General features: G+C 44.6%; 1 pseudogene; it reads right to left on the reverse strand.

The window, feature by feature from the left end:
• Positions 1 to 24,180: 24,180 nt before the first annotated feature.
• LOC134398498 (polypeptide N-acetylgalactosaminyltransferase 6-like) lies at positions 24,181 to 25,692 on the reverse strand (annotated as a pseudogene).
• Positions 25,693 to 72,089: the final 46,397 nt, after the last annotated feature.

The following is a 72,089-nucleotide window of genomic DNA, read 5'->3' on the forward strand; positions in this document are numbered from 1 at the left end:
AGACAGTGCAACCCCATCCAGAACAGGCAATGAGCCTGTCTCCTGGACTCGGGAACCACTCACCCACAGGGCTTCCATCTTGCCAGGATTCAGTCTCAGTTTATTGGCCCTCATCCAGCCCATTACTGAGTCTAGGCACTGGTCCAGGACCTGCACAGCCTCACCTGATTCAGTTGTCACAGGGAGATAGAGCTGCGTGTCATCAGCGTATTGATGGCATTTAGGTCAAAATCCCCTAATGACTGCTCCCAACGGCTTCATATAGATGTTAAATAACATTGGGGACAAGATGGTGCCCTGCGGCACTCCATTGCTCAATTGCCAAGGGGCCGAAGACTGATCACCCAATGCTACTCTCTGAAAATGACCCCGTAGGTAGGACCGGAACCACTGTAACACAGTGCCTCCAATGCCCATCCCACGGAGTCGATCCAGGAGGATACCATGGTCGATGGTATCAAAAGTCGATGAGAGATCGAGCAGGATTAACATGGTTGCATTCCCCCTGTCCCTCTCTCGATAAAGGTCATCCATCAGAGTGAACAAGGCTGATTCAGTTCCATAACCAGATTGGAACCCAGACTGGAATGGGTGTAGATAATCAGTATCCTCCAAGAGTGCCTGCAGTTGCTCCGCCACAACCCTCTCAAGTACCTTCCCTAAAAAAGGGGTGTTTGTGACTGGGCGGTAGTTGTCTAATACCATCGGGTCCAGGGTGGGCTTCTTCAGGAGTGGTCGCACTACTGCCTCCTTAAGGACAGCAGGGATCACCCCTTCCCAGTGGGAAGCATTTATCATCCCCTGGACCCACCCAGTCAAACCCCCTCGGCTTGCTTTTATAAGCCAGGATGGAAAGGGATCAAGAGGGCAAGTGGTTGGTCGCATTGCTGCAAGCTCCTAGTCCACATCATCAGGCTGCAATAACTGGAACTGATCCCACAAAATCGGGCAGATGGTAGCATCGGACACCTCAACTGGAGCTGCACTAACAACAATGTCAAGCTCACTGCGGAGAGAAGCGATCTTGTCCTCAAAGTGTGATGCAAAAAGGTTACAGCAGGTCCTCGACGGTGCCAGGGTCCCATTTGCTAGGAAGGATGTTAGCAGCCCCCGGACCACCCGGAAGAGCTCTGCTGGACAGCTATCCGAGGATACAATGGAGGCAGCAAAATAAGCCTTCTTTGCTACCCGTACTGCCATGCAATAGGCACGATTATGCGCTCAGTCATCTTCACTTCGAGTCTTGCACCATTTGTGCTCTAGCTGACATCCAGCCGGTTTCATTGACCGCAACACCTTAGTATACCAAGGAGCAGAGTGGGCTCTACAGGACTGGAGAGGGCACTCAGGTGTATATGTAGTAATATAGTATGCAAGGCCCCAAAGCTGAATAGAAAACCTTTTATATACTGCTCACTGGAGGAGAAATTGACAGAGTGTCAGAAGTGGTAAAACCTTCCCCAGAAGTAAACAGAAGTAAGGCCTCAGAAGTAAGCATAGGGTTACAGAGCACTTCTTTCCAGTTTGCTGTTTTAGACCTTTTTTAAAAAAAGCTTCTGAGTGACCACACCATTAAAAGTCAGTTCTATATGTGTTTACTCAGAAGGAAGTCTCTCTCTGTTCAATGGGGTTTACTCAAAGGAAAGCATGCATCTGATTTTAGTATGACTTGGATGTAAATGAATTTCAAATCAATGGGATTTACTCTTGAGTAAGGGAACCAGCAGATCTGTAGTTTATGAACTTGGAGATGCACAGCTTTACATGATCAAAGGAAAGGAAAAGTTATCCTTCGTAGTGGTGGACTAAGAGGAGAAAATTTAAAAAATCAAGGGGATGAACCAATCTAATTCAAACTTGGCATGCTGAAAGCCCTCCTTAAGATCTATCACTTTGCCAATTTTGATCTCTTTATCTTTAAAACTTTCACAAATATAAGCATTTTGGCTACCTTGGAGCAAAGGAGGGGACCTGAACACATTTACAAAAGAAATTAGTTAAAATTATTATTCATCTGTTCCACCCTTTGAAATGACCAAAACAAACCTTTGCTCCTTTTCCCAAGGGAAAAGATTGAGATTTCACTGGCATAGTAGCACTCCAGGTGAAAAGATACATGAGCTGAAAGAGCGCAACAATGCACAGACATGGAAGTGCCCCAGCACTCCATTCACTACGGAAACGGAGGGGGAAACTGTGGATGAAAACTGGATAAAGAAAGTAGGTGTGATGGAGCTCATAATCTCTGTGTGGGAAAATAAAGGCGTACCTACTCCTTTGGTGCAAGTAACTAATGCAACCAACTGAAGCGCAGTGAGTTGATAAAATTTGGGAGACTCTGGCCTTAGCTAGACCTACCTTATCATCTAGGATGGAGGAGGGAAGATCTCATGTTGTGTGTAATGTGAGATCCCTCCTCCGTTTACACATGAGGCACGACGACCTCAGGACGAGAGGCATCGCGCCCACCATTTTTTATTTTTTAAAGGAGAAGCAGCGCACGAACGTTTGTGCACTGAAGGTAAGTGGTTTTTTAAAATTTAATTTAGTTTCCCCGCTCCCCCCACTCTAACCCAGATGGGCTCAGCTTCTGGCTCCGTGGCAACGGGCCCGAAGGGGAGGGCTCTATCCCGGTGCAAGGGAGGGATCATCCCTCCCTGATGCTGGGATCCCCTGTGCGTCATGTAGATGCACAGGGACGATCCCCAGGATATAGCTCCAGTATAAAGCCCGGTCTAGCAAAGGCCTCTGATTACGTATAAACTTGCTCAGCAATTGCAGCAAGCAAGGAATCCTAACTTTAAGAAAGTTATTGCGGCTCTATAGATTCCATTTATCTCCTTTGTTGAAGCCCTTCAAACTTTTGGTCAAATTCCAACCAAGTACAGTTGCCTATATTTTATCTGATGGATACACACACCACACACACAGAGAGATTAACACAAACTCGCATACAGTCCATTTTTATGCTGTCTAAATTGTATTTGTATTCTTTCGTTAGATATTGAGTTCCTAGTTAGGCCATTTTACTATAGATGTTCCATAAGCGTATTAGTTATTGATTAAGAATTATAATTAGTGAATTCATTTGTTTCTTTAGTAATCTTGATTTATTATTATGTATGCTCTTCTTTTTGTTAAGTTTATTTCAAATTAAAATAAAATTTCTTGTTAAGAAAAGCCCCACAAGTGTTTATTTTGCTTCAAGTGCCCGGGTTAGAAAGCTCAGGGCCTTGGGAAACCAGCTGTCCTGGGAGCCTCCTAGCAGAGGCTGACTATACCAGAATACTTTGCACATTTCTTAGGGGCGTTGCTAATGTGGTATGTTTAGAGAGTTAAATATAAGAAGAGGAATATTTGTCTAAATTTAAATTTAAGAGGGGGAAATTCCAGCAGGTTTTCCAGCCAGTTTTAATTTATGCAGCACAAGGCTTCTTAATATACCCACACATTGCTCCTCTTCCATTAATTAAACCAGCTTGCAATGTACCTGGAAGAAGAAAGTATTTGTATCAATATGTACTTATTCTTTTTAATGCAAACTCTTTCGAATGATGGCTAGCACAGCTCTTGATTACTGACTGGCTTTGACATTCTAGATCAAAATCTGATACTACTTCCCATGTAGAATAACACTTTACTTCTGGGTAGCTCCACTGGAAAATAAGTGTACCACTTCTACATGAATGCATTATTTAATTGGAGTATGCGAACTCAGCTGTTGGCCCACACATGCGAATTAATAGATCTCAGGAAGTAGATCTGAAAGTCAACAGAATTTCTCTTCTGTTGGGACAGCTCATTTTTCATATAAAACATTTGTTTTGGCAGGAAATATTTCTTTCCAGTCCCTTCAAAATGTTAACACCCAAAAAGAAATTAAATTTGAGACCTTATAGATGAATAAATAAGATCTATATTCCATTATGCTCTGGCCCAGACTTCCCCCAACCTGGTGCCTGTGGCGTTACCCTACAATTGTATATGTCTAGATTAGTATGTCTAGTAAGTATGGAATGTTAGAACTGAGTGGGTGTGGTTTATGATGTAATAGGTGGGGGAACGAGTATATAAGGAGAGTGTTGGGAGTTTGTGAGTTTGAGTGTGAGTGAGGAGAGTAAGAAGAGTTTGGATTCTAGGGATTTAGGATTGGTGTGAAGAGAGTTAGGTAGTTGGTGTGTGGCAAGTTTAGATCAGGCAGGATTGAAAGAATTACATTTTGCTTTAAAGTTTTTAAACAACAATAAACTTATTTTTATTTTGTTAGCTACCAAATACCACATGTCAGCTTGGCATTATTTACCTGCCTTACAGTTATTAAACACCCACACCAGAGTATTCCCACAGTATATTGAGAACAGATCCTATATTAAACCTGTTTCCCTCATAGCTAGGGGAAAGGTTTTATTTAACCCTCCCTCAGGTTTTCAGGTGGTGGTGCTTGGCCTGATGCGGCGGGCCTAGTGTAAAGGTCAGTGATGTCGCAGTGCCCTTCAGAAGTATTGGGCTACAATTCCCAGCATCCCCATGCAACATAGTTGGGGTTTATGGCAATTATAGTCCAACAAATCAGCAGTTCACCAGGTTTAGGAAAGCTGTTCTTCTAGTATTACATTCTAGCATGAATAGGAAACAGAACAAAGGAACTGAGTATGCTGATAGAATAGGAGTTGATTTTCAGTGGCTGTATTACACTCTGTGGGACAAAGTATTGATTTATTATTTATTAACATTTATATATCACCTAATCTGCTAAAACGCTATCAGGACAGTGTACAACAATTTCAAACAAAATCCTGCAACAATAATAAAGAAAAACATTTAAAACAGTAAAAACACTAGACCGCCTCTTTAAAAAAGTTAAATTGAAAAGATGGGGCTTCACACCCTTTCTAAAGTCCAAGGGCTTCTCAAAATGAGCTATGTATAGCATGCTCATGACTGGCCACTCACAAACATTTCTGGGTTGATTACATGATGCTATAATCATCCAGTGCCTCTCCCGTTCTTTAGAAGAATTTCCTTACCTTAAATTGAAACGGGGTTTAAAAACTAGTAACAAAAAGATTCTCTTTCCATTTCAGCATGTAAAGAGGAAATCATGCTATAAGTAGAGGCAGTGGCTGTATAAATGAAACCTATAGGGTTAAAGGGGAAAAGGGGAGAGGGGAGGGAAATGTGTGTAAACACAACACCTGGTGATTGTGGGACAAAAACAGAAGCAGAAAGCTGCAGTAGATCGTGGGATTTTCTCTGGTGTAGAGTTGCTCCAAAAAAGTGGGGGCCAATTGTAGTTCTTGACAGGGCACAATCCCAAAGTTTGGGGGCAACACAAGAGAAAGCCCTTTCACAATCTCTGTGGGTAAGGGTGAATGGACTGCATTAGCAAGACTGTGTAACCTGTTGCCCCAGGAAAACTGGAGTTTGTAATAATATTAGCAGATCTGGTCACAACACCAAAGTAAGTATATCATTCTACTTTCTCCCTTTTGAAGATAATCACTGGCTCAATTCGGACAACACAATAACCACAGGTGGTTTTAGTAGTCAACTGTCAGTTGAATGGTAATTGTGTTGTCTGTTGGGCAAAAACCACCCCGCAGTTGACTTTTTCCTCAGCCCCCTGCACCTGGAGAAACACAAACAGCTGCAGAGTTGACTAGTCACACAACAGGTGGTTAGCGTGTTGTCTGTTGGGCTCAGTGGAGTTTTTCGACCTGTTGTAGTCAGCTGGCTACAGAGTTCCCTGGCAAGAGCGTCTGAAGCGGCAACTGCCAGTCCAATCCAGCCTGCAGAACTTGCAAAGGCTGATGGGATACCAGCAAGACGACTAAGGGAGGAAGGAGGGGGTGGGCGCTGTGTCAGTCAAATGTCAGGTTGACTATTGATCCACTCAACGTGAGCCTCAACTCCTCCATGGGGGCGTGGCACCATGTCGCGTGGAGAGTACCTGCAAAAACAACAACTGTGAGTTGATTACTCCCTCCGCCATTGACTAAAGTGTTGCCCAAATGCAGCCATTGTCATTCATTCATTGTTACTGGGTGGGTCACTCATTAACTTGAACATTTTAAGCAAATGTTATTTTTATAAGAATTAAAAACAACAACAATATTGGCTACTGAAAATTCCAGACCCACAATGCAGTCAAATATCCATAACACTGCCCTCTTTGGATGGTTACAGAAGTATGATTAATTACTGGTTAGAAAAAAAATAGAGTTATTCCCTGATTAAATCATTTGACATTTTCTCATTCCCCCCTTTTTAAAATGCAGATTTCTGAATGATTAATAAACACTGAATCAAGTCATTGAATGTTTTACCATTCACAAAGCATTTGAAGCAGGTGCAAAGCAATTAACAAATGCTGTTTTACTAGCTAGGGTTTTCAAGGGCAAACCCAGAGCCACTGCTCAGCAAAAATGGCAGTGAGAGGCAATGCAGTCATCGAAGTCCGTGCATGCCCTCCTTGCCATAATATCGAAGAAAGAAGGGCAGGTGAAGGCTCATAGGAGAAGTGGGCAGACTCACTCTTGCTGCAACATGTGTTCTCATGACGTCGGGCTCTTGAAGTGACAGGCAGTGACTAAGCTCACATGTCATGGTAAATCGCAGTGAGTTGTGAGCCCTCTTAGTGTTAGCGTCTTATACGCCGGAAAATACGGTACATGTTTCATGGACCACACCCACTAAAGCTTATGCGATAATATACATGTTGGCCTTTAAGGTGTCACAAGACTCTCCGTTACAAATGGTGGTTCTTTTTATAACTAGAAGTAACAGGGACCTCCAAATTCTTAGAACTGGTAGTGATGGCTAGTTTGGTGTGGGTTCAAAAACCGATGCCAGAGGTAGTCATATTTTCCAGCAATCTGGGTTGCAGGTACTCTATCAATGCCACAGTTGATCCAAATTCATTCCCCTCCCCTTTTAAACTATGTGTCTAAACTCTCATAGAATTTTTTTAAAAACGCATAAGATGTGTTCAGAATGCTGGTTTATTGCATTGCTTTGATCATCTGCAAACTATGGAATTTAACACTTAACACATTGAAAAGAATCATGGAAATTCCAGCTGTAACATAAATAAGTAATTTTAGGGTGACCATATTTTGGAAACCAAAAAGGAGGACAACACGGCTGCCCTCTGAGGGGGTGCCCACCAACATGTCCAGCCCCCAAGGGGGCGTGCTCACCAACATGTCCAGCCCCCAAGGGGGCGTGCTCACCAACATGTCCAGCCCCCAAAGGTATAGCTTGATATAGCTCGTCATTAGCCACAATATTTTTTTTAAAAAAAAATGGGATAAAGGTCAGAAAACATGGGAGAGGCCCTGGAGCTTGATGACATGGGTAACCAACTGGATATTATGTAATAAAGAATTCATATCTATTGAGGTTGGTCAAGGGAGAGCTAAAGAAAATCAGCTTGAACAAGAGTTGGAATTGTTCAGAACATTTAGGAAAGTTAAACAGACTGTTACTAAGTGTAAAGCTTCCTCCTTTGTTCTGAGGGACGTATCATGGAATTTGATAATTTGTGACATGTTACTTCTGTTGCTTTTCAATTACAACTTTGAATGTTTTTAATAAACTTGAAGGATCTTTTGGGCTCCTTCACATGAAGCTTATGCAATGCAGTCAAGACTGGATATTCACGGATGTTTCTGAGTTCTTTTCATGGCATTGTCATCCTCCAGTGGCCTCTTCCCCTGATACTGAGGTTTATTCCACTGAGATTTAACTCACATTCTCCGCTATCAAAGAGCTGGTGTATTTCCTAGATAGTGGGATAGTCCTGTAATGTTGCAGCGCCATCTGCTGGCTGTTCAAATGGAATCTATGGGACTTCCCCACCATGGGAACTGTCAAAAAAAATTGGGGGGAGGAAAGTAGGAGGCATGTTTATTATGTCCATTGTATTCCCAGAATGGCTCTGCAAGAAGAAAGCCCAGCAAGGGAGCGGGTTTTATCACTGATTTAGAGAAGCTCTACAAACATAAAAAAATACGTATGCAGGGCCAGCCCTCCTATTAGGCAGACTGAAATAACGTGCTCAGGCAGCTGGCTGGGAGGGGCAGCAGATTGTGGATATCAGCCCCCACCCACCAACTCACCAGCAGCAGCTTTAATCCAGAACCGTTGTTTGGCTGCCATTCCATGGCCCACATTCCCGGCTAGAGCAGGAGTGAGCTTCTCCCCTCTTGCAACTGAAGTGCAGCAGCTGCCGTGTCACCCACCCAGGAAGAGGGTCAGCTGCTGCCCTGTCCCCCATCCAGCACAGTAGCTCTGTCTTCAGGAGAGGGAAGGAGAGGAGGGGGTGGTGGTGGTGGAACAGGCAGCAACTGATAGTGCCTTTTCTTGGTGTTCAGTTTGTATATTTCTCAGGGGTGTTGGGTTCACTGCTCAAAAGGTTGCCTGTCTGTGGTGCAGTATCCCCTCCCTAGCTCTCTCTCTCTCTCTACACACACACAAAGCTGGTTCACACACCAGGGCAGATTAAGACATGGTTAGGCCTCATCTAGAGTATTGCGTCCAGTTCTGGGCTCCACAATTCAAGAAGGACGCAGACAAGCTGGAGCGTGTTCAGAGGAGGGCAACCAGGATGATCAGGGGTCTGGAAACAAAGCCCTATGAAGAGAGACTGAAAGAACTGGGCATGTTTAGCCTGGAGAAGAGAAGATTGAGGGGAGACATGATAGCACTCTTCAAATACTTAAAAGGTTGTCACACAGAGGAGGGCCAGGATCTCTTCTCAATCCTCCCAGAGTGCAGGACACGGAATAACGGGCTCAAGTTAAAGGAAGCCAGATTCCAGCTGGACATCAGGAAAAACTTCCTGGCTGTTAGAGCAGCACGACAATGGAATCAGTTACCTAGGGAGGTTGTGGGCTCTCCCACACTAGAGGCCTTCAAGAGGCAGCTGGACAACCATCTGTCGGGGATGCTTTAGGGTGGATTCCTGCATTGAGCAGGGGGTTGGACTCGATGGCCTTGTAGGCCCCTTCCAACTTTGCCATTCTATGATTCTATGATTCTATGTTGAGGCCCTAGATCAGGATTCAGAGGGCTTTTTTCATGCCATAAAAAATGGAGGGAAAAGAAGTGTCTTACATTATAATAGAAAGGAGTTGGGGTAATCCTATATGTGTTTACATGAAAATGCCTCATGATTTCTTACTTAGCATATATGAAATTGAAGACTTTTAATGTAAAGGACCACAAAAACATCACACTGATTAGAACATGGACCCAAAATGTTTTGGACCTGTGGGCACATTTGGGAATGTGAGAAACTGCTCTGGGCGCCACCACAAAACTAGATGTGGCTAGTCACAAAATGGCTGCCATGGAGGCCTAGCTAGTCAAAAGAGAGCTAAAGAGGGAGGCGGAAGAGCAAGGCTAGAGGCCAGATAGGCAGATAAAGAAGACGGTCCTAACATTTTTCAAGATTTTCCTTAAAAATAATAGTTTTGAAGGGGGCTGGGAGGGCACAGCTTCACATAAAATTATTCAAATGTCTTTTATCAAAAAGTTTACACCTTCACCTTCACACAACCGTTCTTTTCTGAGGCGTCTAAAACAACCAAAAACAACTCTTTTTTCTTTTGACCAGTAAAAACCAGCATGCCTTGGGTTGCACTGCAGTTCCACTGTCAAAACAACTCTGCCTGGCCTGCGCCCCATAGGTCCAAAAGTACACTTTCCAATTCTATATCACAAAACACACACAGCTGTAGCCCTTGTGTTGGCCTTAAGAAAAATTCCAACACCCATATTCATGTTATACTTTTATTAGCGTTATGAAAATTTAATTTGGGTTAAATAAGAATGTTGATTTCTGAAGTAGACTATTCCAAGGAAGCACATGTGCAAATCTAGCTTGAATGAGAAGCAAACACATGTGTAAGCGTTAAAGGCTCAACATGGATGAAAGGCCAAGCCAAGACTAGTGCCACTGAACAGCAATAATGCCCATGGTTACGACGTTGCTAAGGTAATTGTGACATGTCCTCCACTTCTTCATGAGCCAGGAGGGCAGAGTTGCTCAGTGTGGGAAGAGGCTGAATGCTTTCAGACCACAGTTGGTTAGATCATCGGTTTTCGATATCTTAACAGAGAGAGAGAGAGTGTGAGACATGTAAGTGGAATTTCTTAGCAGCTTCTGCATTCTTGACTGATCATTGTTCACCATGCTCCCTAGTTGGCTTCTTCTTCTGGTGGGGTTTTCTATAAAAGATCCAGATATTCAGAGAAAAACTCACATACCTCCCCCCTACCCCGCCCATATCATTGAGAAGGGATGGGGAAGATCAGCAATTTATTCTTTGAATATTTCTGACCACCCTCCTCCCTATGTAAAACATCTCAGGGTAGGGTACAAGTCAATCAAAATAATTTGACATCAAGTCACTGGGCTCCTGTATTTGAGTGATTTATAGCACCCTCATGACTGGCTGCTCACGGATGTTCGTGGCTCATGTTGACGCTGCCATGAGCCACCTGTAAGTCTCCTTTTCCCAGTCTTAACATTAAAAAATAAGCCTCAAATAACCCGACTCTTCTAAAATATGTTGGGATTTGTCAGCATTTCCTGCCATGTGCAGGTGAAGCTGCGCTACAAAAGAACCACTAGAGGGTGCTGTCCCATTCTAGGGTGACCATATGACAGGAAAAACCCAGATTTGTTAGGATTTTTGGTAACAATTCTGGGAAGTAGGGGTGTGTGTGTGTTATGAAATCTAAAGAAAAATCTGTATTTTTCCCATCCTCCCAACCCAAAGGGCAGCTCTGCTTTAATGAGAATTAAGCCACAGCAAAATCCCACAACCCAATATAGCATCAGCCACAGTAAGCCCCAAACTCAGTTTAGTCCTGCAGATCAGGAGGCCTCTGCAAGCCCCGTTCCTCATGTTCTCCTCACTCTCTTCCAGGCTGTCCAAGCTGCAGCGCTTATTTCACTCCCACCAATCTAAGGTGGACCCAAAAAAAGGAAGCGGCAAAGAACCGGGAGCCGCTGCAGCCACATCCTGTGGAAATCGCAGGGGCTGGCAGTTCACCTCTTTCCTGAGGAAGAACAAGATCAGGCCCCTGCTGAAGGATGGTGGGCTGAGCCCAAAGGCCAGATGGTTCCCCATTTGTCCGTGGAAAAAATCCATCTTGGTGGGCAATGGGGGACAATGCCCTGGAGCCCCCAACATCGTGGCCCAGGGAGATGCATCTGCACAAGACAAAGGCCACAACTCACAGAGATGCCTGAGTGCAGGTGAGGAGAAGCCCGGGACTTGGGAGGGGAGGGGGAAGCTCATCAGGAAAGTGCAGCACCGCTGTGTATCCAGCCAAGATAGTCAACTTCAGCTATTCAGCGGAATAAAAATGCAATAAATAATAAGTAAAATGACATTACATGGGCTTGGGGGAAATTGCAAGGGTTGAAGAAGTAAAAAGTATTGACGGAAAACCTGAAAAGTGGGAGGGGACACACACACACACATAACTGTTGGGTTTAAATGGAAAACCGGGGGAGCTGGAAGGGAATAGATAGGCTGCCATCATGAAACGGAAGCACTCTACATCCTGGGAAAGTGTGTGTCAAAAGCCTATGAGCTTAAAGAATGCTGATGGCAGTGGGGCTGGAAGAGAGGGGTGGGAGATCATGTCTGAAGCAGTGGAGGGGTGCAGGATCGGTCCTGGTGATCAGCTTGTCCACCAGTGTCAATCTAGACAGCTGGATGATATCGGGGTGGAACAGCTGAAGCCCCACCCCACCCCACCCTTAAGCCCCACCCCTGGCATCATCTGGACCATTTTGCTTCTCTCCATGCAGAGAGAACTCTGTGCCCACCAACCTAGCAGATTCATATGGGAGGAGGTGGTCCTTCAGCTATCCCAATCCCACGCCATTTAGTACATTACAGTTAGCACCAGCGCCTTCAGTTGTGCCTGGAAACAGATGGGCAACCACTGCAGCTGATACAGGACTAGTGTAATATGGTCGACAAAGGACTTACCAGAAAGCAATCATATAGTGATCTCTAGTATAGCTAGAGTGACCAGATACAGAAGAGGGCAGGGCTCCTGCAGCTTTAACTGTAGTGATGAAGAGGGAATTTCACCAGGTGCTGCATACATACAAAGGACACCTGATGAAATGCCCTTTTCTATACAATTGTTAAAGATACAGGAGCCCTGTCCTCCTTTCCATATGGTCACCCTAATTCCACGCTAGTTGCAGTTTCTGAATAGTCTTTGATCCATTGCACCTATAACTGAGAAAGGTTGGGGCATGGGAAGTTTGGGTAACATGGGATTTTGGAGAGACAGGTTGGGCGGAGGGAAACGGAGAGGATTCCTCCAGGGAGCTTTGAGTAAGAGAGGAAAGGAAATAGAACTGCTCCCCCCCCCCAACTCCACTAGAGATAAAAAGAATAGGAAGGGCAAGCCAGGGAGGGCAGGAATGAAGGTGTCCACTCATATCGCTGCCCACTCCTGAAACAACCCCCCAAGGGCCTCAAACAAAGGCACTATAGGTTAGTAAGGTAAGGTGGGCTTCCTTGAGAAGGATCTGGCTCTGCCTTTGGTGAAGGAAGGGGATATGACTATGAGCTCCATCCGACAAGCTCATTACTGGGCACTCATGGAGTTTGCTCAGGTCCCTCACATGATGTCGTCTGCCCCTTCTGGCCTTCCTTGCGTGACAAAAAAAACCCTCACTTACTCTGATGTTTTTTAAAACTCGGAATTGCTGCTGTCTTTCCTGCTGCGTGCAGGAGAAGCAGCGCCATTAGAGCAGCAGACTCAATGGGCCTCGTGCTCGTTCTGTACTTCCTCTTTTGAAAAGAGGAAGTAACTGAGGAACAAAAACACGGGCGGAGAAGTGACGGTAGGGAGAGTGTTAACCCCCGGTGTAATGGAGCTTTATGTCTACATGATCTGTGTGTTCCCTCTCCCCCCCACCCAAGAATCCGCATCACAGACAAAAAGTGACATCTCCTCTTCATGCAAAGCTGAGGATCTGTGCATCATCATCCTGGAGCGTATGCACGATGGAGAGGAGGTAAAAACAAAAACAAGCAAGCAAACACTTCCGCAGAGATATTCCCCTCACATGTAAGAGACCTTTAGGGCTGCCAGGCATTGCCTTTCAGCAGTCAGGAGGAAGCTGCATTAAAACTGTGCAATTCAGCCAGTGGTACTAAATCCACCGCTATGTTCCCCATAAAAATCCCCATGGACAAGAGCCTACACTACTGTACGCTTGCTCAGAAGTAACGCCCATTCAGCAGCTGTGTCTTTATTTAGTCTTTTCCTCCTCCTTTCTTTTAAAGTAGCTTCCGCTTCCTGGCTTCTGCCCCTTTAGTTGGTTGCTTCTTATTCACTCGTGCGACCATGAATCAGCCCAGAATGACTCAGGTCCTGTTCCCTGCAGAAAAGCGGGCTTTAATTAATAGTTTTTTATGTGCAGCCCGAAGAATTCCTCTTTAAATTAAAATCTTGAATAATCACAATTGAGCAATTATGATGAGAAGGAAAGAATATTAATGAACCACGCCCCTGATTAACAGCCTGACTCTCTTCCTACCTCCAGATCAATCGGGATGACAAAGAGGACATCCGCTTCCTCGACAGTATCTCAGCTTTATGTACGGCTATTAATGAGAACCGTCAGGAGCAACTGGAGCTTCCATGCTCCAAGGAGGAATTGGCATGGGCCATAGTGGTGAGTGAGAGGCAGCACCAGAAATCTAGTGGGGAAGTGTCAGCGAGGCGGTGGGTGGAGAGCCCAGGGTTCGAATTTGGGGGAGGTTTTGGGGAGGTCATAGAAAGAAAGACTATGCAACCATTTAGAACAGGACCACTAATTCTACCCGTGATAGTATAGAATTGTAACTCCTGTTCTGGGGGTTATGCGGAGGGCTCCAAGGTGCCCGAGGGCTCAGACAAAACCAGTCGGAGGGTGAGGTTGGGATGGAAGTGTAGGACTGGGGCTGGAGCAGCCCTCCTGGAGTCCATATGGGGAACTGGCCCTCACTTGCTCTGTTCTGCCCACTTGGTTTCTCCTAGGTGGTTATGGAAAAGCTCCCGATGCCTTCTGCACTGTCGCCAGTGCTCCCTAGTGCCATGGCCGCAATCCATCACTTGAGGTATGTCTTTTGGGGGGAGAAGGGTCAGGGAGGGGGAGATCTATAAGGGACAGATAAAGGCAGGGAACAGAACATTTTCAGAAAAACAAACAAAATAGTAGAGGCACAAGAGGAAGCCAGAAAGCAACCAACCCATTAAAAAACCACAGTCTGTCTCAGCAGCCCTCAATGCTATCAAAACACCAGAGAGCCCTCTGAGCTCCACAGTGCAGAAAAGGGCACTCAGGAGCGATTGTATCAGTGGCCTGTAGCACTTCCCCATTCCACAGCGCGACAAGGGACTCAACAGAATTGCCAGCTCTAGTTACTGAAAAATGCCCCAATGCATTCAGGAATTGCTCAGATTTCATAAGTCTTCACTGGTGGACCATTTTAATAGGTCCCCCAGTCCTGTGTTGGGCCAGTGACAACCTGGGACAGCTTGATGGTTGTCATGAAAGACATGATGTCCCAATTTGGTCCTATTAAGGCATAGATGTTGAAATCTCCAGGAAGCAGAATCCTAAAGATTTCCAACATCACATCTTAGACCACCTCAGCCAGGGAATCCACTGGGCAGCAGGGTGGGCAGTACACTCACGGTATGCCCAAGTATAGGTGTTTGCCTCGTGTTACCTTGGGGGACCTGACCTCAGTGCCCAAGGATCTAGTCCTCCTTCCCCTTCCACCCCTGGTGGGGATTCCCTCGGTCCTCGTCTCTGCACCTCTTGGTGTTCAGAGTCTGAAGGTCTGTGCTTCTCCAGGCCCAAGTGGAGCCTCCATGTAGGAGATTTGCAAAGGGAAGTTTAGAGCTGGTAGCCAATCATCCTGAGAGGGATAAAATCAAATATCAGCTCTCTAGCACAGCTAAGCCTATTATGTTTAACACAGGCAAATTTGCCAGGGAAACTTCCCAACTTAGGCAAGCCTATAAGGCTAATGCTTTTGTCGAAGGACTTCACCTCTTGTGTATGATCTAGGTATTGTATATGTTTGATTTGTTTGGTGGTAAATTTCCTTATTGATCACAATTTGTAATTGGCATAAGAAACATGATTTGGAATGGGCAAGTGCCAGGCAAGCTATCGGTTCGGGCATCAGTTACTTTCTGATGGAGTCAATCTGGATGGCCGCCCCTCCCTCTAATACTTTCCCCTCCGCCCTGCCAGCAAATTCAGGCCTCCCCTTGAGCCGGAGCTGGAGTCGAGCCTCCTTCGCTTGGCTCTGCAAGCTATCATTAACATGGATGTGGACAGCAGTGATGCCAGCGACCAGGTAAGTTCATGTTGAGCTCATCAGCACTGTGGCAAATGCTCCTACTTCAGAGCCTGTGGTACTTGATTCCTTACCTGAATCTCTGAGTCAGTTTCTGCATCTGGGGCGCAGTGGGCAAAACTCTGTGCCCAGAAAAGGCAGGAAGGGGCGGGGGGGGGGAGTTATTGTTCATAAGCTCCATCTTATAGTCCAGAATCCACAGGACCACTTCTAGTACAAAAGTCTCTGTTCGACAGACAGAACGACACAGCTTTGTGTCGCCTGCATGCAGGAAGGCCTTGTTAAGGAGAGACTCCAGCAAGCACAGTGTGGCTTTCTCTTTACTTTCAGGCAGCATACAGGAGATCTTTTGCAGCCCTGGAAGCAATGCTGGAGTCCTTACTAGAGGAGGACCCAACGACAGCACACCTCCTCCGAATCTTAGATGTAAGTACATTGAAGCAAGGTTGGAAAAGACATTTTTATGTGCTGGATAGGGTGACTCTATGAAAAGGAGGACAGGGCTCTTGTATCTTTAACAGTTGCATAGAAAAGGGAATTTCAGCAGGTGTCATTTGTATATATGGAGAACACAACAGTTAAAGGTGCAGGAGCTATACTAGAGTGACCAGATTTAAAAGAGGGCAGGGCACCTGCAGCTTTAACGGTTGTGACAAAGAGGAAATTTCACCAGGTTCTCCATATATACAAATGACACCTGCTGAAATTCCCTTTTCAATACAACTGTTAAAGATACAGGAGCCCTGTCCTCCTTTTCATATGGTCACCCTAGCGCTGGAGGTGAAGGACAAGATGGATTAATAACATGAATATCACTGAGGAGCGAATTATTTGGGGGTGCACAACTGCCAGTAGCATGTCATCAAGACTGTGGAAGATGTTCGCCCAGCACAACGTTTCTGAGGTGTTGCTTCCCCTTACAGCACATCCACTTCTGGTTCGAGTCGAAGGATGTGAAGGAGAGAGCCAGGGCCATCAGGAACAGCACCTCCATCCTTCGCTTTGCTACTATGATGGCGGACTTTGACGTAAGTAGCCCACAGGTGCGGACGACCTGCTTTGGCTCAAAAGAGCTGCAGAGTTCTGGGCTGGAAAGCACGAAACCTAGAGAAGTGGGCCAAAATTCCCATTGCTCTTTCCCTTTGCTGTGCGGAGCGCATTGGGGTTCCTTATAGCAAAGTGCCATCATTCTGAGCTTCCTCGTTCAGCTTGCTTTTTGAGGGAGTTGCTCTTCTGGAAGTATACAGACCGATGGAGATTAAAATCCCACTTTCTCTCCTTCCCCCTAGAACACCTGTGAGCTCCCACAGCTGGGCCGCTACATTGCAGAGCTCTCGCTTTGCATCAATGATGCCAAAAATGACATCAGTTGCCAGGCCAGGGAGGGTGTGTTCCACCTATATGATCTACTGGTCCACCAGAAAGGTAAGTTAGCAACAGCAACTACTTGCTGGAACATAATGTGCTCTACCAAATGCCTTGGTTTCACATACCAAGAGAGACTGAAGACAAACTTTTTGTCTCAGTTCTTCACACAAGAGACTACCACCTCATTTGGTTGTAATTTCCTGATACCCTTCTCCCTTCCTGAGGGCCGGACCAAGACATTTGGCTGTCTGAGGCACAACCAGGAGTGCCCTCCCCTCCCCTCCCCATCCCACCACACCCCACTCCACCATCCAAAGCCACAACCCAAACCCAGCCAATTTATTTAGGCAGTTGAGGCAGAAAACGTTACACCCCCCCCACCTGCCCCCAGTAGAAAAAAGACAATGATAACAAACTGCATAACTAATAATTTGCTGCCCTCAAAGTCTTCTGCCTGAGGAAGCCACCTTTACTCTGCTTGATGGGAAGGCCCACACTACCTTCGGCCCCCGCCTTGTGAACTGTCCCCCTATAAATATATATCAGCTGTATTTATAGCTGATATCCTAGAATCTCATAAGTTTACTTCAGCTGTAGAAACAATCTGTTATTTGCTGTCATACCTGAACAAGGCAGCTACCTATAGATAGAGTACCAATGTTTACACCATCAGGAAAGAAAACCAGAGCAAACATTATTGGTATGTTGGAGGATCCTGAGGCCTAGGGTCCACACTGAGTACTTCATGTATGTTTCTCTTCTTTATTTTGTTTATTTTCTAGTTTTTTGTTTATTTTCTAATGTTTTGTTTCTTTGGTGTGGTATTCCCTTTGCCCAGGCCTTTGAAACGTACAATACGTATCTGATTAATAGGCCCCACCCCAGAAGTAAGTCCAGTGGTGGGAAATAGGCATGCAAGAGCATGTGAGTGAGATTCCCTCTTGTGAGGCAGACTTGAACCTTCTTTACTGCAGTCTTGCCTCAGACCACTGCGACAATTAGTCAGGAGAAGTGTCAGAGAAATCCCCTTAGAGGTAAGTCTGGAGGCAGCCCTCACAAACCCAAGAGCCTCTATTTGAGAAAGATCCAGAATCATCATGAGTGGGCAACCTCGGGGCCTCCAGAGGATGCTGGATTTCAACTCCCATCATCCCTCACCATTGGCTAGGCTAGCTGGGGATGATGGATTTGCAGTCCCCAAACATCTGGAGGGCCACACGTTCTCCTCCCCTGCCATAGATCATAATGTTCAGAGCAATAAAGCTTTATCTCTCAGTGTCTCTGTCAGGGATGAGCATGGACAATGCAGAGGAGCTCTGGAGTAGAGAAAACCAGAATGAACCGAAGCTGCTCTCTTACATAAACATTGCGAGAGTTGGAGAGGTAAGAATGTCCCTCTGAGAAGGCTCCCCCACCCCCGTGATGAGGATATTACTTGTTATTTTTTTACCTCGTACAACCAAAGTACACGGCCCTTTACAGAGTAACATGAGCAGAAGAGACAGGTTGGGACGTACAATTTAAATTGTGAATGTGCAAGAAATTATTGAAAGAGAGGAAGAAAGGTGACTATATATGCAAGTCCAATTAGACAACTTTTGACTTCGTTTTGGTGGGAGAAGAAGACTGTGGCCCTGTTCAGAAGACATCTTAAATCATGGCTTTAGCCATGACGAATAAGGCAAAAAGCCTTATTAACCATGGTTAAAGCTGTGGTTTAAGGTGCCTTCTGAACAGGGCCAAAGAGATGTTCATTGTCTATTTTTAGGTGTTTGGAAAGATCTTTACAGAAGAGCAACGAAGATCTTTTCTAAATGCAGCTTTGCTTGCGATGTACCATCCCCTGCTAAGAGTGTGTGAAGCTGGACTCCTCCTTGTCTACGCCCTTCTAGGCAGTGGAGAACAGCTGCTGGGGAACGAGGTGAGCTGCAGGGGTTGGCTTGCTTGGGCAGGGAGGGGGCAGGCCTCAACGCAGGGCTCCGCAACCCCTTTGGGTCACAGCTGGGAGTTTGAAAGTGTTGTGGGTGCTCTCACAACATGGCCACCCTGGTGTTGTTTACTGATCATCAAATGGCTAAAATGGTGGGCGGGGATGGTTACGTAATACTCATTTCCCAGAAGTCAAAGTGGTGAGAATTACAGAAAAGTGCCCAAGAACCTAAGTACAGGTCAGAGGTGGGGTCTGAGGTTTAAAACACCAAAACACTTTGAAATCAAATAAAGGAGGTGCTGGAGGGAAGCACCTGGCTTTGCAGTTGCCAGCGTCCTACTTGGGGAAAAAAAATAAAGATCTTAAGAAATAAAACAAAAATCAGGAGGGATCCTGGAGGGCCCAAAGAGAGACAGGTGTCCGTGAACAAATCAGAGCCCATGGGCTCCATGTTGAAGGATTAAATTTTAATTTCTGGGATTAAAAATGGTTTCTGACATTGGGGGATTTCCCCCCCACCTCTCCAGGCATGGGAAGTGAAGGATAAGATCAAACACCAGCTCCTGAAAATCCGGTTCCATAAAGAGTTGCCCATAGCCATCCAGAGCCTCTCTGCGTGCAAAGGTATCTACTTTTTAAAAAACTATTAACCTTGAAATCTACCAATTACACACAGGTACAGAAGACACATCCTTAGAATTAAAGCAATCTGAGGCCAAGAATCAACTGAACAGAGCTCACAGTCTTGTCCAGATTAACCAAACCCTTCTTCATTTCAGAAGGATGAATTTAGGGTCAAGGGGAGATATTTTGCTGTTGCGAGATGTCATTGCCAGTCTACCTTGCAGATTGCCCAGAGATCTAATAATAGATACAAACCTACCTTCTGCCCATCCCTGTTGTAGTGTGTGTGCACCCTAATATCCTAGTGGTCATGTCTAGATTGGTCAGAAGCATGTTTGTGCCTTTCTTGATCCCATGCACATCAAGAACATGGGGAACCACGGCAGATCAGCTCCCATGGTTCCGAGCCATTGCAGGTGTGCCATGGACATGTGCCAGAATCCAGGGGCCTCGGACCCTGCTGTATCCATCCCAGCCCTCTCCTCTTCCTCTTCCTCTTCCTCCTCCTCTTCCTTTAAGGGCCTAGACATCCAAGCTGGACAATCCAGTTTGAATGAACTTTCTGGGTGTCTATCTGGAAAATGCATCCAGAAGAGTTTGGGCAGATACCCATCCCTGATGAGCTTCTGGCCCAGGTACTCTCCTCTAGCTGCAGTTTTTGTATTCTGTAGCTCATTACTCTCCCAAGGCTACACTAGATGAACCACTGGCCATGCCAGCTGGCAAACACCATTCTTGCTGAGAAAGTCCCGACATCCAAACCCCAGGTTTGGAAGCAGTAGTTCCCACCTACTTTGGGAGCTTAAATGCTAGCACCAAGCCATAAACCATGTTGCCACTTTTTAATACATCCTATCTAGTGTACTGGTCAGAGTGGTGGACTGTGAAGTGGTTCAACTCCCAAAGGCCCAGGTTCAAATTCCCACTCAGTCACAAAGCTCACTAGTTAGCCTTAAACCAGTTACTATTTCTCAGCCTAACCTAACAGGGTTGTTGGGAAGATAAAATGGGTGTGGACAGAACTAGGGGTGTGATCCGCTCCGATTAGGAGCGTAGAAGCAGTAGCGGATTGGCCTGCTCCGCCTTACCCAGAGGCGGAGTAGGAGCGGACCGCGGACCCCCTAGAAGCAAGGCGAAGAGAAGCGGCCATTTTTCGGAGCTCCTAGTTCAGGCAGAGCGCTCCGGTCGCCATCTTGAAAACATTTCACCATAGGATTGCATTGCGGCAAATAATCGCGCATAACTACGTTCTTTTTGAAGCTATCGTTCTAGAAATTCTTGTGCTCAGAGAGTCGTGGATGGGGGTCATTTTGAGACCACTCTCACCTCTCTGCGTTGTCTGGGTCGCGTGCTATATTTTTGTGAAAATCGGGTCAACCGCGCGGCTCAAACGGCGTTTTCGGCTTTTCGCCCATAGGATTGCATTGAGGGAAAGACTCGGGCATAACTGGGTTGGTTTTTAAGCTATCGTTCTGAAAATTCTTGTGCACAGAGAGTCGTGGATGGGGGTCATTTTGAGACTACTCTCAACTTTCTGCGTTGTCCGGGTCGCGCGCTAGAAGTTTTTTAAAAATCGGCGGGAAAAATACCTTTTTCAAAGGGCTGAGGGGCAGAGTCAGCTCCCGGTCATGATCACATGATCCCAAAGTTAGAGGAGGGGATAGGCAAAACGGGTAACTTGGGATTCTGGGAAACTTCTCTTTCTTCATCTGAACGGGCTTTTCCCAGTGTTTTTTAAAACAGTAGCCCTACCAAATGCACAAACACAACCTGAAATCATATACTAAGCCAAGAATAAGAGATAGAAACACAGCACTGCTCCCCACCCTAACCTTGGTGAACAACTGAATCGATGTGGTGCAAGGGGATGAGCTCCCCTAGGGCATCTCATTGTGGACGTGCCCCCACTCTCTCCTGCACTGGAAGGCCATTAGAGCCTTCCAAAGAGAGTAAAACGGTGGAGCAATGCCTATCATGAGTCGAAGTGAGCGTTTACTTCTCAGTGGTGGAGCGATGCCTATTATGAGTTGAAGTGAGCGTTTACTTCTCAGTGGTGGAGCAATGCCTGTTATGAGTTGAAGTGAGCGTTTTACTTCTTCTCAGAGCTGTTGGTGGCTGTCTTGAACTGGCAGCTACTTCCCCCTCCCCCGGGCACGTCCCCCTATTGCTAGTAAAAGACAGATATAGCCTTTTTTTAAAAATTCTTCTTGCTGTTTATTGAGCAACACTGCTGCTTTTAATTCCACCCCTCCTTTGTTTATTTATTGATTTATTCCATTTTATATGCATTACTGGCTTATCCTTGGCTCACTTCCTTATGCCCCCAGAAATGCCAGCTGCATGCCTGCCTGCCTTCCCTCCCTCCTCCCCTGCCCACCTCGCAGGGATGTTGTGTGTGGGGTGTCCGATTTTCAAAAATTCGCCAAAAATCAGGGGATGATGGGATTGCTTTGAAACTTGGCGTGCGTGTGTATATCCCCATGAGGTGTCATGGTGCCAAACATGAGGTTTCTAACTTGAACAGAAAAAAAGTTGTATAATTTTTTAGCTTTCAATGCAAGCCTATGGGGGGGGGGGAAACGGAGCTCCGGATCCGGATCCGGAGCTCCGGGCGGAGCGGAGCGGAAGTGGGCGGGGCGGGGCGGAGCGGCCCAATCCGGAAAATGGCGGATCTGCAAGTGAAGCGGAGCGGGGGGTCCGTGCACACCCCTAGACAGAACCATGTACACCGCTCTGAGCTTCTTGGAGGAAGAGAGGGATAAAAAGGATATCATCTGCTACTGCTTTTACTATTGCTCTGCTGACTTTTCCTTCCTTACCATGTCCTGAATCTCATAGAATTATATCCCCTTTCTCTTCTTTCCCACCCAGGTGATGTGCTGGTGGAGGATCTTGACATTACAGAGCTCTAAATCACCTGTTGCCATGCCCTCACTAGAGGAATCCTCCTCAGAGGATGAAGTAGAGCCTCCAGAAACCAGGGGGACACCACCACATTCCCTGGCACCAGACCAGGAGGACCCTGGACCATCAGAGGAGACAGCTCCAGTCCTTCCCTGTCAGGAACATCGGCTTGGTTGATGCTTGGCCTTGTGGTCAGCCCTACATCTAAGACTGCTACAGCTAACGCAGGATAGTTTGAATCGAGCCTTTGTGGAGATGGAGGCTTTAGCACAAAAAACCATCCTGTTAGAGAAGCAGATGGCCCAGCTGACAGCTGATATCAGTAGGCTCCAGGCTCAGATGCCTGTGCAACTGCCTGTAGCTGCACCTCCCAGGCGGAAGTGCCCTGTAGCAGTTCCTGGAAAACTTGATGACTCACCTGAGCATTTCCCAGCTTTCCTGGCACAGTGTGTGCTGTATATGGAATTGCGCCCTGAGGACTTCTGAAAGGACAAGACCAGGGTTGCGTTCCTTATCAGTCTGCTGATAGGGTCTGCTGCCAAATGGGCAACCCCGTACCTGCTACAGGCCAGTCCGCTCCTCTGATTTCAAAGGCTTTCTAACTGAGATGTGCCAGGTCTACGAGGACCAACAGGAAGTCAAAACCACTTAGTATAACATCAGGTGACTTCAAGGAAGGGAACACACTGAACATACAAATGATTTCCATCTGTTGTCCCGAGACTTGGAGAAGAATGAAGCAGACTTAACAAACCAATTTCAGGAAGGCCTATCTGATGACATCCGTGATGAACTGGCACGAGTAGGAAGACCATCAGCCCTCCAGGCCTTGATTCACTTATGCCAAAGAGTAGATGGATGGCTAGAAAGCCGGCAGCTTGTGCATCATTAGACCCACACCTGGGAATCCAGGCCTTCAGGAGAAACCCGGCTGAAATTGACTCATGAGGAGAAGGACCGTCAGAGACAAGATGGTCTCTGCTTTTGCTGTGGGACCATGGGGCACCTTGCAGTCACCTGCCCTGCCAAACCTCCATGGCCTGCAGTTCTGAGAGACGCTGCAAAAACTCGAAAAGTGGATATGGCTCCAGAGCCTTGTCCCTCTGTACAGTTTCGCAAAAACACTTCCTCGTACAAGTGACTCTTCAGTGCCCAGGGCACGCCCTGATGCATAGCATTGCTGTGATGGATTTGGGAGCCTTAAGCAATTTTATGGACATTGCCTTTGCTGCTGCTCACCAGATCCTAACTCCGCCCACAAGCCACCCAGTGGTGGTAGAGACAATTGATGGCAGGCCTGTGACTTCAGGACCTGTCATTGATAGCATCAAAATGTGTCCCTCACCCTGGAGATCCAGGGACATAAATAGGAACTTCAGTTCTATCTGGTAGCGACACCACACTTTCCCCTGGTATTGGGAATGACTTGGCTGGCCCTCCATGACCCGCAGATATCCTGGTCCCAGAATGACCTAACTTTTTCCTCCCTATATTGTCAGGAGCACTGCTTACCTGAAAGAGGGAGCTCCACATTGGAGGAGATGCCACTGCCTGACCTCAAGAATCTTCCTGCTAAATACAGTGCTCCATCGGCTCCATGAACACCGTTTAGATGCCCAGACAATTTTGTAGCCACCCAGATCCTGCTATCTATGGCAGAGCGGGTCTGTGTTCAGCAGCAGCAAGTCAAATATGCACAGGCCCACTCCGTGAATGTCAAGATCCAGGTACCCCAGAAAATTCCTTTTTTTCAGTCCAAAACAGACTCTTCTACAACCGGGAACATCTTTATACCCCATCAGGGTGCCTGCAGGCAGAAGTATATCAGCTTTGCCAATGCAGCTGACCAGCAAGACATTCTGGCCTTTTCAAGACCCTCCACTTAGTTACTAGGGTCTTTTGGTGGCCTAAAATACAGGAAGAGAAACTGCTCAGCAAGAGAAACTGCTTAGTTCATTTAGAACCTTCATTTCTAATAGCTCCAAAGAAAGCTGGCGTAAGGTCTGGGATGAAGATCTCCGGATAAACACTTTGTACATACCAGGTGAAGTTTTTGCAATGTAACCGCTCTTTCAGCTCAAGACGCTCAGTAAGGTCTCTGTGTGTTTTCTCTCTAGCCATCTGCGAGGCCTGCTGGTTCCTCCTGTAGAAGATTTCCTTGTAGTCGTCCATCCAGACTTCTGCAAAGTACACCTGGTTCCTGGAGATCACTTGAGTCCCTTTCAGGAAGGTGTGGAGGCTTTTGGAACAGAACACGTGGCCAACGACTGAGCAAGGAATGATCTCCAGCTGACCTCCACTGCCAAACCTAAAAGGACATCTCCACATTTTCCCCTTTCCAGATCTCCATCTGGTTGTTGTATGAGCCGATGTGTTCAAAATAGGACATGGAGATGGCAAAGAGGCCACCAGCAAATGTGGGGGTCTTGATAGGATAAGTCTCATCTTTCCTCCTCTGCTCTCATGTTGAGGGATGGACTCCCATCCAAAAGTCAGACTCCAGTCAAAGTCCCCTCGACTGTGCACCTTCCCATATTGAGTTGTCTTGGAGAACTCAAAGGTGTTCAGTTGTGAAGATATCTGGACTGACCACAGCTGTGGGCTCTTCAGTAATTCGCGATAAGAGAGGCTCTAACCACCCATGGAAACATTCACAGTGAGCATCCAGGAATGTGAGTACATCTCCTGTAGCAACGCTGGCACCGAGCAATCGGGCTGTTATTAAACCCTTCCTTTCCAGCTGCCGGACGACCTTCACTATCTGCAATTGCTTCACATAGTTGTCTAACTCGTCTTTCAAGTAATCATCTGTACTGGCATCGTCCACAAGAATGATTTCTTTTAGCAATATAGCTGGGGAGGCATACAGAACACTGCACACAGTGCGAAGCAAAGTTGACCAGGCCTCGTTATGGAAAACGATGACGACGTTGGTGGTCGGGAGGGGAGGGCATCGTTTGAATTTTTGGTCGATACACTCTGGAGGACGGCTGTCTGGTCCTAAGGTTTTTGGAGAGAGATCCAGTCAGTGGCATAGACATTGAAACAGTGCTTGTTGTAGCCACGTTCTTTCGCTTTCGTCTCCTCTGGTGTCCACTGGTCCTTCTTGAAAGGTTTGCCATCAGCTCCTGGGCTATTGGGGTCTTGAGGTAGACGTTCCATGAAGGGCTTCAGTTCTGCTGGTGTGTAATATCCCGGCAGGCAGGACTTGCTGTCCCGGACAGGCACCTCTTGCTGAACCGGAGCCCCAATCTGCAGCTTTGGCATGGAGTCCTGGATGTTGTTGACGGCTCCCATGATTATGTCAATCATTTGGTCTTTCCTGACCACAGTGTTCTTTAGCCAAGGCTCCTCCCTTTGGTCCCCATTGCTCACATCCCTTTGCATGATGAAGTGGAAGACCACAAAGGCAATGCCCACCAAAGCCAGCTTCAGTGGGCCATAATGTCTTCGGAGCAGCCTCATCGTGAGCGTGGCTTCGGCGACTACTCCTACATCAAAGACGCAGCCTCTTCAAACCTCTGCTTATTCTGTGGAATCTCACCATCTTTCTCCAAACTGAAAAAGGGCATCTGGAAAAGTTTGGGTTGAAAGGAGCCCATTTAGAACCTTTTCTGCCTACATGGTTTACCAGAATCCATAGTCTCAGACCACAGCACCCAGCTTCTGGCTCATTTCTGGCAAACCCTGTTATAATCATTGGACGTACAACTCCACCTCTCTTTGGCCCATCATCTCCAAACAGATGAGCAAACGGAGAGTACCAACACTACCCTTGAACAGTACCTCCGGTGCTATGTCAACTTTCACAGGACAATGGGGCAGAATTGCTGCCCTTAGCGGAGTTTGCATACAAGTCCCAGCATTCCTCTACCCACCAAACACCATTTTTGTACATTATGGGTACCACCCATGATACTTCCCTTCGGTCTCTCCACCATCGTTAGTCCTTAACACAGATCAAGTAATTCAGAAACTCTACATCAGGTCTTATGGGAGCGACTGGATTGGGCCAAAGAAGCATATAAACACTTCGCAGTTAAACAATGTCAACCTGACCCAACATTGGCGGTGGGAGATCAGGTATGGCTATCATCCCGGCATCTCCCCGCACACCAACCCATCCGCTGCATACTGGACTGCCTGCCTGTGCTAGGACCCTTTGCCTGTTTGACTGGTCCTGCTTTGCTTGAACTCCCTCAAACAGAAGCCTGTCTGTTGGAACATTTGCCTTCGTTATTACTGAGCCTTGTGGTCAGCCCTATAACTAAGACTGTGACAGCCAACAGAAGACCCCTGTCATCACTTTCTTTCTCTTTTCTTTCCTTCCCTTTCCATGTTTCTCTTCTGTCTTTTTCCCTCCTTCTTTTCCCCCCTTCCTGCCTTTTTTTCCTTTCTCCTCTGCTGGGCACAGCTGGAGAAAATGGGACACAGTCATTTCCCCCTCCAGCTGTGGATGCGCTAGTCTATCTCTATCCGACAAGGTTTTTTAGAAACTCCATAACTCCCAGATCTTTTTCAAACAAGATGTAAATAAACCATAGGAGCACTTCTTTATTCTTCTCCGTTTGAGTGTGTATATATAGTTTTCTCCTTATTAGTAGAGCAGCTTAGCATTAAAACCATGCACACTGTGATACAAGTGTGAAATTTGGTATGGTGGTATTTATAACCATGTAGTTTAAAATTAGATATGGGGCAGCTCAGGAAAAAATCGTAACAGCCGTCATCTTGGAAAATGGTGCCCAAAATTCAGTTTTTTCACAATAGTGCTGTTATTTTTTATCTCACAGAAAAGATTTCTCATTACAAATTTAAAAAGCATGAAATTTGCTACCAAAAAGAAAAGCTCCTTATTAATCTTTTCTAGGAGCAACCCTTGTTGAGATAGTAAGGTTTTATTCCTACCCATTTGTCTGAGAAGTCAACAACAGGGCCGGCGCTGCCACCAGGTGAACTAGGCATCCGCTTAGGGCGCAAACCTCAGAGGGGCACAGCAGTACTGCCCAAGCACCACTCGATAGGGGCTGACGGTGCGGATCATCACTGGGCTCCATCGCCCCAAAGCAGGGAAAAGCCCTACCGGGAGAGAAACAAAAGGTAGTTGTTGACGTGGGCATTGGAGAGAGAGACACCTGAGGGCTGGGGTCACAAAGGGGCAACACACCGAGCACAGCAGGAGCCAGGCATGCATGTCGTGCTCTGCCTGGCTGCACCCAACAGACCCGCACGGCCCGCCCCTCTGCGCAACCCTGGGAGCCCCAGCAGGGGACCCACCGAATGCCCTCAGACCTCTTCTGCCTGCCCTCTGCCTGGCTGCGAGGCACTCCCGGGTGTTGGGAGTTGGTCCTCCTCAACGCCCTCTCCAAATGCAGGGAGGATGCCAATTCTTTTACTTTCTGGAGCGGGTGCTTCCTTTGGCCCCTCGCTGCCTCCCTGCATGGCGCTCGCCTCACCCCACCGACTCTGTTCAGCACAAAGGGTTAATGGTTCCCTCTCAGCCCCCCCCCTCTCGTTTTGCTACACCCAGCAGCCTTGCCTGGACCCTGCCTGCCTTCCTACATAGCTGAACATGAGGATTTGTTTCAAGAACGGGCATAGCTGCAGCGGGCGCTAAGAATGCTCAATTGGGTCTTAGCAAGAGCAAGGGACACGCTTTTTTCCTAAGGAAGCCAATGCAGAAATGGGCCAGAGCTGGGGGTGCCTCTGCCTAGGGCGCAAAATAGTCTGGCACCGGCCCTGGTCAACAAGATGCACGATCTCACCCTCATTTCACTCTTGCATTTTGTGTTGCAAGCCTGAAACTTCCAGAGAACATTTTACACCTTTTTGAACACACACATGTATTGTGGCATCAATTGGGGTGGGGTGGGGTGAGTGAAAATAATATGAAATTTCTGTAAGAGGCTGCTTTTTTACTTGAGATTGATCTCAAGTATGATATCGTTTAGTCCTCCTAATTTAAACTTTTCTTTCTTTTTTGTTTCAGTTTAGATCACAACGAAGAAGTTTACAATGGAAAAAAGTGCCAACAGGCTACTTTCCTGCTAATTCCAAAAGAAAAGATAAAGGTGCTGGTTATAAAACAGTTGCTGAAAAGCTAGTTTCATTTTATAAACTAGAAGCTTTACCATGTAATATTACACTCACAAGATTGATTGATTGATTTTATTATGATCGTAGCCCAGTCAAACAGTCAGCACAAAAGCAGTAAAACAGGTCAATAAAATATAGAAAACATAAAAACATACTAAAATCCAATGAATAAAATACTTACAATACATAGAAGTTGTGACTCATTCAGAGGAGTCTAGAGCTAAAATTAAATGATTGTGATTCTGTAATACCAAATAGTCTCAGTTTCCATTGATTAATTGCAGATGCACAAAAACCTGCCACTTTTGAAGTGATCTTGTGCTCATTATCTGAAAGTACTGTAGAGGTGTTAGATGTTGTTTCTCCATTCTCCCCAAGAACCGTTGTAAAATAGGAGTTATAACTATGTGGTGCAAATCCTGAGAGAAAATTATTATTATTTTTATTTTTATTATTATTTATTTATATAGCACCATCAATGTACATGGTGCTGTACCCTGCCGCATAGGCTTACAATCTAATAAAATCATAGTAAAACAATAAGGAGGGGAAGAGAATGCAAACAGGTACAGGGTAGGGTAAGCAGGCACAGGGTAGGGTAAAACTAACAGTAGAAAGTAACAGTAGAAGTCTGCACAACATCAAGTTTTAAAAGCTTTAGGAATACTATGTAGCATAAAGTGCCCTACTGTTTCTACTTCTCCCGACCCACAGGGGCATAGCCGTTCCTGATATGGTTTCCTTCTAAACGTTCCATCCAATAAGGCAGAAGATAATACATTGTACCTTGCCAGAGTAAAAGCTTTCCTGAATTTGGGCATGTGCCGCTCAGGCAGATAATTTGCAGGCAAAGATGCCCTTCCATTGTCTGTAATCAGAGTGGATAGAGACACTACTTAAATGAGTTTGGAGCTTCACATCCCAGATATGTTGTTGAATTAGCATTTTGACTTTTGTGTAACCCAAAGCTATTAGGTTACTGGTTGTGAAACCCAAATTTTGGAATTTCTCATAAAGCATGGATTTCCAATTTGTCTGGCATGCATCCATTAATGTCATAGGAGCCAAGCCCACTGGAATGAAAATCACCTTTAGCCAATCGTGGGTCTTAAGAATCCATGTGTGGGCCTCCAGGGAGATTTGCCCCATCTCTAAGCGCACACATGCATGAGGGATAGAGCATGGGACTCCCAGCACTTTGCGGAGGAACTTAGCATGATTTCAAATTGGGCAAAGCTTTTATGTACCCAGAGTTGGGATCCATCTTAGGGCTATACTCCGCCTCAGAATGAGGCCCCGAATCTAAGCTGAGGCAGTTCTGGAGAAGCTCAAGGTGGCCCGAAGCCAATTGGCTCTGAAGCTTCGGTCTGCCTCAGTGCTTCAGAGATGGCCCTCTGTGGGTCCCTTACCTGCTGCCTCTGCCTCCGCCATGGTGGAGGTAGAGGCAGCAGGTAAGTGGGGAAGGGGAGGGGAGGCTTACCTGCCGCTGCCATTCACTGCCAGATGCAAGGTCGGCAGCGGCAGCGGCAGGTGAAGGAGGCACCAGGTAAGTGGGGAAGGGTGCGGGGGCTTACCTGCCTCCACCATCCACCTGCACAGCTGGCACCCAGAAAAGTCAGAGTCGCCTCGGAGGGCCCAAATTTTGCCTCGGCTTCAGTGCCGAGGTGGGTCAGGCCACCCCCGAAGCATCCCCGAACCGAACCAGGGCTGCTTCGGGGGCTTCAAACCAGCCTCCGAGGCGGATAGGAAAGTGGGTGCACAGCCCTAACCCCTATAGCACTTGAGAGGTAAATGTAGCCTGGAATACTTGAATACGTAAGGTAAGATAATGTCCTCATTTTGTATAGAAGAAATGCAGGAGGACCTTAATACCATGAGCTTGAACAGTGAAATACAATACCCAAATATCAGAAAAATGTGGCCTCTTCAATAGGGAGGTTGTTGATCTTTTACTTATGCTTTATTCTCCTTCTTGAGAAGACCATCACCTTGGATTTTGCATAGTTGATCGTCAATAGTTCATTCTTACAATAACAGTCCAAAACTCTACATAGATGTCTTTTAAGACATCTTAGACCTATACTTGTCCACGATAATAGAACTGCATCATCTATGTAGAGGAGTATAGACAGAGGTTTATTTGCTAATTTCAGGGGTGGGTGGGACCATCCCTTCGCCAAATCATTCATTAGTTACTTAATATAAAAGTTTAATAATGTGGGCACCAGTAGGCAGCCTTGTTTTACTCCATTGAAGATTGACATTCACCCTGTTAGTGTCCCATCCTGTTATAACTAACCCATAAGCCAGTATTAATCACTGCTTTATGGCCCATTTTAGTTCTGTCTCATTATATTTTAGTTGCCAGTTTTTGTGCCACTTGATAGAGTGTTTTCTTAGTGTGGCCACGGCTAGACCTAAGGTTTATCCTGGGATCATCCAGGGTTCACCCCTGCCTGAGCACTGGATCCCCTGTGTGTCACCTAGATGAACAGGTTTGACCCCTGGATGATCCAGGGATAAACCTTAGGTCTAGCTATGGCTTGTAATTTCTATTCCTGCTCCAGAGTTTAATCTTGTGAACGTAATATTACGTGGTCAAGTTCCTAGTTCATTGGATGAAATTAGCCTTTCAGCAACTGTTTTGACACCAGCACCTTTTTCTTTTGGAAGTAGCAGGACACTGAAGATCATCAGAACGATCTTCTTGGGAAAATGTGCATTTTGTCCAATCCATTTCACTTCAGTCAGGTTGTGGGCCTGATGTGGAAGTACCTTGTGAAAATAACCTGTTGGCATTTTTTTCCATTGTAAACTTCTTCGTTGTGATCTAACCTGAAACAAAGAAAGAAAGAAAGGTTAAAAATACGAAGACTAAATCATATTATACTTGAGATCAATCTCAAGTAAAAAAGCAGCCTCTTATGGAATTTTCTCATTTTCACTAACTCCCCCCCCCCAATTGATGCCTCAGAACATATTCTTGTTCAAAAAGGTGTAAAATATGACCTCTGAAAGTTTCAGGCTTGCAACACAAAGGGCAGGATTGAAATGAGGGTGAGATCGTGCGAATTGTTGACTTCTCAGACAAATGGCTAGGAATAAAACCTTACTATCTCGACAAGGGTTGCTCCTAGAAAAGATTAATAAGGAGCTTTTCTTTTTGGTAGCAAATTTTATGCTTTTTAATTTTGTACTGCGAAATCTTTTGCAGAATGGAGAGCAAGAAATAACGAGACGAGACATAAAGCTGGGTTTAAACAAGGGCCACATTTATTGAAAGATCTGCAAAAGAGGGTGAAGGTCAAAGCAGGAATCCTTGTTTGGACTATCCACAGGCCATTCCTGGTTCGGGCGAACCATGCACAGTCAGAGAAGTGGCGCCTAGTGCTTCGCCACCCCACTGACTCGCCCCTCATGGAGTAGGGAGGCCTTTCGGTGTCACAGCAGCCCTGCCGCAGGGCTCTTGAGTGTTTGAGGAGGGTTGGCTTCAAAGCAGGGTGACCATATTTGGGAAACCAAAAAAGAGGACACCTAGTGTGTGTGTGTGGAAGCAGCTTTCTGAGTCCTGCAGAAAGTACGTTATTCCCCCGCCACCTTAAAGAACCCGATTGGAGTGGAGAAGGGGAAAGGATTTCATTCTGCACCACCACCATCCACTCCAATTGGGGCCTTTTCTATAATGTCCACGAATGACCCACTTTCCCTTTAAGACCTCAATTGGAGCTCGGGGTGGGGGAATGATGTGCCTCAAGAAAGCATGTCATTCCCTCCTGCCATGCTAATGGCAGCCTTAAAGGGGAAGGTGTGTCATTCCAGGACATTATTGAAAATTATAGAAAATCCCCCCTGACACCATGGAAAGAACAAAAACCAGGACAAATCCGGGGAAATCCTGACAGTTGGTCACCCTAGTAATTTTCTAGCCTTCATGAGCTAAACTGTTTAATGTCCCAAATAGTTTGGGGTGGGTTATTTGAAGGGTAAACTGCCCATGTTAGTGAGTCTATCCTTTAGGATCAGCTTTGAAAGCCCTTCTTATTGGCTTACCTTTACTAGTAGGCTGACCTTATTTTGGAAACCAAAAAGGAGGACAACATGTCCAGCCCCTAAGGGGGCGAGCCCACCCAAACATGGCCTTGGTCACATTTCTGATTTCACAGCACACAATTAAGACAATCCTGTTCTACATAACATCATAATGTATCTGAAACTAACTTCACTTACTCCTACTTTAGCAGCTTTTGCTGTGTTTTGAAGCTTTTGCTATGCTCTGTGTGATACAGTCTTCCCTTTCCTCAAATATCTTTTCGACTGCAAATCCTTCACTGGATGACCATAGCCTCACCTTTCCTAACATTTAACATTCTTTCCCCCATCACCTTTCTCGTATCCAATAATAGAAAAAAAAACCCTCTGAGGAAACAGATAAGGCTTTTTACAAATGCTATTATATATGCCCTGGATTACTGCAGCATCTTCTCAAGATAACAGCTTATGCTATGATGATGATGATGATGATGATGATGATGATGATGATGATGATGGTGTGTGTGTGTGTGTGTGTGTTTAAAATCCTGAGCTAATAACTATGGTTTTTAACACTTATTCTCTGGCTCTTTACATCTTATCCTGAGCACTCCTTTGCCAGTTTAGCAGCCTGTAGCATCACACAATAAACCAATAATCTTATCTGAAACATTGTAGGTGGAACAAACTTTCTTGAAATAAATGAGACTTCTTTTCAAGTAAATGAATTTAGAATTGGATCAATGCCGTTCTAAAGTGCAGAAGTATTGCTTTCATTTAAAATGAAAGCAGTACTTTTAAAAATAGCTCAGTTGTGGCACTAGTCTGTACTGATCCTGCCCTGTCCCCACCGCTTTTACGCACGACCCTTGCTCACAGTCCTGTTGCTTCTGGCTGCTCTTGTTGTGGTGGTGGCGGTGGCGGTGGCGGTGGCAGCGCGGTGAAGGAGAAGGAAGCAGCTGACTGCCATGAGGCTGGGGATGGTGAGCTGCAGCTGGGCCTGCACAGGAGGGGCTTGGAGGCTGCGTACCTGGAAGTGTGGGAACGTGGCCCCCAGTCCCTCGCAGTGCCTCAATATGGGGCTTTTCTTGGTCGGCACCACTGCACCGGCCAATAAAAGTCCTGGATGTGTGACAGGAGGGGAGGGGAGGGACTGGAGGCTGTGTTCCCGGAAGTGCGGGATTTTCATAGAATCATAGAATAGTAGAGTTGGAAGGGGCCTACAAGGCCATTGAGTCCAACCCCCTGCTCAATACAGGAATCCACCTTAAAGCATCCCTGACAGATGGTTGTCCAGCTGCCTCTTGAATGCCTCCAGTGTGGGAGAGCCCACAACCTACCTAGGTAACTGGTTCCATTGGCATACTGCTCTAACAGTCAGGAAGTTTTTCCTGATGTCCAGCTGGAATCTGACTTCCTGTCATTTGAGCCCATTATTCCGTGTCCTGCACTCTGGGCAGATCAAGAAGAGATTCTGGCACTCCTCTGTCTGACAACCTTTCAAGTATTTGAAGAATGCTATTGAAAGACTGAGATACCAACCCAGCATTTTAACAACATCCCCTAGTAGTGGCCTCTACCTTATAGAACTCCCTCCCAAGGGATGGGTCTCTTCAGTTCCATAATTCAAAGAGACCTTTTAAAAAAAACTGCTGAAAATGTCATTTAACGGACATGTTTGCCAGATTTCCTGCTGTTAAATTGTGTTACTACTATGGCTTGGAAATGGTTCGATACAGCTTTATTTTTTCTTGTTTTATCGTTTTGCTTTTTTTAACTTTAAAGTTTTATGAATGAAGTTATATTGCATTATATTTAATGTTATATTGCTGTTAGACACCTTGGCTGGACAATTGTCAGAAAGGCAGCTTTTAAATAATAAATAAATAAGCAAGCTATAATAAAGTCTGAGTAGGAGCAGGGGGCTTATCTCTGTGGCCTGATGTAATTCCATAAATATTAAATTAGAGAATCAACACAGAAAAATACAAATCTCCTTTTACTCTCCCTTTGCTTGTGTAGATTCCTGGATCTTTAACATATGACTGAATATAATGGGACTCCACTAAAGCTAATGTACATTTTATAGTGGCTGAGTAGATGCTCCAAAAACTAATAAACTCAATTATCAGAGAGAGTGTGAGGGATGGAATAGTTTGCCAAGTGTTAAAAATGGTTTTGGGTTGCAGAATAGTTTGCGATCAAGCTACCTGCAATTTTGGGGCATCGCTTTAGAAATTTGTATTTTGATCTACACTATAGATCTATACTGGATTTTGGTCGACAGCCCCCCCTTCCCCCAGATGCAAACTGAGTGTTCATCTACACCAAGCAGGATATTCCACTATGAAAGTGGTATGAAAGCGGTATATAAAAGGCAGGAGCCACACTACTGCTTCATAGCAGTACAGAAGTGCACTGCAGGATCTACACTACTGCTTTATAGTGGTACTGAAGTGCACTGACAACTGCTGGGGCCCATGACACATCTACACCAAGCAGGATATAACATGAAAGCGGTATCTGGTATGTGTCAATGGGCCCCAACAGTTCTCCGTGCACTTTAATACAGCTCAATACCTCTATAAAGCTGTAGTGTAGCTCCTGCCTTTTAATATACCGCTTTCATAGTGGAATATCCTGCTTTGTGTAGATGAGCCCTCAGTTTCAGAAGCACGGGTGCTGGGTTTCACTTCTTCTACAAATTGTGGCATTAATCCTCCTCCTCTCCTTCAAACCAATGTTAAACTTCTTTTTTTTATCACACACAAAGCTCTAAAGTCATAAGACAGATCAATGGAAAAAAGCTCCACCTTTCATGGTTAAAAAAATCCCTACTTTCATGTTAAAGTGGTATGTAAAGGCCCATCACTGTTGAAGGAAATGGAAGAGACAGAGTGTGGGTTAGTGTAGCTTGTTCAGCCCTCAGCTTGCATTTTTGTAGTCTTGGAGAAGTGGAGCAGGACTGATGTGACAAACTCCTTCCCTGCCTCCAGCTTCATCCTTTGACAGTGAAAAATAGTCAGGTACGACGACCTTCTCTCACTCTTTCCCTCAGAGCCTCTGGTATATGGCAGAAGCAGCGATGAAGTACCTGCTGGAAATTACACAAATTAGGTATGCTAATGTAGCATGTCTGACTTCTGTAATTAGCGTATCGAGTTGCAGTTAAGGGTCTTGCATACGGCAGCCTAACCCTGCTGGCTGTTTTGGCACTGAATGTTTCTTTGGAGAAGCCCCCAGATATAGCGCCATTGAATTCAGTAGTAGGGTGACCATATTTGGGAAACCAAAAAAGAGGACACCTAGTGTGTGTGTGTGTGTGTGGGGGGGAGGAGCTTTCTGAGTCCTGCAGAAAGTACGTTATTCCCCCGCCACCTTAAAGAACCCGATTGGAGTGGAGGAGGGGAAAGGATTTCATTCTGCACCACCACCATCCACTCCAATTGGGGCCTTTTCTATAATGTCCACGAATGACCCACTTTCCCCTTTAAGACCTCAATTGGAGCTCGGGGTGGGGGAATGATGTGCCTCAAGAAAGCATGTCATTCCCTCCTGCCATGCTAATGGCAGCCTTAAAGAGGAAGGTGTGTCATTCCAGGACATTATTGAAAATTATAGAAAATCCCCCCTGACACCATGGAAAGAACAAAAACCAGGACAAATCCGGGGAAATCCTGACAGTTGGTCACCCTATTCAGTAGTGCTTGCTTCGGACTGCATTGATGCCATCCTGGAAGGCACATGGAGCTTTAGGAAAATGGCCTCTGCCAGCTGAAATGCAACCTTTCACTTTTAATTAAAAGGGAAAACTATCTGGCAAAGAAGTCTTAGTATTTAAACCGGTTGTGAGAAATTGAAGAAAACGAAAGGTATATTCAGTCTCTTGCTTTATTATTTTCCTTATTCTTTGACTTCCTCTATGCTAATCGATCACAAACAACAGTAAAACCTGAGGGTCTTGTTATCACCTCCTTCCCTTGCCAGAGCAGGGAGGTTCCAAACTAATCTACACCAAGCAGGATATTGCACTATGAAAGCGGTATATAAAAGACAGGAGCCACACGACTGCTTTATAGAAGTACTGAAGTGCACTGACAACAGATGGGGCCCATTGACACATACCATATACCACTTTCATGTTGCCATATCCTGCTTGGTGTGGCTCCTGCCTCTTATATACCACTTTCATACTGCTTTCATAGTGCAATAGCGTCAGTTACTCTGCTGCTCTGTTAGGTGACATCACTGTCCCTGCTCGGGAAAAAATGTCCAGATCTGCACTCCCCGACATTTCTATTCCACTCCACCACCAATGAAGTCATGTGTCCGCTTTATTCTTACAATCGTTATGACACAGGGCTCTTCTCCCCGCGTTGGCAACAACAAAACAAAAACCTCCTTCAGATCAGATTTTTTGTATGTGCATCCGATATTGCTGTTTTTCCTCTATGTTAAGACGTATAGCAGCAGTTTATTTCTTCAGTTTGGTCAAAGGTACTATGTAGTTTAATCCCCTGCATGAGTTGAGTTCAATGGGATTTAGTCCTAGGTAGATGCGTCTCGGGCTGCAGACCTAGGCCAGATCTCCACCTTGTGTCAGATCAATATGATCTCACAATGGTGACGCTATATCTGTCTTGCATATTTATATCTCGTAACACACACAATGGCATCTGTTGCAGTAAATACATAAATATGCAATAAAAAGCGGGAAATGAGGCTAGAAAAGTGGTATGTGGAATGCATCATGTGCCCCAACACAGTTATCGGTGCACTTCAAGACCAATAAAAAGTGCCAGTGTAGATCTAGCTTTAGTTGCATTTACCTGAGAAAATGTGCACAGGATTGGGCTGGGTACAAAGATTTGGCTTGTGATCATTAGGTCCAAATTCAACCAGTGGCTCTTGAAGAGAAAGAGGTTGCTATGGCCATAGTCTCTCTTCGTGAGTGTTTATGCAAAATTTATATAGAAATTGTAGTAATTGGTAACTGCCGTACGATTGTGAGTTCTATCACATAAACTCTATTAACCGTTACTGCTTGCATCCTCTTCAGTTAATTGCAGTCTGGGGTCTGAAAGCTCCAGAAGCCGAAAAGTGCTATTAGCAGGCATTGGCCTTTTTTCAAATTAGGAAGGTGAATAAACTACAGTGCACAGCCAGTACTAATTTAATGCAGAGTCACTCATGGCCACCGCTGTAGTTCATAGCATCGTGAAAAATGCCGACCAGAATGTCTGTCAGGTATTCCTTTACTCACGTCTAACCCCTCACTCGTGTGAAGAGATTCTGCAGGACTATCGGATGGGCATCTCTTTATGCCAGGGGTAAGAGTTGTAACCAGAAAGGGCAGTAGGATTTAAAGAACTCCCTATTTTAGTACAGATCTCTTCAGGCATTTGTTAATGAGGGCTTTACTGTGAGCATGGAGGCAGCCAGGGATGTGCACACTGCCCTGCCCCCCCTCAACCCCTGCCTTCCACATGTTGATGGGCAAGGCCTGTGAAGACCACCACAGCCTTAATTGGTTGGATGCAGCTACATAGCCCCATGGGTTCTGGTCGCATGAAGCTGTGGAAGTACAGTCTCCTGAATGCTCTTCAAGTGCCCATAAAGACCTTCCCTGTCAACATTGGGAGGTCAGAAGTGGAAGGGCCATGTTTGGAGCACACCTCCATGGTTACAGTAAAGGCCTCTTTGGCGAATGCCTAAAGAGAGCAAATGGGAGTTCTGTATCACAGAATCATAGAACAGTAGAGTTGGAAGGGGCCCATAAGACCATCGAATTTCACCCCCTGCTCAATGCAGGAATCCGCCTTAAAGCATACCTGACAGATGGTTGTCCAGCTGCCTCTTGAAGGCCTCTAGTGTGGGAGAGCCCACAACCTTCCTAGGTAATTGGTTCTATTGTCATACTGCTCTAACAGTCAGGATGTTTTTCCTGATGTCCAGCCGGAATCTGGCTTCCTGTCATTTGAGCCCATTAATCTGGGATGATCGAGGAGAGATCCTGGCCCTCCTCTGTGTGACAATCTTTCAAGTATTTGAAGAGTGCCATCATGCCGCCCCTCAGTCTTCTCTTCTCCAGACTAAACATGCCCAGTTCTTTCAGTCTCTCATTATAGGGCTTTGTTTCCAGACTCCTGATTATCCTTGTTGCTCTCCTCTGAACATGCTCCTGCTTGCCTGCATCCTTCTTGACGTTTGGGTCTAAGGAGTGCTAGACAACCTAGACATGATATGAATTGCATACCTGCAAATAACTTGCATGTTTTTAAAAATGTAAATGGTAGCTGTGGGCTGGGGGTGGGGTAAGTGGCCACTGCACCACAACGGATGGAGAAGGAGCCAATGGAGACATCCCTCCTGATACAAATAGCAGTTTCAGGGAGGTGATTTTCATCAGGATCACGGTGGTGGTGAGGGAGTGTTAAAATTTCCCTCTCTTCTCCCTGTGGTCCTGCTGGGGCTCAGCCCCACTGCAACTGCTTTTTACAGTTTTGAAAGTGTGTGTGTGTGTGTGTGTGTGTGTGTGTGAGAGAGAGAGAGAGAGAGAGAGAGAGAATGAATTGATGTCACATCTAGTTTGGCCCTTAAAATGAGAATTCCAGTGGAGACATTTCTCTCTCTTTTTTCATGAGGGTGGGGATTGAATTTTGAGGAAAAATGGGTGAGGGGAAGTTTAAACCCTTTCCTACCAGAGTGCCATAGTCCCGATGTGGATCAGGACCACACGTGCTTGCATGAGAATAAAGAAAAATAGCAGCTACACCAATGCGATTAGTAGAATATGTAGTTTGGCCCTAGAAACTGAGCCCTGGGTAAGCACTGGAGCCTCTGAAATATCTCACCGCTCGAAAATGGGGTGCCCACATGTATCAGTACATAGTGTGCAACTCAGTAAATGCTTTTTAAAAATGTCTGTCTGTCAATGGGAGGTTTTTCCCCTTTAGAAGTAAGCTTCCCACTGGATCTTAGGATTGTGGCAGCAGAGTAAAGGGTTACATCTCTTCTCCATGCATGTATGGTCCTGATCTGGATTGGGGTCCTGTATGCTTACTTTTACGGAATAGAAAAGAGCAGCATATCCTGAATTACATGCTATGGATTTAACCTAACATGTAATTGCCACTGCGGTGTATTGGCTAGAGTGTTGGACTGGGAGCCAGGAGATCCGTAAAGCTCACTGGGTGACATTGGGAGACTCTCAGCCAACCTACCTCGCAGGGTTGTTGTTGTGAGGATAAAAATGGAGAGTTGGCAGGTTATGTACACCGCCTTGAGTCCCTGAAGGAGGGAAAAAGTGGGATATAAATGTAATAAATAAATAATAAATAATTTGAACCTGATGAGCGTAGGTCCTAGGAATTTCCGCAATCAATTTCCTGGCTACTTTTTTAAGTGGGGTAAGTAACTAAGCACGTTTCTTTCCCCCTGTAACAGGCACCTGTCACCACTGGGGTGATCATAATTATCAGGTGTTCTATTTTTAGACATAAAACTTTAGTTTAAGAAGAAGAAAGTTTTTGTTTACACCAGCAATTATTCATTGCGGGGAAAACTTAGATTCTTTACTGCATGTGGGATAGATAAATACGTTATAAAACTTCCCACATCATTTTAAAATAAATTGAGGGTGGTGGTGGAATCAGAACAGAAAGAAGAACAGGTGTCCAGGTGTCATGGGCCATTAACATTAATCTCCGGTGCTGCATTATGAAGCATGTGGCAAGTTGGATTAGTTCATTCACCAGTAACTGCAATTATAGCTCATTATGTCAGCATGAGAAAATGGTCACAAAATATTAAACAGCAGCAGCTTCACAGACTCTCTATATTTGCCACCTGGATCCAAACTAAGGTTTTGCTGGTAATAATCATGCTTTCCTTTAGCGGTTGTCATGGAAGTCTTAGAGGACCTACCAATCATATTGTCCCTCTCAAACAAGAACAGGAAAACTCTCAACACCCCCCAGATACAACTAAACCAAGTGCCATCTAGTGGCTAAACTATCTAATGACACTGATGACACAGTGGTCTCCACAGCAATAAGATGAAAGCCAGACTTGATATTTCTCACACTTGCAAACCATTGATGCAACATGGATGCTCGCAATTTCCAAGTATAGGGGTGCATATTCAGATTTTGTTCTACAGTTTACAAAGGGCGAGTTCTTCAGCCTTAACATCTTGGTTTAAGAAACCATGGTTTATTAAACCAAAAAATGAGTGTTGGACCTGCAAAAATTTTCTTGCCTCTTCTCTTCTTACATGCTGACTATGGCCCCATTCAGAACACACCTTAAACCATGGCTTTAACCACAGTGGTTAAGCCAGAAAGCCAGGCCGTGTTCAGAAGACACCTTAAACCATGGTTTTAACTGCAGTGAATAAGGGTTTTTGCCTTAGTCACCAAGGTTAAAGCTGTGGTTTAAGGTGTCTCCTGAACACAAACTGGCTTTCTGGCTTAACCATCATGGTTAAAGTTATGGTTTAAGGTGTCTTCTGAACAGGGCTAGTGGCACTTCTATATTGGTTACTTTAAACCACAGTTTCCTGTTACTTCTAAACTGGGACACTGCGGTTTAACCTTGGTTTACTCAACAGCATATGAAACAAGGATATATGCCACACACCTGCCATTTTTTTAAAGGAGAAAGAGTACACGAGTGCTCAAACGCAAAATGTACGTTATTTTTTTAAAAATAAAAAAATCCCCCGCTCACCCTACCCCACCCCCAATGGGCACAGAGCTCCTGAGGAGGTTGTAGAATTTATCCCTGGTTAGAGCTACATCAAGCAGGTTATAGCACTATAAAAGCGGTATATGGCATGTGTCAATGGGACCCAACAGTTGTCAGTATGCACTTTGATACTGCTATAAAGCCGTAGAGTGGCTCCTGCTCCTCTCCTGCTCCTCTAGGATGCACAAGGGATGCATGAATCTGTCCATTTTGCTTTCTCCAACATTCACATTTTTTAATTAAAAAAATATCTCATGTTCTTTCTTTTCTGAATACGAACTTTGCAAATGTTGGTAAATTCTTATAAAAAATGAACTGAAACAAAATTCTCACCCATCTAGCTAAATTCTATAGATACATAGAGGGAGGCATGATGCACCTGCCTGTCATTTTAGCTGTTAAAGATGGAGAGCCTGTGTGGAAAAAAAAGACACGTCACTCCTAATGAAGCACTAGCACAAAGATTCAAAACCACGTTTAAGAGCAAAGCACTCAGAGCCCTGGACTTGGATGGAAGAATCTTTCAGTTTCTTCCACATTTGAATTTTTTTCAATCTCAAGTTCTCTTTGTCCTGCATATTGAGAGCATTGTGAATTTTGATAACTCCACTGCTAGGATATACTGTGTCATCCAGTAGTCAGGAGTTACTCAGATTCCTTGACATTTTACACTGCTACTTGCCTTCTGCAGCCAGATTTGTGAGGATGGAGGCAACCAAGAAATGGTAACTCTTTTTCCTGAACCATTTTTTGATTCCTCATGTTCATCATACCTGTTTCCTGGTGGTCAGGCACACTAGATTGGAGGACCCCCCTGTACTAGCTTGTTGTAGTGCATATCAAGTCATTTTATTCCTCAGTTCAGAGGCATATACTGTACAGAAGCTTGGAGAACACCTGAGATTATTATTAAGCATCATTATAACAATCTGTGATCTGCATTACAACTCCAGCTACCTTGTATCGGACGCTAATATTAAAAAGGCCAAGAATGGGCATTTTTTCTTGACCATGGCTAATTGGCTGTCAGAAAGAAACGAGGAGCTCTAATGCACATGATTCTAGATGTTGTTTGTCTTAATTATCTGAGTCTAACCCTCTTGCTGGAGGGTATTTCAGGAGTAAGGTTGAGTTCTTTGTGCTTCTCCATTGTCCCCAATATCACCATGCCACCGTCTGCAAGCTTTTTCCTCCACAAGAAGCCCTTCATCCACGCTTGGACACCAAGGGGGATGTATTGTCTGATGCTGAAAAATCAATACTGCGTATACTGTGTAGGTTTAGATGAGTTGTTCTCTATGGTTGTCATGGCTACGCCTTAAGGTATTGATTCATTCATTGGGATCTCAGGGCTGGATAGTCCTTGTCCTGACAAGCCAAGTATGCATTTTCCAGAGGCCTCTGTATGAGCATTACTTTTCTTTCCCAAGTGCCTGCTGCTAAGCCCAGCACGTCCTTGTTGCTATTCTCTCGTCCTTCATAGACAAAACCCTCCCCCCACCTTTTACTGTATCACCTTATCCAAGTGGATGTATTCAGATAAGAGTATCTTATTGTGGGAATGGAATGTATTCCATGTACATGAATAAGAAAATGTATTTATTTATTTATTTATTTATTACATTTTTATACCGCCCAATAGCCGAAGCTCTCTGGGCGGTTCACAAAAATTAAAACCACAGTAAAACACCCAACAGGTTAAAACACAATTACGAAATACAGTATAAAAAGCGCATAATGAATGTAATGAAAGAATGGGTTAGAAAATCAGTGTGGTTTGTGTGATTCAGCCACTGGCCACCTTAGAAAATATGGAATAATTTAACATGAAATTTGGAAGTAGAAATTTGGAAGGGGAACATTCAGATTGGATCAGTATGCATAATGTAACTTATGTTGAAACAGTCATTTCACAGAAGCATAGAAGAACATTAGGGACACAGGAAGCTGCCGTAGACCATAGCTCATAGCCCAGAAGAGTTGGTCATTACCATCTGAGTTAGATCTGCACTAGTGTTTTTATCAGTATTGAAGTGCGCTGATAAAGGTTGGGGCACATTACGCATATACCACTTTTCTAGTATCATTTCCTGCTTTTTATTCTGTATTATCCAAATTACTGCAACAGTAGTCATTGTGGGTGCTATGAGATATAAATGCACAAGAGGGGCATAGCATCCCCATGACGGGATCGTATCGCTATGACATGAAATGTAGATCTGGTCCTGGAGTGAATAAATGAGGTAGTCTTTTACTTTTTTTTCCCCCCCCCTATGATCCTAGTACATTTACCAAGGCCATCCCCATCCGTAACGAGCAGCTTTCACTGACAAAAATGTGCATTGTGTTTTTTCTTATTAAAGCCATAAATGCATAATACTTGTTTGAGGTTATGTTTGACAGATTTGGCCAACTGAGGCCCAGGAGGGTTTAAATTGACCAGGAAAAAAAATCATACACACACACACACACACATATGCAACACTCAAAAGATGCAGAGCACAATGCAAAATGTGTAAGTCAGGCATAGAAAAAATCGTGGTTTTTAGATTGTACTTATGGATAATATTGTTCATAGAGGCCAAGATGTGGTCTGTTTTACACATCCATCCCCCCCTAATTTAGCTTGTTTTATTGTGTTTTTTTAAAAGAAGCCAGAAATATATGATACTCAAATATCAAATAGCTTCTCTTGCACAATCGTAATGGGGTTGCATTACATGGCTGAAGAGGGGCGACTATGTGGTCTATAAAGGAAAACTTCCCCTCCTCTCACTGCTCATAGCCCTGAATGGGACAGCGCCCTCTAATGGGTGATTTGTCGTGCAATTTTCCCTGTACACAGTAGGAAATCCTGAAATACTTCAGCAGAATTGGGATATCACAGGGTTTTTTTTTTTTAAAAAAATGGAATTACCAGGGGAGGGTGCAAGAGATGTACAGGAGGTTGCTAACGTCATCAAAAGGACTTGCAAACTTCCGTGAGTGGCCAGTCATGAGGGAGAGACTCAGAAAGGCCTCCATCTGAGTCCAGTGCACAGTGTTGCCATGTGACTGAGGCCTTAGCTAGACTTACCAGATAATCCTGGATGGAGGAGGGGTGATCTGCGTTGTGATTAATGCGAGATCTCACCCTCGTTTACATGTAAGGCGTGGTGAGCTCCGGAAGAGAGGGAAGATGGAGTGCACGAACGCTCATGCACAAAGGTAAGGCTTTTTAAAAAAATCAAACTTATTTCCCCACTCCCCCACCCTCCCCCTGAGGAGTGCTGCGCCCCATGCGCGGCTCCTGGTTCTGCATGAGTAATCACACGGAGCCGGCTCAAGCTGTGGTAGGGTGACCATATTTGGGAAACCAAAAAAGAGGACACCTAGTGTGTGTGTGGGGAAGCAGCTTTCTGAGTCCTGCAGAAAGTACGTTCTTCCCCCGCCACCTTAAAGAACCCGATTGGAGTGGAGGAGGGGAAAGGATTTCATTCTGCACCACCACCATCCACTCCAATTGGGGCCTTTTCTATAATGTCCAGGAATGACCCACTTTCCCCTTTAAGACCTCAATTGGAGCTCGGGGTGGGGGAATGATGTGCCTCAAGAAAGCATGTCATTCCCTCCTGCCATGCTAATGGCAGCCATAAAGAGGAAGGTGTGTCATTCCAGGACATTATTGAGAATTATAGAAAATCCCCCCTGACACCATTGAAAGAACAAAAACCAGGGCAAATCCGGGGAAATCCTGACAGTTGGTCACCCTAAGCTGCAGCAATGGGCTACACCTTCCGCGGGCCTGGGCTCAGCCTGGGACCATGGAAAAAGTGGGCCCAAAGTGTAGGGCTGTATCCAGGAGCCAGGAAGGGTTGATCCTTGCCTGATCCCGGGATCCCTTGTGCATCATCTAGACGCACAGGGACAATCCTGGGGTTCGCCCCGGGATAAATGCTGGTCTAGCTAAGGCTTGAGTGAGGGGAAGAGCTCCCCTCATGGCCCAGGAAAGTCTCCCAAGTAGCTTTGGTGGCTGTGCCTGGAGCTAAAGTGTCTCATCCTTGAAAAATAGCGAAGATCCTTCTCCTAAAATGTGTGAGAGTTTAAAATGCAGCAGAGATTAAAATGAAGACTTTAGACAAATACAAATAGTAATAAAAAAAGTGGTGTGTGTGTAAGAGAGCGAGTGCAAGAGAGAGAGAGTTAGATGTGTGAGTCAGGATTACTTTATTAAGTATTTCCCAAATGCAGTTCTTCACTGTTAAGCAATCCTTCATTTCGCCACGTCATTCACTTTGGATTATATCTCTATGCATCAAGAGAGCAATGCAGTACATTAAAAAAAGCTTTTACAAAAAATAAACTGAAGGGTTTAACAAATCACGCTCCAGATAATAGTTGTTCCATTCATTTCCCTTTAAAGTATTGCACTGCTCTTAAACAAATGTGTTTCTATACTTCTTGCAGCCAGTTAGTTAAGAGATAAATGGATGACCAGAGACAGATGAATGGCTCAAATGTGAACCTATCTGATAATCTGCAACCAATAAAGAAAGCCTCTTTCCATACATTTGGGGCACTGCCTTGTAGAGGGCAGTCACAAGGAAAAAACACCCTTCAGGCTGTGGTGATGATAAACCCATTTGAGAAGAAAACATTGTATATACAAACTAATGTAATAACTTACCACGTTCTGTTCATTTAGTTGTTCATTTAGTTTTTTAGACTTAACACAGAAATATTTCAGACAAGTGGGACCTGCTACGAAATGTTGCAGGGTGGAGCGCTCCTGTTCAGAATTCCAGCTGATCATCCATACCTTCTTCCAGGATACTCCATTCCTTCCCCATTCCCTTCCTTCTCACCCCCACCCACTTCCTTCTCAGCTTAGGGTGGTCACATGTCCTCTTTTACAAAGGATAGTCCAGAAGACTGTCCTCTATTTTGAAGGGCTGTCAAGTCCAAGTCTGTTTTAAAGATAAAGAGCCATCAGAAGGAGGAGCTGGGCCTTGAAGTCGCCCATTGACTGCACCTGGACAGCCAACTGAACAGGCTGACATGCAAGTCACCGGGTTACAGTTTTCCATACTGTGGTGAGATGTACTGCGTCTCTATCTAAAATATAATAATTTCTAAATTTGCATCTTATACATATAATTAACATATGATTTTTTTTAATGGAAATTAGTATCCTCCCTTGTCCTCATTTTTTTTTGCAATACGCAAGTGACCACCCTAGTCAGCATCCTGTGCCCACTGAGCATGCTCAATCCTCATTGGGTTGATTTGGGTTCCCTGTCTGAGTCCTCCCCTCCCAGTTCCTCCAGGTCTGCTGATACCTACCCCCTGGGTGTAGATGGTGCCATTTTTAAACTCTTTACACTGGCTGCCAATTCCTTTCCAGGCAAAACATAAAGTGCTGGTTCTAACCTTTAAAAGCCCTACTTGGTCTAGGTCCAAGATACCTTAGGGAGCGCCTCCTTCCCTGTGTTCCAGCCCATTTCATAAGGTCCTCGGAGAGTCATCTGCTGTGACCACCTAATGGGAGATTGGCAGCCACATACCGGAAGAGCTTGTCCTTTGCCGCCCCTCAGCTGCGGAACGACCTATCAGTTGAAATGCGCCTGATGACTTCTTTGAATGTCTTTAAGCAGACACTGGAGACTTTATTATTCCGGCAGGCCTTCCCCTTTCTAGAATCTTATTGCTGACCACTGCATATTGTTTTTATGCTGTATGGTTTTACTGATTGTTTTATCTTCTTAAATTATTTTTAACATTTTTATGCTGCCTATGGTGTTTTATTGATTTTTTTTTAAAATCTTGCTTAAATTGTTTTAACTTTGTATGCCTCCTAAGGTATTCTGTATATAGGCAGGGTATAAACTGAATACATACATACATACATACATACATAATTTTGGCTACAAAAGGAGTCACAACTCAAAGGATGAGTTTGTTATTAGTATACAGGATTGCTCAGCAGGCCCTGAGGTCTGGGGCAGTGGGGCTTTCCTCAACCAGCTCTCTGCTTCATCCTTTCTGTACACTGTTTACCAACAGTACACTCGCATGCTCCACTGGCTGGTGGAAACAGTTGTCACACTTGTATTCCCCTCCTCCCATTCCATGTCTAGTAGAACTCACTGTGACATCACAATGTTCTATTTTTCTGTCCCTGGTCCACATTATTTACTCATTATCCTCCACACAATCAGAATTCTGTAGAAGGGGAGGGCAGGATTGCCCATGCTTTGGAGCGGTCATTGTAAGGGGAAGCCTGTGCTACATGCATAGGATTTCCTTGGGATGTGGAACACTACACCATCAGGGTGCCACATCACAACCTATAAGCATAAAGCAAACTTTACAGACATTTATTTGTTTATTACATTTATATCCAGACTTTTTTTCCTCCAAGGAACCCAAGGTGGTGTACATAATCCTCCTCCTCTCCATGTTATCCTCACAACAACAACCCTGTGAGGTAGGTTGGGCTGAGAGTATGTGACTGGCCCAAAGTCACCCAGTGGGTTTCCATGGCCGAGTGGGGACTAGAACCCAGATGTCCCGATTCCCAGTTTTGTAAACCGCCCAGAAAGCTTCGGCTATGGGGCAGAATATAAATGAAATAAATAAATAAATAAATAAATAACCTTAGCCACTACACCACACATGCCCCCCTCTCCCTAATGTGTGGATGGGGGGTGGGGAGCAGTGGGCACTGTCCCATTCTCCCCCTCCAAGGAGTTACTATTGTGTGGAGGATAACAAGTGAAGGAAGCTAATGGGTGGTGGTAGGGAAGCGCTGAACATTGATATGAGGTAAATTCTACTAGATATATGCAGGGAGAGAAGTAGATGTGCATAGTGCATGTTCTTTAATGTCTAGCTCGACTCTGAGACCCCAGTCTCTCCTGTTTCTTCCCGGAGAACTAAACCATGAAGGGCAGTGGAGGCTGGTGGCTCCGGGGTAAATATTAATTATTACATTAATATCCTGCCTTTTTTTCTACAAGGAACTCAAGGCAGGGTACATAATCCTCCTCTCCATTTTATCCTCACAACAACCACCCTGTGAGGTGGGTTGGGCTGAGAGTCTGTCAGTGGCCCAAAGTCACCCAGTGAGCTTCCACAGCTGAGTGGGGACTAGAACCTGGATGTCCCAACTCCCAGTCCAACACTCTAACCACTAGTTAAACACTGGGCAGGTGTAGAAAAAGATCTAGATGACGTACCTCCAGCAAGCAAGTCTATTGTAAATCACAGTTTTTTCCCTTGCAAGGAGAGTCTAACAAATGCTTTCAGTTGGAGCAGGAATAGTGAATTGTGTTATGATCCGGTATCAGAAAGGAAACCGTAATGGCTTTCATACAGCTCCCATTTATTTTGAAAAACACAGGGGAAAATGCTGGTGGATTGCACCTATTAATACCAAGATCTAATGGAAAGAGCACCTACTATATTGTCCTAAACAATAGCATCCATTTAATCCAAATCTGTTCCTGAGAGAAACTGTTAAAAGTTTCATTTTGGAGGTTGTGGGATCTGCATCTGTTGAAAGATTTATTTCCAAGACATTAATGCAGTATTATAGAGGGAAAACACTGTTTGACCTCAGGCGAACAAGTGTGAGACACAAGTCTGTTCTAGGTTGGATGTTCCTTCTTAAATTTTTCATGACGTCCTCTCAGCAGGGCCTCTCTTGAAGCTCAGCAAAGAAGGGGAGCCTAATATCCTTAATGGTTTTCAGCCCAGCTATCAAAAAAACATTTATTTCATCAACTCCTCACCCCCCTGTTAATGCAGTATAATAACACTGAATAGGTTTTAAGGCCATCAATGGCAAAATAATCATTTTTCACCAAAACGACATTATATTAAATGCTTAATTATTCATTACTAACGCTTGTCATGGTGAAATACTGACTTGGGTAATATTTAAATCACCAGGCCGAGTTTTCTTCCCTTGAAGGTTAATGGCTGAGCTTTTGCTTTCATTAGCCTTCCTAAACGTAGCAGACTTCATATGTCACAGTTTAGGTTGCCTTTCCTCCTCCTTTCTTTCCGTCCTTCCGACATCTTGTAGGCCTGTTTCTTAAGACCCACTTCTTGGTTTCAGTTTTGACGTTTGTCTGGGGATGGCAGGGGAAGGGGATGATCAAAATGGTAGACCATATGAAGAGCTGTTCCTGCAGGCAAGTCGTGTAAAATTGCTGCACTTCAATGGCACCTGAGCCACAGGGTTTATAAGCAACTTAGGCAACTTGCAGAAAGCTGTTTACTTCTCTGGAATTACGTACATAAAATATGGATGCGACCTGACAGTAGAGAATAACAAAGACCAAATAACCAAATAACAAAGACCAAACCATTTGGTCTATTTAGATCTCTGTGATTAGCAGCATGCTCCGGGTGGGAAGATAGCATCAAAACTAGGGTGGCTACCTGTGAACTGTCAAGAAAGGGGGCGTGCAACACCAAAAAGAGCGGGGAGCAAAGGAGGACACCAATTTGCATAAAATTTACATATGGGAATTTATATGTATAGATGTAAATTTAGAAATAATCATTATAATTTAAATAGAAATACAGTACATCTCATGAGGGAAGGTTAGATCAAGTGGGATTGTTTAGCTTGGAAAAAAGGAGGCTAAGGGGAGACATGATAGAGGTGTACAAAATTATGCACGGTATGGAGAGTGTAGATAGGGAGACATTTTTCTCCCTCTCTCAAAACACTAGAACCCGGGGTCATCCCATGAAGCTGATTGGTGGGAGATCCAGGACAAATAAAAGGAATGACTTCTTCACACAGCACATAGTTAAATTATGGAATTCACTACCACAAGATGTAGTGATGGCCACCAATTTGGATGGCTTTAAAAAGGGGTTGGATAAATTTCTGGAGGAGAAGGCTATCAATGGTTACTAGCCCTGATGGTTGTGTGCTATCTCCAGTATTCAAGGCAATAAGCCTGTGTGTTGGCCACTGTGTGAACGGAGTGCTGGACTAGATGGACCCTTGGTCTAATCCAGCAGGGCTCTTCTTATGTTCACCCCAGTGTAGATGATTTTGAGCAGGTGACCTGCAGATCTGTTGAAGCTTCTGTCCAGATGCTGTTGATGGGCAATTTCAAGACTCAGTTCTTCCTTCTGATAGCTCTTTATCTTTAACCTGGACTTGGACTGCACAGCCCTTCAAATAGAGGACTGTCTTCTATAAAAGAGGACACATGGCCACTGCCATGGGCCTGGCACATATTAACATATGTGAAACTGTCTTAGACTGAGTCACCTGACCAAGTGGAACTGGTCACATGCAGCTTCCGGTGGGTGCCATTGTCTATTTTTCTTTCTCTAACATTCTAACACCTTCTCTTATTGGCTCCACAGAGTAATACCTGCCCAAATAGCACAGCAGGTGGGAGAACAGGTGAGACTTTATTTAGTATGGGGAGCACCATTAAAATGAGGGATAATTGAAACTTTTTCATTTGTGTCTGGTAGAGGAAAAAGTTTGGGTCTCTTTGTTCATCGGTATGGAATCACCCATGGGAAGCCACTGAGGAATCCCTGATGTTCTTCAGCACTTGCTATAGGGGAACTAATGAAATTGTGGACTGTTAGTAAAGGTGGTAACCACTGAAACCTTTTAGTGATGTGTGTGTGTGTGTGTGTGTGTGTGTGTTGTGTCAATAAAATGAGGCTGGACTTGAGATGACTTACACCAGATGTCTTCAACTGCTCCAGACCCGAGACCCACCTTGGGCTCCCAACCTGGAATATGGGATCTACTTTCACAATTGCCTAACATGGTGGCAACAGCTTTGCTGTGACCCATCTGGACTGAACTCATGACCTGTCTTACACCATTGATCTTCAGCTAGTAGGTTGGGAGGGACCCATAAACATGTCGTGGCCTGACCAAAGTTGGATCGCACTAGGGCAGCCTTCTCCACCTTGATGTCCCCCTGGCTGGCTGGAGGAAGGAGTGCTTGGAGTTGTATTCCAATACATCTGGAGGGCACCAGTAGAGGAAGGCTGCACTAGGGTCACAGTTATATTTTCTTTTTCATATGTAAGAAAAACTGGGAAAGTTGGAGGAGAGGGAGACACCAAGCAGGACATGACACTTTGAAAACAGTTTGAAAACGTGAGTGTGTCCTAGGCCCCAACAGTTGTCCCTACTGTTATAAAACATTTTAGAGCAGTAGTGTAGATCCTGCCAGAGTGAGAGTGTGGGCAAGTTTGCATGTCACGATTGTTTAATCCACTGCTAACTGACACTGCTGCCTTCAGATGATCAGGTGCCCCTTGGTTTGTTTTCCCCTTGGTCCTCCTGCCTGCTCTTGGCAAGTATCCCAGTAGCTTTTGCAGTACAACATTTTTTTAAAGAGTAAAACTAGGGATGTATGGACAATCTGTTCCATCTGTGTTTTGCAGATTGACAGGCATCTTTATATATATATATATATATATATATATATATATATATATATTATTTTTAACTTTCTGGATTTGTATACAAATGTAGTCATACCAAACATGGGAAAAAACCTCAGAGATCAAAAATACCCATGTCCCTCTATAGGGTAAAGCATTAACATGTGGATTTTGCAGGGGATTTGTGCTTTTTCAGGTCCCCCCCCAAAAAAAAATTTTTTTGGCAAGATTTATGTAAATTTCACAGGTGATTGCTGCTAGAATTCTCCTGTTTGTGCAGATTGAGCAGTGACCACAAATGGGAATGGGAACTGGGCACCCAGGTGTTGCCAGCCTGACATATGGCTAGCATGATCACGAGGCAGCAAGTTGATCGATTGGATTTTCTGCCGCTCTTGCCAAACAACTCTGTAGCCATTTGGAACAAACCACTCACAAGCCATCATGCCAGGTTCGCACGTTCGCAACAACAACCCACTCTGAAAACAAGCCATAGCCAACAAGCTCAACAACATGCCATGGGTTCTGAGGGTGGTTTGTGTATGGTTGTGTATGGGTTCGGATGTCACGACAAGCCACTCTGAAACAAACAAGGCTGAGATACCACTGTGGGTTATCATGTCATGTGAACGAGGTCATTGTCTGTACTATAAATTTGTACCATTTCTAAACTAGGTTACATTATCATGGTTCCTGCTCCCAGTAATCTTGGGAATGGTGGTTTTGTGAGGTTGCCAAGAATTTGTCGAAAGGTCTTTACCACCACAACGCCAATTCTCAGGATTCCCAAGGAAAAGAAATTATTCAAACCAGGATTTCTGCAATGTAGATATTACACGAGAAAGACAGAGGGGGAAAAGAGAACAGGATATGTATGTTTAAAGAATTGCCCGGTTGCAGGCTGGCATTAAAGATGGGCCCTGGGTCTGAAAAGCTTGATAACTACTAGTTCAAACTGCATAATGAGGGGTTGCAATTCCTATTGATTTTAACGGTGGGTGGATTGCAGCACAGAAGAGATAAGATAAACTCATTTGGGGATGTGGCTCAGGGTATACAAAAAGTATGATGTTCCCCGAGCCCTTATACATAAAACAGTTATGTTATCCTGACGAAATTCATTCAGTGCCTTGATCTATGATTCATACAAAAGGGAAGGAGCAGAGCAAAAGCTTGCTTAGATGTGTAAATCTTTTAAAGAGCGTATGCCATACATTTTTAAAATAAGAATTAACTATATTCTTTGCTTGGCACAGAATTGTTTTCTTAATCACCAATCTGTGGGCTTCATAATTTATGGCTTGCATAATGTTTAGGAAATGGCTGTTTTTTATTGCTAATTATAGAATGAGGGGAGAAAAATTATCAGAGGAGCATTTTACCATTTTTAGTGCACGCACATCCGGCTTTATTATTGCTCTGAGAACGCTATTTGTGTCATATTTGGGGACGCTGGGGAAAATGTGGGTTTCTCTGAGACTTTTTCAGTAAGTGAGGTTTTCCAGAAGTGGTCAGTCAGAGTAATCCACTTGTCAAACCAATGTGCTTAAATTTAAGCTTCTTCAACCCAATCCTCTTAAACAGAATTCAAATGCCTTACATCCAAATGCTACTGCTTAACCAGCGATTCTAAAAACATGGAATGGGGCACACTAGTATGCCAGGAGAGGGCAGGAGCGGGCCTTTATAAATTTAGGTACCATTTTGGATGCATTCACCACATGCCTCGCGGAGTGGAGAGACCCCATGAAAGAATGCTGCCCCCCTCTCTGCCAGGGGCTGTCTTCATGTGGGGAAAGCCCTGCGGTGGCTATGGATCTGCGCCCCATCGGTTAGACAACGCAGGCGTAGGTTCACAGCCACCAAAGGGGCTTCCCCGCGATACTCCGGTTTTAAAAAGTCATGGATTTACCCCGACTTTTTCAAAGGGATTAATGTCAACACGGCGCTTCTGCTGTGTAACGTTGCTCTGCGGCCTATCCAGTACTGCATTTGAACAAGGAACAAAAACTACTTTTTTGAACTGCCCTGAGGAAGGACTCAGTTTTTGGGGACCAAAACGCGTAGGCTTATCGGAGGCTTATCTGAATAAACATATTTCAAGAAAGGCATATCTGAATAAACATTCTTCAAGAACTCCTTTTTTGGTTCCACCCCTTGCCGTTTGGCATTTTTCGCGTACTCCTACAGGGTTCTCCCTCCCTTTTTCATGCCTAGCTGAAACCCAGGAAGCTGCCTTATACTGAGTCAGACCATGGGCCCATCTAGCCCAGTATTGTTGACACTGACTGGCAGCGGCTTTCCAGACTTTCAGGCAGGAGAGTTTCCTATCCTTACCTGGAGAAGCTGGGTATCGAACCTGGAATATTCTGCATGCAAAGCAGTTGCACTATCACACTGAGCTACATCCCTTCACTATTCAAGCTGATGTGTTGGATCTTCTGCTTTACACTTCAGGGATCTATATCCCAAATTCTGTCATCATTTGATGTGGAAAATTTTCCCTGGGTTATTTGGAATGTTTGCAGTGAGTTTGTGCGGGAAGGCAGCTTCAGGTGATGTCACGTGCCTGCTCAAACAGCTGATGTGGGTGCTACAGCATCTGAGTGACTGTAGACTAGCTAGTATGGTTTTCTATGACAGCACTTGACACAGTGTAAAGAAATATCTCAAGCAACCTGGTTTGGACTTCAACTCTTACCAGCCCCAGCTAACATGGTCAATGGTTAGGAATGCTGGGAATTGTAGTTCAAAACATCTGGAGGGTACCAGGTTGGGGAAGGTTTTTCTAATTACATTACAGAGTAGATAGTAGGGCTGTGCACGGACCCCCTGATCCACTCCGGATCCCAATCTGCAACTTCCAGATTGGGTCCGCTCCACCCCGCCTCGATCTGCCTATGGTCCGCTCCGCTGCGGAGCTCCAGATCCAAATCGGAGCTCTGTGTTTCCCCCCACAGACTTGCATTGAAATTGAAATGCCTATAACTTTTTTACTGTTAATGTTACAAACCTCAAAATTGGCACCATGAGAGCTTATCCATGTATCCACATACATGCCAAGCTCCAAGCAAATCTGAGCATGCCCTGATTTTTAGTGTTTTTTTCATTTAAAGCATCACCCCCTAACCCCAATTCACACCCCTTTTGAGAACTCTCAGTTTTCATGTTACAAACCTCAAAATTGGCACCATGAGAGTTTATCCATGTATCCACATTCATTCCCAGTTGGAAGGAAATCTGAGCCTCCAGTGATTTTGGGGGAATTTTTGAAAATTCTACACCCCATTTTCAGAAATGGGATTTACTCTGACATTTTTAAAGATACAAACTTGCAAATGGGCACTCTCACAGATGCCACCTAGATCCATATTCATGGCATGTTTCAAGCAAATTTGAGCATGCCCTGATTTTTAGCGATTTTTTCGTTTTAAGCATCACCCCCTAACCCCAATTCACACCCCTTTCGAGAACTCCGTCAGTTTTCATGTTACAAACCTCAAAATCAGCACCATGAGAGCTTATCCATGTATCTACATTCATGCCCAGTTGGAAGCAAATCCGAGCCTCCAGTGATTTTGGGGGAATTTTTGAAAATCCTACACCCCATTTTCAGAAATGCTAATAGCTCCGACATCTTTCCATACCTGCCCATAATGATACATTGCAAAGCACTTGTCCATAGCAATCAATAGGAAAGATGATTTGGGGGAATAAAGATTTTTTCTAAATAAGGATCTTCATCTCAGGTGAAACACTTCAAAAATGCACACACGCACACCAAGAAATCTTACACAGGATGAGCACGCAATGCAGCTGCCTTTTATCACAAGGAAAGATACCCTGAGTCAAAGCAAGACATGCACAAACCGTCCCTGTGGGGTGGGCACGGAGGAGGACAGGCAGCATGCACCCGTAGCAGTGGGAGCAAGCATGCCAGAGGCTTGTGGGGTTGAACCACAAAGCCCATCATCTGGTACATCTCCCAGGCACCAGGAGGGCAGAGAGGCAGGCAGAGATGTATGACTATGCCATAGAATTGTAAACCGCCCAGAGAGCTTTGTGCAATAAATAAATAGATCTATGGGGAAGTAAGTCCCAGCAGATACCCCACAACAACAGCACCCAGGTGGAGGCAGGAAGGCAGGCATGCAGCAGACATTTCTGGGGGCACAAGTAAGTGAGCCAAGGATTGCTTCAAAGCATCCCTGTGAGGCGGGAACAACACAGAGAGATGCCACCACCCTCTAAGAACAGTGAGTTTCAGGGACGTGGGTTTCAAAACAAAAAAGGTATACGCTAAAAAGTGGATCAATTTGCTTGTGGTCTCTTCTCTTCGCTATGCTTTGCTAGCCCCCCGACTTGCTTCTCCTCCGCCTATAACGGAGGCGAAGCCCCCGCTTCACTATCACTTCTAAGAACCAAAGAGAAGAGGAGCACAGCCCTAGTGGATAGCATGCGGCATGACAGATTTGGGCTGCTTCACAGAAGTGAAATAAGGCACGCTTGTCACAGGCCACTCACGGGAGTTTCTGGGTCCTTTTGTTAATGTCAGCAACCTCCTCCACGTCTCTCATGCCTTCCCCCCATAATTTCTGTGTAGTTTCCCCCACTGCCCTTTCCCATCTCTCTTTTTAAAGTGTATTCCTTACACAACAAACATTTTTTTAAAAAATCTATTTCTATTTTTGCTAATCCAGGCATTTTTTAAAAATTTATTTAAAACATTTATATCCCACCCTATATCATTAAGATCTCAGAGTGGCGTACAGATAAAAGCATACAGTATAAAACAATAAATATGCACAGTTAAAAACAAATTAAACCATGAACCAAGTTAAAACAATATATGACTTAAAAGCAGTAAAAGTAGTTAAAACAGTTAAAACGTGCCATCTTAGTGGATTTCACCATCAAAGGCTTTGTTAAAAAGACATATTTTTACTTGGCATCGAAATAAAATCAGTGTTGGCGCCAGTCAGGCCTCCAAGGGGAGGGCATTCCAGTCAGGGTGCCAGCCCTGACCTCCCACAGTTGCCCACCCTTGTCTTAGGCGTTGGTTGATATATAAGGTCTGCATGGCCAACCTCAATCCTGGACTTTCTGCTGACAGCCAGTAGCCAAGAAACCAGGACTTTCAGGCATAAAAATGGTATTTAAACATGATAAGTTGCACCAGAATGCGGATGGTGATGATGAGAATTGCACATTGCGCATCTGATTTATGGCTGTGATTCCTGAACTAGCAAGTGAGATGCATACAGAAGCTGGCTTTCACATGTGAATCTCCTGCTCTTAATTAGGGCATTTGAATGACTGTGTCTGAGTCTTTATCATAAGACATTTTTTAAAAAAGGAAAGAAGAACCTGTTCAACATTTGCATTGTGATCACAGCATAACCTTGCTACTGTACTACCATATAAACACTCACACATAAAAACATGTGTGCTAAATAATAAAGAATGTTTTAAAAACAGTGCAGATTTTTTTTTTTTTTGCAAATTAGGAGTGGAAACAGAATTTTAAACGTTCACATTTGGAAGAGGTTCCATACTGGGTAAAGGAAAAACCTTGAAAGCAGCTTCAGCAAATTCCTTTGCAATGGTTCAAAGGACTATAGCATATAATTCTTTGAATGATCAAAAAAGAACCAACCTTGCTACAATGTCAGCATATCATCTTTATAAAAGATGATCATGCAGTAGTAGACCTATTGAAATCATTGGGACTTCAATTTAATTTGTCATCAGTAAATTAAGTTCCATTGATTTCAAAGGGTCTACTCCAAGTATGACTAAGGCCAGATCTACATCTTGTGTCAAATCATTACGATCCTGACATGGTAGCACTATATTGCTCTTGTGCTTTTATACCTCATACAACACACAGTGACATTTGTTGTGGCATTTTGGATAATGTGGAATAAAAAACAAGAAATAACACCATGAAAGCGGTATATGGAATATGGATTGTGCCCCAAAGCACTTCAATGCCGCTATAAAGCAGTACTTCTGGCGATCACTCGTATCCGAGTAAAATTGTCTACCAAGATTGTCTTCCAAAGTTAGAGGGACTTTAACAGTGGGTCCCCAGATGACTGAAGGCCGATCCTGGATCCACACAGCTTCCCACAGTGAGGACACAAGTTGCCAGATGGAAGGCGGTTCTGGTGAGGGTTTGCTTGGTGTATTTTCTGCTTAGCTCATTTATCCCTTTCACCCTGACTACACTTTTCTTCAAAATCCACAGCAACTTCGGTGACAGCTGACCTCCAGTTGGGATGCTCCAGGGCCAAGCCTTCCTAGTTCTTGATACTCACTTTTCATTTCTTCAGATTAGCTTTAACCTCTTTTGCTGACCTCCGAGGTCACGTTTTCCATCCTTAAGTTGGAAGTAGAGCAGCTGTTTTGGAAGACAGTAATCAGGCATTCGGACAACATGCCTGGTCCAGCGGAGTTGCTTTTGGGTGATCATTGTAGTGTAGGTTTAGCCTAAGTCTGGATCCAATCCATCAAATTATTTGCAACTGACTATACATATAGCAATCTATCACTCCACTCATCACGTTTCAAAATAGCAATGCGGTGGTAAGTGCAGTAGCTAGACTGCTCCATAGTTTTGTCAGGGGCCAAATGGGCTCCACCCAAGTTGTGGTTAAATGCTTGCAGTCATTCTTGTAAGTGATGTCTGTTTGTTTCCATTTCAAATATTTCAGAAATATTGGAGGGAGGGAGAGAGTTTGCTTAGGAATTTGTTTAGAGTTGGGACAGCAAAGAAGCCTGAGATCAGCCTAAAGAGAAGACAGAGAAGAGATCAGTTGGCAAACAATCTTCTTTCCTCCCTTCCTTTTTGAAATGTTGACACAAATAGCCTTCAGTTTACCTGAATTTTCATGTCAAATTCTGAAGGTGAATGTTCTTTCTCCTCAAATCAGATGTGATCAAAAGCGACCTGAGGCCAATAACAGAGCAGGCAATTGAATGGGTTATCAGCAATGGCAACTGAAAGAGGTTGGCTTCGGCTTCTGCACTTCAGAACCAGTGCTAGAATTCTGTAACAACAAAGAGTCCAGAAATCTCCAGGAGTAATGCTAACCCCTACATTAAAACAACATGAGGCTGGTTGTTTCATTTTATTTATTAAATCTATAATGCTAGTAGCAGTTAGAATAATAATAAGATTATTAACATTTCTTTTAACACAACCATTTTATTATGACGAACAAGTTCAATAACTCAACTTCACTTAAGCCCTAATAAAAAAGTGAAAAATGTAAACATTGGTTCAAAGAAGAGAGTTTTGTTCTCAATGATAAAATAATGTCTATTCCGCAACATAATACATAAATGTTAAAGATCACAAATATATAAGGAATGCTTTGTGGATAGAACCGGTAATGTAGTTATAACTTGTGCAATGAAAACATTTTGTTCGACTACTAAGGCCGTTGCTAGACCAGGGTTTAGTCCGGTGCGAGCTTCGGCCTGGCCCCTGTGCATCCAGATGATACACAGGGGATCCCGGGCTCAGGCAGGGGTCAAGCCTCCCTTGGCCCGGGATAACCAGCACTGGTTGTGGCCCAGTATTTCCCGCGGTCTCGGGCTGAGCCCGTTCCGCCGCTTTTGCTGGCTATTGCATTTACTCGCAAGTAGCCAGGAAAAGCGGCAGACAGTGTGCAGCGCTCACAGGAGCGCTGTGGCCATCAGGGCAGATGGGGGGGGAGATGCGGGGAACACGGAGCCAGGGGTGGATGACGGGATCAGAGATCGTGGGCGGGCAAGCGGAGGGGATCGCAGCCAGAGGGGGGAAATCGGGGGTGGGGGTGGGGAGTGGGGAACCCTTTTTTTTTTTTAAAAAAAGAACCTACCTTTATCGTTGGTGCGCTCCTGTGCACATGGCCCCTTTAAGATAGAAAATAAAATGGCTGACGCGATGGGGCTTTCCTTTACCCCGTCGCGTTGATGTGTGGATAGGAGTGACAGCCCACACTACTTCTAGCGCAGGCTAGCCCCTCCACACACCTGGATTTTAAGGTAGGTCTAGCAAGGCCCTTAGATTCACATGATCAGCTTCACATGCTGAGTAAGCAGGAAAGGATAAGTTGGGGCAATCCTAAGAATATGAGAAGTGCCATGCTGGATGAGACCAAGGATCCATCTAGTCCAGCATTCTGTTCAGACAGTGGCCAACCACCTACCCATGAGAAATACACAAGCAGGACTTGAGCGCAAAAGCACTCTCCTGCCCATATTTCCAGCAACTGGTGTACATAGGCATACTGCCTCTGATACTGGAGGTAGCATATAGCCATCAGGACTAGTACCTCTGATAGCATTCTCATACAGTAATTTGTCTACCCCCCTTTTAAAGACATCCAAATTGGTTGCCATCATCACTAACATTAGCTGCATGTAGCTCCAAATTTAGAGCCTCCAAAGCATTTGAAACCCTGCCAGGAGGCAGCATTTCCCCAGTTTTCTTCACTTCCCCCTCCCCCCTCTCTCTTACAAATTCCCTTGCATTGAAACAAATGGGAGCCATCTACAGGTTTGGCACAGACTGGGAGCTTGTTTGGGGGTGTTGACCCCAGCATGCTCACTGGCCCATCCTGACACACCACCTTTCCCCACTCTTCAACATTTGAGTTCTAATGTCAGAGAGGTAAGGACCTGCAGAGATTTCTGCATGGCTTGGGTGGGGGGCAATCCGCAGGGAGGGATCCAATAAATCTTGTGGCCCTGGAATGCCCTCCCAGGGACCATAGGATTGCAGTCTTAGGTAAACATGCCTCTGTAAATAATGGGTTAGATCTAGTTAAACTCACTTAGGTCTCATAGGTTGGATGTATCCCCATGTTTTAATTTGTGAAGTGTAATATTTTTACTACAGATTACCGCTGGAGTTATGTTCAGGGAGGGAACAGCAAGTCTCCACTACTAAATCACTATTTAAGCTTCCATCCAGAATGATTCTGCAGGGAAATGTTTTCTAATTTATATATTGGATTCTTTGATACATAGAACAACTGTCTCCTCCAACAGTACCCCTCCTTTGTCATTACTATAGATTTTAGATCCCAGGAAAACAAAATCCCACTAATTCTCAGTGTTTAAAAGGGTTTGGAGTATGTCACTATGGGCTGGTTTACATGATCACTGTAGCCCACCGTGGCTTGTTTAAGTCATAGTGGGTTACAGCATATGCGGACAGCCATTTTGAATATTCAACTCCCAGCGGGTATTGCCAGGGTTTGTTGTGTTGCCCAAACCCAGGCAGCAGGAATTGTTTCAGGGATAAACAGCCCTCAAATAACCTTACAACAGATCATGGGTTATTTGATTAACCCTCAAACAACCTCTGGTGCCTAGGTTCAGATGACACAATAAGCTGCAGCTGGGGCTTGAATAGGCAACGTGGTGCCTGCGGGCACCACAGCTCGTCATGGCTAAAATGGTGGGCAGCGGTGATTGTGCAGACCAGGTCAACATCTCTGTTATCTCCAGTTCCTCCATCTGAGCTTGGAGGCTTCCGGCACTGGCACCTTGCATTCCTCTCCTTTTGTACTTTTGTGCATGCTTTAATCTGTTTGCATGGCCATTGTTCATATCTGTTTACTTGTAGCAAATTTCTAGCCTATTCCACTGAAACATTTACACTATCATCTCTTCTCATCCCACACTGAGGATGGTTTCCCAGTAATTTGTGGCTTCCAGAGAACTGCCTGCATTACAGAGGAAGTAAACAACATCATTTTCTGAAACACTTTTGGAGAATCTACATTTTAGGATGACTCTGAGAATCAGCATGCAACCTGACCAGCCTGGTTTCCCTGGACAGAGGCGTGATACCCCAGTGCTGTCTTCCAATTCATACCTGGAAACAACATCTCACAGTGAGTAATAGGCCAGGAAACCACCATTCTACCAGCTGTGAATAAAAATCTTCACATTATGCCTGTTTACCCATTCCTGTCCACTATACCACAGCTCTTTATCACAGCCATTAATCTCTGTGGCAGTGGGGGAACATTTTCAAGTGCTTATTGAAAATGTCAGTATATTTCACTCTGCTGAATTTCTTTTGTGTGGTATAGCAAGGAACGCAAAGCAGGCTAGTTATGCATGACTTCCCCTGTCTGCTGATTCCCTTTATCCACTCTGGGTCCCCCACCCTCCGTCTGTTTCTTCCAGAAGTATTGTTAAGATTCTTCTCATAACTGCTCTTAACTTCACTGCAGTCTTGATTCTTCACCTTTTAAAAAAGCAAGTGAACATATTTGCAATTCCTCAATCCATCCTAAAGCTACTGAACTTTTATAAAATATAATTTAAAGGTTCACTAGTTTCATGCCTCCTTTTCCTGCAGTATTTGCTGATGTATGTGTCACTTGCTCTTCCTTTGCGTTAACAACATCAGTGTGTAGTATTTTGTAGCCATTATTTAAGTTTCCTTTGTAGATGACAACCTCTGACTGGCTGCATCCAGACGTCACTTTAAGCCATGATGGGTTAATAAGCTACTCACAGAAGCTTATTCTGAAAATAAGCTACTGATATCGCCCACAGTAACCACCACACAAGACGATAACCCATGATGGATTAAATAACCCATTTGTGAACCGCCCAGAGAGCTCCGGCTATTGGGCGGTATAGAAATGCAATAAATAAATAAATAAATAAATAACCCATTCTGCAGACCATGGGTTATCAGAGTAGGTTATTTTGGCCAAAATAGGCCATTAGGTTAAAAAAAAACTCCTCACAGATGACATAATAATTTAACCCATCATGGGTTATTGTGATGTCTGAACCCAGTCACTATATGGATCTTCAGCTTCTGCTTATTAAGGGCTCATTACTGAAATCTGAGGAATCTTGAGCCCATCGACTGCCACTTTCCCCTCCTCCTTCCTCCCCCTGCAAATTCCCAGCTTCTGATTCCTGTTTATAGCTAACCCTGGTTTGTGATCCTTGTTTGCAAGCAAGTACAAACCATAGTGTATCCATTCACAAACCAGAAAACGATGGTTTGCTGCAAACTAGGGTTAGGAGACAGAGATCATTGCAGAGGAGGGGGCATGTGAGGCCAAGACTTCTCAAGGTTCATTCATATAATACCAAACTATGGTTTGGATTTATGTCTCAGCGGGCACAAAACTCGAGGATACGTTCACAGTAACAATTCACACAACTGATTCTGCCTGTTGTAGCCACAGAAAAAGTCCACCTGTGATGTCTTAAATTCCAACCACAGTAGGCCATGCATGCATGCATGTCATGTGCCTGCTGCTTTGACCCAGAACCTGTAGTAGTCTGAAAAATGCCTGATTAAAATATTTAGGTCATGAGTCTCTTCACCAAGAGACTAGACTTTAAATCCATATCTTGCAGTTATGTCTCCTTAACCCATTTTTACTCTAGAGTAGGCACAGGGGGGCATGGCCCGGATTAGAACCCTAATGTGGAGGTAGGGGGGCTTTTATAATCCAGATTGGTTCCCTTGCAGCTATTCTAGAGTAAAAATAAAAAAGGACATAACTGCTAGAATAGATACAAATTTAAAGGAGTGTCTGTTTGGCCCTAAATCCAATGACTCTGAACAGACACAGTTGTATCATATAGGTTGGCAGTAGACAATGGATTTTGTGGCATTTGCAGGCTGGAATCTGGAAGCATGTAAATATGTGCAGTGATCTGTAGGTTTCCAATATACGTTGGTGTGTCAGAGCAGAATTTTTTTTATTCAGAGAGGCATTTGCCCTTATAGTATGGCCACTGTAAATACATTGCAATTTGTTCACCAGGCTTGTTTTTTATTAGATTTTATTGATGTGTTTTTTTCTGCCTTGTTTTTATGTTTTTGATTGTTCTTACGCTAATCTTAATGCCATTAGTTGCCATGAGCAGTATTGGGAGGAAAGGTTGGACATAAGTTTAATAAATAAATACATAAAAGTCAATAAATAATTTTCAAGAAAAATTCTGTGTTACAAACAGATTGTTAAACAAAGGGGAATGTATTCCAGTCTTGGTGCCACCATAAGAAAGACCCTGTCTTGTGTACCTGCCTTCCTGCCGGATTTCACACAGGGAACAGGGAGGCTGAGGCCAACCTTAAGTGATGGGAAAGCTCAGAGGAAGACAGCTTTGCTTTAAAAGAGAGCATTTGTCAAAAAATTATACTGTTTTTCATTCTGTACCTTACTTCCTCTAGGCAGATGTCGATGACACCACAGCATTATATTCTCTAGCTAGGTTAAATTTCCTAATCTAGGATTGTTGTAATGATAAAATGAGAACCCACATATCGGTTATCCTTTGCTCTTTGCAGCAAAGGTGGTATCAAAATGCAAAGTAAAATAATGTTGCTCCCTTATCTAAACTGAAATCTCCTGCAATGAATCAAGCGTCTTTATGGCACCTTGGACTAATACATTCATTGTGGCCGGAACTTTTATAGGGAAGGCTAAGCCGTCCCTATAAATTTAGGAGTGTGATGACGCATCCCATGCTGTATGCACCAATTACAAATACCACAGGAGGGATGCACGTAGTACCATAATAATAATCCTTAATAGAATGTTTTTCATGTTAGCAGTTGAGCGTATTTTGTTTCATACTGTGCTCACATTCCTGCCTCTTTTTGGTTCATGTCATGCTTAAATTGTATTTTTAAAATATGAAATTACAGCTACTCTCTTCTCTGCCGGTTCTTCTTTAAAATACCCGTTTTAATGGTGCTATTTTGGGGTCTCTCTGCTGTTGTACATCATTGGTGGAAGTTCTTCATGACTGAGCAGTAGCTGTTTTTCTTAGGCCTGAGATAGCTTCCTACCATTCAGAGTGAGTATGCTTAGGCCTATTCAATTGCCTTAGGAATCCCTAACCCTATGTTGCATTGTGGACTGTGTGTGCATGTTGTGTGTTTTTTTCTCAATGGAAGCATTTGTATTTAGTGCATCTGGAAGCTGACTGACCTCTTGTTTTCTTGCACAGCTCTAATGAGAATCAGACAGCCGTTTCAGAGAAGGGTTCAGAAATTCAGAACTATTTGCTCATTTCCCCCTCCCCCCCAGTGCATTTTCAAGGCTGGGGAGCTCTGGAACTGTGGATAAAATCCTGCCTATTGACTGTATATGTTTTTCAGGATCTATTGCATTGAAAGACCATGGGGCTGTCTAGAAGTTGTCTTTGCTCCAAATACACGCTGTATCCGTTATATGATGCAGCCTCTGATTCGGAGCCACTCCAGGGCAAAAAGCTGAAGATCCGCAGCTGAAAAGTCGGGGACTTACCCCGACTTTTTCTGCCTGAGTAAGGTCAGCATGACTCTTCCACTGTCTTCCTCACATCGGTGCTGTCCTGGGGGTGTTCCCAGATGGAAGGTGACCTCTCATTGGTTGCCAGAAGTCAGCGGAAGGGGCGGGGGCAAGCCCGGTGAGCCTAATGACCACCAGGAATCCCGTGCTGCCTCCCCCAGGGGGGATTATTTGCTGCCACACTGCAGCAGGGATATCGCGGGGGTTTGGCGATGGAGCGGCGCCAACTTGGTGCCGTGAAGGCAGCCTCCATGTCTTCTGTCTTCATAGGCAAACCTTATACAGGACACAGTAAACAAAATCAGAGAAGAGTGCAAGTCAGGGAATTATGTGAGACAAGAAATGGAGTAGTTCAAACTACTGGGAATATAGTGCAGCCTCATCTCCACACATCCAAGGTTAAAGTTTATGGGAGCATTTCTATGCTTGTGATGGAGCACTCAGAGACTGGGCCAGTCCATCCTTTCTGGTTCCCTGATTTCACTTCCAGCTCCTCCTGCTCTTGTTCTTCCTGCTGCTGCTCTTCATCCTCCTCCTCCTCCTCCTCCTCCTCCAAAGAGCCTGTCTAGCTCACCTATGGGCAGTGGATTGGGACAGGAGCCAGAAGGTCCATAAGATTCTGTCGTGTCCTCTCTCCTCCCTTCCTTGCCCACCAGAATGCCCCCTTTGACCTTGGAAAGCAGCCGCCATGTAGCTGTGAGGGGGTGGGGGAGGTGGGGGGAAGGGTCTATTGTCAGATTCCCTGTCCCAAAGTCAGAGGAGTGTCTAGATGGGGGAATCCAAAATATCCTATGGCCTCTGGGATGCTCTTCTAAGGGCCATAGGATTTGTCTGCATGTAAGATATATGTAGCAACAATCTAACTTGTATAGCATCTTAATGGCAATGAGGTGTACTCCAGGAACAAAACACATAGCAACATGTGGTACATTGCAATGTTTTCAACAGATAAAGAGTAAAGTCATGAATGTATTCCTAGAGTTGAAACATTTTTAAAATACCATGGGTTGAATCCAGTGTCATGGGAGCAGGCTTCTACTTGCACAACAGGCCTCCCCTTGCCTTTCTCCTCCTACTACAGCCCACCACCCATGCCCTAAATCTGCTCTGGTGGGTCTCTGAATGCTCTGGAGCAGATTTGGGCATGGGCAGATGGCCCACATTGGGCCCAGCCCCACGTCTGGATTCTTGCGAAGGTTTGCGCATATTATCCCGAGAACATTATCCCGATAATCATTGTTTTCATCATTTGCCTTGATTAACTGCTGTGCGATATTGTGTGGCATGCCTTGTGCCAACATTGTCATTTTTTGTTGCCGGGTTAAAACTGCCCTCTTCTCTCAGGCAGTTGGTAGCAAATAATGAGTCTTTTTGATCAGGTCCTCATTTGTCTCTGGCTGATGGTTTTTAATTGTTTTGGACACATGTCATTCTGTGTGCTGTTTTAGATCCTTACATGAATGGTTTTATACTTTAAATAATGTATGTTAATAGTTTTTATTTTTTGTGTGAATTGCCCAGAGAGCTTTGGCTATGGGACAATATAGAAATATAATAAATGGAATGAAATTACGTGGCCTCTAAGCATCTAATAATGTTGACCTTTTATTCATTTGTATTTCGGTTCATTTTATTTCTTTCATTCATTTTTCAAAATATTGTCCAGTTCATGCAATTCTTTCTGGTCAAGCGGTCAAAAGGACTTTGAATCCCTAATTAAAAGGAAAACCACAATTTAAGAGTTCAGCATGTTAAGCCTATTGAAAGCAATGGTTTATGTGTGCTTAGCTCTGTTGGATTGTGGCCAATTTTATTTCAATCCGCTTATCTTGAAGGATACATGTTAACTTGGTAGGAGCCAGACTAATGCATGATTTTTATAGATTTTCTACATTATGTCCCAGGTGCCCATTTTAAGCTTGCATGGTGTGGTAGTTTCATATTTAAAAACAGAGGTTTCATGCCTGGTGAGCAGGAAAACTAATGATTTAAATACTAGCATGATCTTCTCTTAACATGAATTATCAACTTGAATTTATTATAGTTTTTGCTAACATTTAGTAGTGTGATTTAGTAGTGACACCATCAATGTCTCCATTTTTTTTGCTGAAGTTCTTGAATCCAGTTTGGAGTAATATGATTAAAATTAGGAATGTACTTGGCTAGAATTCATTCCTCAGTGTGCATTCCCTCATATATTGTGCAAAAGTTTGTAAGTACAGATTTTGGGTAGAATCCCATATACATTTATTATTATTATTATTATTATTATTATTATTATTATTATTTTTATTTATTTATTTATTTATTTATTTATATAGCACCATCATTGTACATGGTGCTGTACAGAGTAAAACAGTAAATCGCGAGACCCTGCCGCATAGGCTTACATTCTAATAAAACCATAATAAAACAATAAGGAGGGGAAGAGAAAGAAAACAGGCACAGGGTAGGGAATTTACCTGGGAATAAGTCCCACTGAAGTCAATAATGATTATTTCTGAGTAACCATGAATAGGATTGCATTGTGGTAAAATATGAGATGCATTTTTGACATACTGGAAAACAGAGGACTACAGAGGAGAAACAATACTATTATTACCAAGTAGTATTCATATAGTACATTTCAAGGTTTCAAAGCACTTTGTATGTAATATCTCAGACAATGGACAATATCCTATACTGCTGCTGCGCCTGCACTAGTTCTGTTGCACCAGCAGAACGGACTGCTTGCACACTCATTTCCAGACTGTCATTTCTCCTTGTTTCAGAAAGTACTAGTTCCTGTTGTGCTAGCAGTCTGTTCTGTTAGCATGAGGTCAGTGTAGGATACTGCCCATTGTTACAACAACCCAGTAAGGTAGATAAGTATTATCTTAATTATCTCAATTCTGCAAATGGGAAGCCAAAACTGGGAGAACAGTAGCTGATGTGAGACTTTTAAACAGAGATTTGATACAAGCTTTTGGGGGGTGCTCTGTTCTTTTTCACTGTGGGAAAGCAAGGACAGTCAGGCTTGGAGCCAAAACAGGTAGCTATGAGATTCTTAATAATAATACTTTAATGACACAGTGGTTGTGGTATCTATAATAGAAGAGTTGGGGGGGGGAAGCTAGCACTCTTCCTGTCCATCAGACTTAATTCGACTTTCCACCATCCACTTTAGCAGTGCCTGTCCCACCAAATTCATTTAACTTAATGAGCTAAATCCACATGGCAATTTTGCTTGCGTGCAGTAATCTTTTATTTAATAGACCTTATGTCTGGACTTCACCTTACGTTTGTGTGGGTTTAATGTACCAACATGGGGTAGTTGATTACAAAAAAGCTCTTCAGGTGCTTAAGGAGATTTACGGTTCTGGGAATTTAAGGATACACTTTGGTGCTAGCAACAATCAACTTTGTTCAGTACATCCAATTAATGCCAAATTCACTTGAGTTAACCAAGTGGGAGAAGTGTCAATCATGCCGGGACCTGTATGTGTGTAAGTCTAGAATGAATGGCAGGCAGTTGATGAGAACTCATTAAATTGTGGCCGACACAACCATAATTTTACATGTTAATCTAATATTGCAACGAAAGGCGAGCCATTTAAATTGGCCTGCTTAAGCTATTCACAGCCCCCCTGTCAGAATCTATCCCGTGGACCCAATTTCCTGGTTCAGCAGGGAGTATTTGAGCATGACCAACTCAACAGGAATAGCTGAACAAAGAGCATCAATAGATGGTTCACAGGTGGCTCTAATCACACCAATTAAAGGGTAGCACAAAGGCAGCTGGGCAGCTCTCAAACACACCTCACACCTCATCAGAGTGGTGGGCGGGATCTTCACGTGATCCAATAACTGAAGCCGCCAATCCTTCAGTTCCATGGCCAATATCAGAATCCTGCAAGGAATGATTTCTGATTGTAATACTTCACCTGGAGTAGGTCATCAGTCAGAGCAACCAAGGCTGTTTCAGTGCTGTGCCCTGGCCTGAAACCAGACTGAAATGGGTACAGATAATCTGTTTCTTCCAAGAATATCTGAAGCTGCCCAGCCACCACACGCTCAAGCACCTTGCCCCCAAACGGGATATTAGTGAGGGGGTGGTAGTTCTCACATACCTCTGAGTCCAGGGAGGTCCTCTTCAGGAGAGGGTGCACCGCAGCCTCTTTCAAGGCAGCAGGCACAGAGGGAGGTGTTTACCATCCCCTGGACCCACCCAATGAATCCACCTCTGCTAGATCGTATTAACCAAGATGGGCAAGGGTCAAGCTTACATGTAGTGGGACGGACTGATTCAAGCATCTTGTCCACTAGGCATGTGCTCCGCTCCTATTAGAAGCGCAGAAGCAGGAGCGAATTGGCCTGCTCCGCCTTGCCCAGAGGCGGAGTAGAAGCGGACCGCGGACCCCTAGAAGCAAGGCGAAGAGAAGCGACCATTTTTTGGAGCTCCTCTTTCAGGCGGACCGCTCCGATCGCCATCTTGAAACATTTCACCCATAGATAACTGGGTTGTTTTTGAAGCTATCATTCTGAAAATTCTTGTGCTTAGACAGTCGTGGATGGGGGTCATTTTGAGACTACTCTCACCTCTCTGCGTCGTGCGGGTCGCGTGCTATATTTTTTTAAAAATCGGGTCAACAAACAGGGACAGCGCGGGTCAAACGGTGGTTTTTGCCCATAGGATTGCATTGCGGAAAAGAATTGGGGATAACTGGGTTGTTTTTTAAGCTATCGTTCTGAAAATTCTTGTGCTTAGACAGTCATGGATGGGGGTCATTTTGAGACTACTCTCACCTCTCTGCGTGGTGCGGGTCGTGCGCTAGAATTTTTTAAAAAGTAGGGTAAAGGCGGGAAAAAGATTACCTTTTCGATTGCTGAGGGGCAGAGTCAACTCCCGGTCATGATCACATGATCCCAAAGTTGGAGGAGGGGATAGGCAAAACGGGTAACTTGGGATTCTGGGAAACTTCTCTTTCTTAGTCTGAACGGACTTTTCCCAGTGTTTTTTAAAACAGTAGCCCCACAAAATGCACAAACACAACCTGTGAAATCATATACTAAGCCAATAATAAGAGATAGAAACACAGCACTGCTACCCACCCTAACTTTGGGGAACAACTGAAAAGATGTGGTGCAAGGGGATGAGCTCCCCTAGGGCATCTCATTGTGGACGTGCCCCCACTCTCTCCTGTACTTGGAAGGCCATCAGAGCCTTCCAAAGAGAGTAACCCGGTGGAGCAATGCCTATCATGAGTTGAAGTGAGCGGTCTCCTTCTCTTAGTGGTGGAGCGATGCCTATCATGAGTTGAAGTGATAGTTCCACTTATTAGCGGTGGAGCAATGGCTTTCATGAGTTGAACGGACAGCCTTGCTTCTTAAAAGACTGGTCACTACTAGGACCAGTCAAATTGGCAGCTGCTTCCCCCTCCCCCGGGCACGTCCCCCTATTACTGGTAAAAGACAGATATAACCTTTTTAAAAAAGTTCTTCTTGATGTTTATTCAGCAACACTGCTGCTTTTAATTCCACCCCTCCTTCGTTTATTTATTTATTTATTTATTTATTCCATTTTATATGCATTACTGGCTTATCCTTGGCTCACTTCCTTATGCCCCCAGAAATGTCTGCTGCCTGCCTGCCTGCCTTCCCTCTCTCCTCCCCTGCCCACCTTGCAGGGATGTTGTGTGTGTCTGGCTTTGACTCAGGGGAGAAGTCCTTCCTGCGCTCACCTGGAGTTTTGGAAGTTCCAAATTTTGCAGGTTTAAGCCCCGCCCAAAAACAGGGGATGATGGGACTGCCTTGAGTCTCGGCGTGCATATGTATCCCTGGATAAGCTTTCATGGTGATGAGTTTGAGGGTTTTTTTTAACGTGCAAAATTGACGGAGCTATGGAAAGGGGTGTTGGGTTTTCATAAATTCCCCAAAAATCAGGGGATGATGGGACTGCCTTGAGTCTTGGCGTGCGTATGTATCCCTGGATAAGCTTTCATGGTGGTGAGTTTGAGGTTTCTAACGTGCAAATTGACGGAGCTATGGAAAGGGGTGTGAATGGGGTGCCCGATTTTCAAAAATTCGCCAAAAATCAGGGGATGATGGGATTCCCTTGAAAGTTGGCGTGCGTGTGTGTACCCTCATGAGGTGTCATGGTGCCAAATGTTAGGTTAGTTCCAAATCCATTTTTCAAGTGTGGAAGAAGATTCATATAGGTTGATCTCTACTCCCCAATTCATGGCATGTTGGGATTTCCTTTGAAATGGCCCCATTGAGAGGTCTGCAGGTTTAAGCCCCGCCAAAAAACAGGATGATGGGACTGCCTTGAGTCTGGGCGTGCATCTGTATCCCTGGATAAGCTATCATGGTGGTGAGTTTGAGGTTTTACTTTCTAACGTTCAAATTGACGGAGCTATGGAAAGGGGTGTGAATGGGGTGTTGGATTTTCATAAATTCCCCCAAAATCAGGGGATGATGGGACTGCCTTGAGTCTCGGAGGGCGTATGTATCCCTGGATAAGCTGTCATGGTGGCGGGTTTGAGGTTTCTAACGTGCAAATTGACGGAGCTATCCCAAGAGGTCTGAATGGGGTGCCCGATTTTCAAAAATTCCCCAAAAATCAGGGGATGATGGGATTGCCTTGAAACTTGGCATCCATGTGGACACATGGATAAGCTATCATGGTGCTGAGTTTGAGGTTTCTAACGTGCAAATTGACGGAGCTATCAAAAGGGGTGTGACTTAGGGTTATTGGTGGTGCGTTAGAGGTTAGAGCCCCGCCAAAAATCAGGGGATGATGGGACTGCCTTGAGTCTGGGCGTCCATGTGGACACATGGATAAGCTGTCATGGTGGCGAGTTTGAGGTTTCTAACGTGCAAATTGACGGAGCTATGGAAAGGGGTCTGAATGGGGTGCCCGATTTTCATAAATTCCCCAAAAATCAGGGGATGATGGGATTCCCTTGAAACTTGGCGTGCGTGTGTATACGCCCATGAGGTGTCATGATGCCAAACATGAGGTTTCTAACTTGAACCAAAAAAAAGTTGTTTACTTTTTTAGCTTTCAATGCAACCCTTTGGGGGGGAAAAACGGAGCTCCGATCCGGATCCGGAGCTCCGAGCGGAGTGGAAATGGGCGGAGCAGGGGTGGGGCGAAGCGGCCCGATCCGAAAATCACGGATCTGGAAGTGAAGCGGAGCGGGGGGTCCATGCACACCCCTATTGTCCACATCATCAGGCTGCAACAACTGGAACTGATCCCAG

Source organism: Elgaria multicarinata, chromosome 4 (genome assembly GCF_023053635.1).
Source record: "Elgaria multicarinata webbii isolate HBS135686 ecotype San Diego chromosome 4, rElgMul1.1.pri, whole genome shotgun sequence".
Taxonomy (NCBI): Eukaryota; Metazoa; Chordata; class Lepidosauria; order Squamata; family Anguidae; genus Elgaria; species Elgaria multicarinata.